General features: G+C 47.7%; 1 protein-coding gene and 1 pseudogene across 1 annotated transcript; both read left to right on the top strand.

The window, feature by feature from the left end:
* The first annotated feature begins 20,008 nt into the window (after window positions 1-20,008).
* Window positions 20,009-31,311, top strand: LOC133381813 (uncharacterized). The gene is made up of 6 exons (XM_061621293.1): window positions 20,009-20,081; window positions 23,968-24,112; window positions 27,262-27,336; window positions 28,168-28,502; window positions 28,611-30,058; window positions 30,781-31,311. Exons 2-6 carry the CDS (start codon window positions 24,079-24,081, stop codon window positions 31,169-31,171), a joined length of 2,283 nt encoding a protein of 760 aa, XP_061477277.1. The 5' UTR covers window positions 20,009-20,081; window positions 23,968-24,078; the 3' UTR covers window positions 31,172-31,311.
* Window positions 31,312-38,275: 6,964 nt separating this feature from the next.
* The window catches only part of LOC133379086 (zinc finger protein 84-like), a 33,716-nt pseudogene continuing 14,162 nt past the window's right edge, over window positions 38,276-57,829 (top strand).

Genomic DNA, 57,829 nt, shown 5'->3' with positions numbered 1-57,829 from the left:
TAGGAAGTTTTTCCTGATGTCCTGTTTAAATCTGGCTTCCTGCAACTTGAGCCCATTATTCCGTGTCCTGCACTCTGGGACGATTGAGAAGAGATCCCGGCCCTCCTCTATGTGACAACCTTTCATGTACTTGAAGAGTGCTTTCATATCTCCCTTTCGTCTTCTCTTCTCCAGGCTAAACATGCCCAGTTCTTTCAGTCTCTCCCCGCCATAAGTCATAATCGACTTGGAGGCACATAACACACACACACCTACACTACCTGAGTTCAGCTTGAATTGATCCAAGAGAGCCCAGTGCCCTGCGAACCTCTGTGGGAGGAAATATCCTTAAAAGGTGGGCTGTGATATGCAGCCTTTGTGCTTCATCCACCATCAGGAAAAAGCCTGCAGTGGACCAGCCAAACAGCTTTACACCTGAGAGGACCAATATCCTGGAGGTAAGTAGTGACTTGGGATCAGGTAGGTACTTGAGCTAAAACGTGGGTTCCCCACTACCAAGCACAAGGATTTTGAGGTGCTAAAGAGAAGCTGACTCTTCAGATTGGTGGCAGCAATAGAGGGGAGTGTTGGTTTTAGGCCTTACAGTAAGTTAAAGAGGGCTCTGGCTGGGAAGCGCCGGGTGTGCTGTCCCTATGATCCCAGAATTATCAGTAATAAATTGGCCCCCCAGAGTCTTCTTCTCTGGGAAAAGGTGGTGTAGGAAATGATGGCAGCTCTACCGGATAATCTGAAATGCATAGCGGGTCAGATCTGTGAAGCAGGGGTGCCAGGAAGGGAGTAAGGCGGCTATCCTTAACCTCTCCTAATTCTAACAGCATAAATCGCCATCTCATGAATCTCCTGCATGATCTCCTTGTACAGAGCTCTCTAGTTTGGATCCAGCTGATCCTGTTCCTCCTGGGAGAAGTGCAAGGACACTTCTTCAAAGGTCACCAGTCCCTGGAAGAAGAAAACCATTGCCTTCCTCATTCATACTCCCAGGCAAGGCGTGGACATCATCTGCCCTCCACTCGCACTCTGAAGAGAGATGGGGCAAGTGGGATCTTTTCCTTTAGAGTTCACAAATCATCTCAGGTCTAGATGGCATCTACCGGAGAGGTCTGAAAACAACCCAAATGTGACATGGCTGATCTAACGCTACCATATGGACTGGCCAATGTATTACAGTTTGAAAGCCAAAATGACACAGAAGGTAACCTGGAAATCAGAGGCCTATTAGCTGTTCCGGGAAAAGTAGTGGAAAATATTATTAACAACAGAATTACCAAACATCAAGTGGAACATAGTAATCTTCTCCTAGGCATTTTAGTATTTTAGTATTTAGTATTTTAATATGTGTTTTTGTCTGTCTTAAAATGTTTACAATTTTGAATTTTGGATGTAGTTTTAAAATTGTTTAAATATGTGTTTTAATTGTAGATGGAAGTTTTAGTTTGTACACCGCCCAGACAGCTTCGGCTATGGGGCGGTATAGAAATTTAATAAAATAAATAAATAAATAAATCGTGGGATAAGAGGAAATATGCTCTCATGCATCAATAAGTGTTTAAAGATCAGGAAGGAGAAAGCAGGAATAAATGAATAGTTCGGAGACCAGGGTTCAAATTCTCACATAGCCATGAAGCTCACTGGGTGACCTTGGGCCAGCCACTGCCTCTCAGCCTCATGAAAACCCTATTCGTAGGGTTGCCATAGGTCGGAATCGACTTGAAGGCAGTAAACACACACACACTACCGGATAATCTGAAATGCATAGTGGGATATTATTATATCTCCCAGTGGAGCGATGTAAGAAGTGCCCCCCACCACCAATCATTAGGATTAGGACCTGTGCTTTTAAAATTGTTTGTAAATGACATGTATTTGGGATGAGAAGTGAGGTAACCAACTTTACTGTTGATATCAAGTTCAGGGTGATTAAAATAAAGAGGGATTGTGAGGAACTCCAAAAGGAACTCTCCAAGCAGGCTTGGGTATTAAAGAGCAAATGCAATTAAATGTAAGCAAGCGTAAAGGGATGCACAGAAGTGAAAATTCCAAACTGAACCAGCAGTGACTGACAGGAGAGAGACACTGAGGTGTTATAGCTATGAAATTGGTGAATTCCATGTGAGGGACCATTAAGACACAGATTGAAAATAAAACTGCCAATATCATAACGCCATTATACACTTCTAAGATGTGATCCTGCTTGTAATGCTGTCTTCAGTTCTGGTTGCCTGACCACAAAAATAACATTCTAGGGGTGGAAGAGGTGGAGAAATGGGAACCAAAATGATCAAGGCTCACAACATTTGGGGATTTTTCTCATAGAAAAAAAGCTTAGAGCAGACATGATAGAAGTGTATGATCACACCAGACTTTTAAAGCACATTCAACACAAATGTAAAGCACATGGCTTCCCCCAATGAATCCTGGATAATAGTCTTTCCAAACTGAGCTACATTCCCAGCACCCTTCATAAACTACAACTCCCAGGACTCTTTGGAGGAAGCCACATGCTTTCAATGTACACTGTGGATGTGCCATAAAGGTGCGTGGTGAGGAGAAACTACTGGATAATACCCTCTGATTCAGTAGGGAACTTACACCTGGTGTAGGAAGAGGGAGTCGAAGTAGCTCCTACTAATTTGCACCCATTTCAGGAAAAACGTCACTTGCTAAACAGTTTGTCTGCCAGGCTACCCGAAAACAAGGAGGGCAGGGCCACGTTTCTGCTTTCTTGAATTAAAAGGTGACTTTAATTCTAACAGAATAGGAAACTGGGAAGGGCTGGCAGAATGGCAGTATTGAAAGAAGAGCCTCACTATTCAACTGTCACAGCTGAACCAAAGGACAAATGAGAACATATGAAGAACCGGTCATTTAGCTCACTGTGGTCTCCTTAGCTCTGTTCCTACCCTGAGGCGCCTCCATCTCCAAGCTGGAGGCCATAAAATTCATCATCAGAACCACAGATGTTCTGAGGGATGCTTTGATCCGGCCCCACCATAGCCAGCCCAGCTCAGCGGAGAGGCAGAGGGTGTAATTTTTGCAAGAGTTGAAATGAACTCCAAACACTGACTAAAAGGAACAAACTTTATTGAACAGTGTGTTGCTCAGAACCAAGAGCTCTACTTTTGTTTTCGTACTGGTCTCACCCCCAGCTGATTCCCCCATACAACTATATCTAATTCACTTGAGTTCCTACTCACATTACATTTCCCTTTTTTTTTAAAAAAAAAGAAAAAGATAGAAACTACTGTCTATATCGAATTGGTTTTCTGATCACTCTGCCTCTTGATGTAACAGGTAACTCAGAGTCCAAAATCTTTTCTGGTATATCACTGGCACTTTGTGCTACAGCTGTCCCACTTTTATTGTCTTCAGACTCTGATAGGTCTACCTCTGATGGAGGTGCAGTTGCAGTCTCAGTAGTCTCATCCATTTTTGGTTCACAACTTGGAGTGCTTTGAAGATCTCTTCTGTTCCTTCTGTAGACAGCTAAATCATCAGTCTGAACCAATTATGATCTTGGAGTCATGTTTTGTCCAGTCACTCTCGCTGGTTTCCACACTCCATCTTGCCGAACATTAACAGAATCACCAACCTGCAAAGGAGGTAAAGGCTTTGAACCTTTGTCAAAGGAAAGCTTCTCTTTTTCTTGTCTTCAGATGTGTCTGTATGTCACCTTTTAACTGCTGAGGTAGTAACAACGGTGCTGAGGTAGGCAACCTGGTTCTTAAACGTCTCCCCATTAAAAGTTGTGCAGGTGAGGCTGTATCTACTGTAGGCGTATTTCTGTAATCCAATAAACTAAGGATCTGTGTTATTCAGACTAGATTTCTTAACAATCCTCTTTACTGTTTGGGTCGCTCTTTCTGCCATTCCATTGGATTGAGGAAATAGTGGACTGGATGTTGTGTGAACAAAGTCCCAATCTTTGGCAAACATTTTAAAGTCTCTAGAGCAAACCTGAGGGCCATTATCACTGACAACCTCTTCAGGTATACCATGTCTTGCAAATATAGATTTGCAGTGTAAAGTTACTGATCTACTTGTAGTGTCTGCAAGCAAACATATTTCCACATATTTTGAATAATAATCAACCAAAAGTAGATAGTCCTTTCTTTGAAATTCAAACAAGTCCATTCCTAGCGTCTGCCAAGGTCTTCTTGGAATTTGATGAGGTAACATTGGTTCTTTTTGGTTTTTATTTCTGAAGGTGTGACATGTGGTACATGACAGTACCAATTCTTCATTTTGAACACACATGCCTGGCCAATATACAGCTTCTCGTGCCCGCTTTTTACATAATTCAACACTCAGATGACTCTCATGTATAATATTCAATATCTCTTTCCTCAAAACTTGTGGTACGACGATTCTGTCACTTTTAAAAATGAGTCCATCATGAACACTTAATTCCTCTCTGTAATTCCAATAAACACGTATACACTCTGGAACTTCTACTCTTCTATCTGGCCACCCCTGCAAAACGGCATTCTTCAGAATTTGCAAAATGCTATCATTTTCAGTAGCCACCTGAAATTCTTTCAGTTTTGATTCGGAGATTGGTAAATAAGATAGCATGAGGTTAACAGCAACCTCAGCTTCTTCAGAACTTATTCCTTCACCCTGTTCAAGATATGCCCTGGACAGGGTATCAGCAATGATTAATTCTTTGCCTGGTCTATAGTGCACTTGTAATTGATATTTCTGCAGTGTTAACTGCCATCTTTGGATTCTTGGAGGTGCATTAAGCAAAGGTTTTCTGAAAATTGCCTCCAATGGTTTGTGGTCTGTTTCCACAGTCACTTTTTTGCCATAGAGAAATTGATGGAATCTTGTGCATCCAAACACTATTGCCAACATTTCCTTTTCTATTTGAGCGTAGTTCTGTTGGGCTGCAGTCATTGCTTTAGAAGCATATGCAACAGGTGCACCTCTTTGCAACAGTACAGCACCTAAGCCTGTAGAACTAGCATCCACTGACAAGAGTTACAGGTTCTTTCACATTATAATATTTCAAAACAGGAGTTTTTGTTAATAGTTCTTTCAACTGTGTGAATGCTGTTTCATGAACTGACATCCAGCAAAATTCAACATCTTGGGCCAACAGCTGTCTTAAAGGGGTTGTTACTGTTGACACATTTGAGATAAAGTTTGCTAGGTAAGTCACCATTCCTAGAAATCTATGAAGATCAGCTTTGTTAATGGGCTGGGCATTTCAGTGATGGCCTCTATTTTAGATGAATCAGGTTTTAGCCCTCCTTTGGTTACGATGTGTCCTAGATATTTTATTTCAGTCATGGCAAATTTGCGTTTGACTTTGTTCAATTTCAGATTCCTCTCTCGGCACCTGTCCAGAACTCTCTTCAGTCTCTCATCATGTTCCTGTTTGGACTTCCCCCACACCAGGATATCATCTATGTAGCATGTGACCCCATCAATACCCTCAAATGTCTGTTGGATCATCCTCTGATAGACCTCAGGAGCTGAAGAGATACCAAATGACATTCTTGTAAATCGGTACCTGCCAAAAGGTGTATTAAATGTACATAGCCTGGAACTGTTGTCATCTAGCTGGATTTGCCAGAATCCACTACTGGCATCAAGAAGAGTAAACAATTCTGCTTCTGCTAGCTTACTGGTAATTTCTTCTACAGTAGGCAATTGAAAATGTTATCTTAAAATTGCTCTGTTCGTATCTCTTGGATCTAAACATATTCTTATCTGGTCCCGGCCAGGCTTGTCTACAACCACAATTGAATTCACCCACTCTGTAGGTTCTTCTACCTTAATGAGTCAGTTCCATTTGGACTTTGTCCCTTAGTGCCATTGGATCCTTCCGAGGTGCATGAATTACAGGTGGAACCTGTGGGTTGTTTTTGATGGTGTATTTCTCTGGTAAGCAACCTAAGCCTCCAAATACATCTTTGTATTCAACTGCAACATCCCATTGATCTACTGGAGCTCTTTTCATTAAATTGACTCTTTGCACCAAATTTAAATTAGTCACAGCCCGGAGACCCAGTACAGCTTGTGCATCAACGTCTACTATGTGAAATTCCAACTCAGCTCTTAGATCTTTATATTTGCAATCCAGGTTACATTTATCAGACGCATGCAGTCTTTCTCCAGAGTAGGTTATTAATCTGGTATTTGAATGCTGAAGTGGTTCAGCTTGCAAGGCTTTGTATGTTTTTAAAGACATTGCATTAGCCTGTGCTCCTGTGTCAATCTTAAAGGTCACATACTTGTGATCATTTATGAGAAGATCCACACACCATTCATCTTCCAGAGCTGTAGAATTCAATGCGCCAATGAAGAAATCATGAGCATTTTTAGTTGTATCTGCTACTGAGAACATTTGTCTGCCTTGAAGTTTTCTATCTCTAGTTTTACACATTTTAGCAAAATGATTAAATTTGCGTCATCTTCTGCATTCCTTCCCATATGCAGGACAAGCATTTATGTCATGATGACTGATACCACACTTGTAGCAGGCCTTTGCTGCTTCTACAGGCCTCTGTGGCATTTCCTTTTCTTGGGGGCTGGTAGTCGTGCCAAAGCTCCATTTGCTCTGAGGCTGGCTTACTTTTGGCTTTTCAAAGGTACTTTTGCCCTGTAAGGCATCCATTTGTTTTTCTGTTGCCCCAAAATGTTTCCTCTGTTTTGCAGTCACTTCTTCTGCCCTGCATATATTCACTGCACACTCAAGGGTTAAATCACTCTCTCTCTCAGTAACTTGGCTCTCAATCTGTCTGTCTGAATGCCACACACTATGCGATCCTTAATGAGAGAATCACACAGCTCCCCAAATTCACAGGTCTGAGCCAAAAGCTTCAACTCAGTCACATATTGGTCTATACTTTCTCTGTATTCTAGTGAAGAACCTGTGCCTTTCATAAGTAACATTTCTTCTGGGCACACAATAAGCTTCAAATTTATTCATCAAAACTTGAATGTTATATTTATCTGCATCATCATTAAACTGGAAAGTATTCAATACCTCTCTTGCTTCTTCACCTGCCACATGCAGAAATAATGCTGACTGGAGTCTCTCATCTTTCTTATCTGCTCCACTTGCAATGCAGTACAATTCAAACCCTTGCTTCCATCTTCTCCAGTTCTCTGCTGCATTTCCTTCAAACACCAACTTTCCTGGAGGCTTCAGCTGGTCCATTTTTCACTGCCTTATGTTTTTAGGTAGTCTTCTGACACCATGTAATATTTGCAAGTGTTGAAATGTACTCCAAACACTGTGTTGAAGGAACAAACTTTATTGAACAGTGTGTTGCTCAAAACCAAGAGCTCTTCTTTCGTTTTCCTACTGGTCTCACCCCCAACTGATTCCCCATACAACTACTTCTAATTCACTTCTACTCACATTACAAAGGGGACAGGGCAGAGCTGCAGCCTCCAATCTGGAGGGTCTGCTGGGATGGGGCGCTTAAGGGGGGTCCTCGCCCTTCCCTACCCTCCCCTCCGCCCCCCATTACATACCTTAGTCTCGAGGCTCCCCCCCCCCACGCAACCCTGCTCACCAAGATCGCTGCGCACAAAGAGGGGCTCCTCCGGTGCTTCCAGCCTGCATTTCTGGCAGAGAGGCGGGGCAGGAAAGGGAAGTCCCTCGTTTGTGCTCTTCCCTTCTGCTCCGTTGTCCTTTGTTAACCCTTTAAGAGCAAAGTGGCTGAAGCTCCTTGGCTGCTTCACATGGAGAGCTAAGGGAGGTGGGAAGCCCCTTTCTGGTCGGTGACCCTTCTCCATAGTAAATATTAAAATGCCATGCGCATTTATGACAATGGAGCCAATGACCTAGAGAGGTAGTGGGCTCTCTGACTCTGCAGGCATTCAAGAGGCAGCTGGACAGCCATCTGTCGGGAATGCTTTGATTTGGATTCCTGCATTGAGCAGGGGGTTGGACTGGATGGCCTTATGGGCCCCTTCTAACTCTACTATTCTATGATTCTAGGTTAGCCTAAACGTGGTTTCCTTTACCTGTTAGATTTCTCTGTGCAAGGACTTTTTGTGTTGACTTGTATGGAGGAACAACCAGAGCTTGGAAAAGTTACTTTTTTGAACTACAACTCCCATCAGCCCAATCCAGTGGCCATGATGGCTGGGGCTGAAGGGAGTTGTAGTTCAAAAAAGTAACTTTTCCAAGCTCTGGCAACCCACTCTGCTACAAACCTCCTGCAATCTGAAGTGACCGAGTCCAGCCAGAGACAGATTTCCTGCCTATTGCCTTCCTTCTGGGACTCTCCTGTTACTGTGGTGAGCACCGACAGTGCACTCCTAAGACCAGCAAACCTCCTGCAAGCAAATCAGGAGGAATGCTCCCTTGTGGTCGCACTACCCGCCCATGAAGAAATCAGAACAAATGCTCAATAAAGATATGAGAGGGTTGAATCCTGCTGCTTCCTAAGTGTGCTTGAAGATGGTAGCCTGAAAGCAGAATTCTCAGGAGTGTTTCTTATCCACACTTCACCAGGAGGTCCCGGGGTTACCGTTTCAAGAGGATAAAACAATCCCCCAGCTAAGATACAAAGCAATACAGAACTCATTTATAGCTCATGAAATTGGAGCTCTTTGCATGGGTTCCGGTTGGCGCTGAAGGGGAGCAGGGCTCTCATGCCTTTAACAGCTGAGTGGCAGGCAGATATTAAACAGAGTAAGTCTTTTCTAGTCTGGATCTAAAATTATGAGGAAAGCTTCACCTGTTTGATATTGTATTTGTCAGGCATCTTGTTACTTGTGTGTGACCCCCGATGCATAAATACTTATTTCAGTCTATTTAAAAAAAGGCATCATCTTTGCATGACATCAGGTTTCCCAGTTGATTTCCTTTTCGCATTTCCAGTTCTGTCTGTTCTCTCTAAAGTCATCCTAGACTTTTGGCAAGTGACTCCTCTTCTGGCAAATAAAAGGGTGCTCTGAAAAAACCATTTGGCTGATAAGTGATTGTCATGTGACCTCTAGGAAATCATACCTGTGAAACATCAGGTTAGTCTTTCCAACTGTGAGAAAGATTTGAATCCTGGGCGATACACGCTTCAGGATCAAGGAGCTGCAGCCATAAAAACAAAATCAATTCCATCAAAATATATTTATTAGTGATGTTCGAATGTGTTGCGTGACAGGCTGACCCATTGTGGGCAGGAGATGAGATGAAATCCCTGGCAACCTTGACACCAGACAGCCCCAAGAAGGGACTCCCCTTTTGTGAGAAGCTCTGGATAGTTGGTTGTTTCACAACTGTCATGTTTTGTGCTCTTGTTTGCCTTCATTAAGGAGAGAGAGCCAAGGAGGTGCCCGAACATGTAAGAAGAAGAATGCAAGATCATGTTGACATCCTGCACAACGGTGGTGATCCAGACTTTCCCCCCAGTTTGCGTCTTTTCAAGTTTGTGTTGTATCAAAGCAATTGCAGCAACTTCATAATGAGAATCCACACAGTAAGCAGACACATTGACTTGTGTCCATGTGGCAAGTGGTTCCCTACCTAACAACAAATACAGAAGTTCTCATAGTACTTTTTCTGAGAAGGCGACAGAGATTCCACTACTGATCATCAGAGGGGTCAAGGTGCTCAGGAACTTTTCTCCATCGTCATTGTCTGGAGCAAAGAGGCCGATCCACGTCCATCCGAAATGCAGGAGCAACTTGACAATCCCCGGGCACTGATGTTCTTCCTTTGGGGCCATCCAGTAGGCAGAAGGGAACTGGGTTTTGTCATGAAGAGCAAAGCCATAACTCAACTGGTGAGGAAAAGAAGAATGACAAGTGCCATTATGATGGGTGTGGTGCATGTGTGTGAGTGTCAAAAGACATCCCTATTAGGGACAGGGAAGCTGTGACCCTCCATGTGTTGTTGGACTCCCGGTAGCCAGCATAGCCAATGGTCAGGGATACTGATGGGAGTTGTAGTCCTGCAAAATCTGGAGGGCCAGTGATTCCCCATCGCTGATGTGGGCCATCCCTTCCAAGGGTCCAAACAACAGCACTTTACCTTCACAACTGAATGGCAATGATTCACTTAATGCACTTCGAGACAGCGCTACGTTGAGTCAGGCGACTGGTCCATCTCCGTCAGTGTTCGCTATAGTGAATGGCATTGGATCTCCAGGATTTTGGAAAAGGGACATTTCTACCTGGAGATACTGAGGACTGAACCTGGGAGCTTCTGCATGGAATGCAAATGCTCTACCACTGAGCCATGGCCCATCTGTTGGTTAGCCCAGCATAGGGGTAGATGTCATCGCTCCCCCAAATTGTGTTCCTTGAGCACCCTTGGTTGTTGTGGAATGTTGGAAACGGTGCAGCTCATTTTCTCTTCCCAATCTCCATCCATACCTGTGGAATTTTGTAGATGCCCAACATGCTTGAAATCTGTCTGGAGATGTCAGAATTGGCCCTTTCGAGAGCAGCCAGCAGATTATTCCCTTTCCCAAAACTGTAGTTTGGGATGTTGCTTTCACCACCAGCCAGCAGATCTATCATGGCATTGGAAGTAATTCTCTCATCAAACATGTCAGGGAATGGGAAGTTGAGACCCTCCAGGTTTTGTCAGACTCCTGCATCCATCAGCCCAAGCCAGAATGGCCAATAGTCAAGGATAAAGATGGCAGCAACATCGATTGGGAATATTGCAGCTGATTTCCCCCCCCCCCTATTCATACCTGTGGGATTTTGTAGATGCCCAACATGGTTGAAATCTGCTTGGAGATGTCAGAATTGGCCCCTTCAAGAACAGCCAGCACATTACTCCATCTCCCACAACTGTAGTTTGGAATGTTGCTTTTGCCACCAGCCAGCAGGTCTATCATGGCATCGGAAGTAATTCTTCCATCAAACATGTAGCCCGAGTGACATTGGGTAAGAGCCTGGAGCTCCGGTTGACCTCATGAATGGCAGTCAGGAAAGACCCAATGTGCCAGTACCTTGTACGTGACACCCCCCTCGCTGGATCGTCACCTTGTAGTGGCAAGTGGGCTTGCGCATTCCAATGAACCCTGTGAGCGGTGCCGTCAGGAGTCATGTACTCCCAGCAGGGTCACCCATGGCGGTAAGGTCAAGGGAGAGGAACCAGACAAAGAACGATCCAACAATGTCCTCAACAGCAGAACAGGCGGAGGATAACAATGTGTATGTTACAACAGCTGTGAAGGAGGATGAAGGCTGCAGCAGATAAGGGACTTCCAGTAGTCGTGGTATCCATGTCATTGGATCAAAGCCTGTTTCTGTAAAGATTGTGTGTTGATCATGGTGCGCCAATCTCCCCACATAAAACAAATTCACACACAGGCATCTTCCATAACAAAAGTCCCATGGAGATTGGCAAATGGCGACGGGGGCAGGACTGTGAAATCCAGAAGCCCCTATTCATGGTCTGGTACATCGGCGGTGGATACAGATTCAGGCGGATCCATTGTCAAAGACTACATTTTGGAAGACAATCTTACTCGGTCACAAGTGATTGCCACAAAGAAGACGTGACACCCTAGGATAAATACATAAGTAATGGTTGAGAGGATCTCTCCAGTAAATGGGGCAGTAACAAATGCAATTCACTGTAAGCAAGTGTAGAGTGAAGCACATTAGGGCAACCCCCCCCTAACTTCACATATACATAATGGGGGTCAGAACTGAGAGTGACTGACCAGGAACGAGAATTGGGAGACATAGCAGATATCTCCATGAAGTTGTTGAACCGGTGTGTGGCAGCCATGAAAAAGGCAACTTTCATCCTTCAAAAACAGATTGAAAAATAAATCTGTGACCATACTTGGAATCCTGTGTACAGTTCTGGTCAACCTCACCTTAAAAAAAAATGTTGTCGAGTCGGAAAAGGTGCATAAAAGGGCAACCAAGATGACCAGTAGGCTGGAGCACCTCCCTTACGGGGAAAGGCTGCAACAATTTAAGCTTTAACATTTTTCTGCTTAGAAAGAGGCAAGCAAAGGTGAAGCATGATAAAGCATGATATTTAATTGTATGCCTAGTAAGCGTCCGAAGACGTCACCCTAAGAGTCGGAAACGACTCGCGCTACAAGTGCGGGGACACCTTTACCTTTTGTGTGTGAAAGTGGGAAATTAGAAGTTTTTCTCCCTCTTGTAAAAGTTAAACTTGTTGGGGCCATGCCGCCCTAGGCTCCTACTGGGAGGAAGGGCAGGATATAAATTAATTAAATAAATAAATAATCCAATGAAGATGAATGTTGAAAGATTCAGGACAGGGGGGGAAATGAAATACATAGCAGAGAATTTAACTGTGGAATTCACAAGAAGCAGTGATGGCCTTCGACAGCTGGTATAGCACAGTGGGGAGGAGAGCCTGGCTGGGAGTCCAGAGTCTGTGAGTTCAAATCCCTACTCGTGGCTCCTGGGTGGCTAAAGATCACCCCACAGGGAGTGGCTCAGGGGTGATGTGCCCTGCCACCTGTGCAGCTGTGGGCAAGCTGCAGAGTCCCAAGGAGCCCAGTTGCCCCCCAGCTGGCAGTTGTGGGCAAGGAAGGGGCTGGCTTGTGCAGCTGTGGCAAGCTGAGCAGGCCCTGGCCAGCTGGGGAGGACTAACCTCAGAGGGAGGCAATGGGAACCCCCCTCTGAATACCACTTACCATGAAAACCCTGTTCATAGGGTCGCCGTAAGTCGGGATCAACTTGAAGGCAGTCCGATAGGCCGATAGTGATGGCCGCCAACACGGATGGAAAAAAAAACCAGGAAAGAACAAGACTGCCAATGGCTACTGGCCAGGATGGTTGTGGACTACCTGCAGTATCTGAGGCAGTGTGCCTCTCAATATAAGCTGCTGAAGGTGTGATTATGTTGCATTCATTTATCAATCACATTTTACATATATGTCTCAAGGCGATTTACAGACATATTATAAAAACAGCTAAAATAGTTTTTAAAACAGTACAAAAAGCAACCTGAAAGTAGGTTTCAAAACAATACAAAATCAATCTTGTCATCCAGCTGGAAAAAGTGTCAAAACAGAAATGTCTTCAATTATTTCTGGGAAGTACAGATAATGGAATCTATGATATTACGATAGGGATGCTGTTCCACTTAACAGAGGCAGCCATCCTGAAAGCTCTGCTCCGAGTTACTCCGGAGTTTTTGTTGTTACATGCTTTCAAGTCGATTACAGCTTACGGCGACCCTATGAATCAGCGACCTCCAAGAGCATCTGTCGTGAACCGCCCTGTTCAGATCTTGTAAGCTCAGGTCTGTGGCTTCCTTTGTGGAGTCAATCCATCTCTTATTTGGCCTTCCTCTTTTTCTACTCCCTTCTGTTTTCCCCAGCATCATTGTCTTTTCTAGTGAATCACTTCTAACATTTGAGGCACTTAAAGGACTGCAACGGAGGTCATGACCTCCTTGTGGGCTTCCCTGAGGCATCTGTTTTATGGACCATCCATGCCTTTGATCTGGTCTAACAGGACTCTTCTTGTGTCCTTACATCAGTGGAATAAACCATCAGAACACCGTAAGGACGCATTCTCCCTGTAGGAACACAGAAAGCTTCTTCACATAGAGTCAGACCATTGGTCCATGTAGTTGGCACTCTGGGGTTTCATGCAGGAATCTTTCCTAGCCTTACCAGGAGATGTTGTTGACTTAACCTGGGGCCTTCTGCATGCAACAGAGGTGCTCTGCCACTGAGGTACACCCCTTTCCCTTTGGCTGTCTTGTGCTAGTGAAATTTGCTGAGGGACACAGGGAGCCATGGGGAGTTGCCTTGTCGTCCATTTCTCCCCCTGATGGAGCCACTCTTTTCCCAGTCTCAAGGCAAAGGTGCTGAATCAGAAGTGGAGCACTGATTCTGAATACTGTTATGGGTTTGGGGGCTGAGAGAGATGATTTCTATGAGTCCCCTTCCAGCCTCTGATTTGGAACCCTGCACCTGGAGGTGGGCTCTGCAGCGGAGAAATCTGCTCCGCTGGTCAGATGAGTCTCCTTTGTTAATCTAATAGAGTGGCCAGGTGGGCTAATGGGTCTATCAAGTGCCCATTAACTGGCAAATGGGCCAGGGAGATCCTATTGTTATAGAAACTCTTCAGGAGAGGTCTGACTCTGCAAGAATTCAGACAGGGGCATTCCCCATCCTGACTGAAGCTGGGACTGGGGCCACCCAGCAAGAACTAACTAAGGCTGCAATTCTAACCTCACTTACCTGGGAGGAAGCCCCATTGAATTCAGTAGGACTTACTTCTGAGCAGCCTCAGGCTGTGGCCGGGCACATGATCTGAAAGCAAAGAGGCACAGTGGGGGGAAGCGATTTAACAGAGAAAATCATCACAGAAATACATGCCGTCCTCAGCCAATAAGGAGGTTTGGACTGTATGAAATTGGAATCAGTTGGCAATGTCAGAAGAGTGACAAGAGCAACTCCCTTGTGGTGCTCTTCGCGTGCGGAGAGAGATAGACAGATAGTCTGCGTCTGTGTTGGAATTGCTTTTTAATATGTTCTTAAACCTTCTTTTTCAAATGTTTTTAATCAGTTCTGCCGGGCTGCCTCATTAGCACATCTATGAACCTGTTGAAGGGTAGATGGGTTGCCCTGGGGACAAGGGTGGCCCTTCCCCCGCCTCACCTGGTTGGGGGCCTTCCCTCTTCTGGAGCCAAGGAGAGGCTTGTCTTTCTCTCCAGTAGAAGCTGGGAACTGGAGACACAGAAAGGTTTTGAGTTCCTCCCTTGGAGCCAGATGGGAAACCAAAATATGACGGACTGAGAATCCCTCCATCGTATGCTCAGGTTGTATTTCACCTGTCTGAAGATCTTTTGTTAATGCCAAATTTGTTTTACAAGTTGAACCAAGTTGAGTTCAATGGTGCTTAGTCCCCAGGTAACTATGCAGAGGATTGCAGTCATGCATGCCCCATAAACTTAATCATGAGATTTTATTAGAAGTTTGTTTGTTTTCAATACCTGTGTTTTTAAGGTGGAGTTTTTAAGCAGTTAGAAACGCAAGAGATGCGAGATCTCGATGGCATGACTGTGGGTTATGCTTGGGAGCATGGCTGTGGGGGCTGTCATGATGCACTTCACAACTGTCAAGGATTGCCGCCAAATGTGCTTCAACTCACTTATAGGATGCCTGATTAAGAGTCTGAAGTGAAAAGAAGATTGCCACTAGTTTGAACTCTGTATATTGCTCAGAACTGAGTTAGTGCTCAGCAACTGTTTTGCACTCTGCACTGGCTCAGAGAGGACAACCATGCCTTTATTTATTATTTGATTTATTATTTGATTTATATCCTGCCCTTCCTCCCAGCAGGAGCCCAGGCTGGCAAACAGAAACAGTAAAAACACTTTAAAACATCATAAAAACAGACATTAAAATACATTAAAACAAAACAACTAAAAAACATTTTTAAAAAGCTTTGAAGACTTTTCTTTTTGAAGGTTAGAAAACATATTGTTTTTAAAAAATGTTTAAAAGCATATTAAGAAGCAATTCCAACACAGAAGCAGACTGGGATAAGGTCTCAACTTCGAAGTTTTGTTTACCAAATAAAGGCACCCCTTGATGCCAAAATTTAGTCAATTTCATTTTGCTAAATCACACTTCTGAATGGAGGAGAAACAAGACTCCTGCATCAAGGGCAAGGAAGATTAAAATATTTCCCTACAGCCTTTTCTGCGTTACTTTTCTCAATGTCAGATTTGTGTCCATTTATACTCTTGCATAGAGACTGCTCATCCTACGTACATATGTACATTTACAGATCTTAAAAGTGACCATTCCACCTCTGGATAGAGCGAACCTGGGTACAGTCATCTATCCTCTGCTAATCTCCAGGCTGGATTATTGCAATGCGCTTCATGTGGGGCTGCCTTTGAAAATGGTTCAGAAGCTTCAATTAGCGCAGAATGCTGCTGCCTGATTGTTGACGGGTTCAAGACGAACAGAACATATAACACCAATTCTGTTCCACTTAGACCAGCTGCCTGTACACTTTCGATCGCAATTCAGAGTGCTGGTTTTGCCCTATAAAGCTGTTGATGGCTCAGGATCCCAAGATCTTCTGGAACACCTTTTACTGATATGAACCTACCCAGACCCTTAGATCCTCTTCTGAGGCCTTTCTCTAGGTCCTAGAATCATTGTTGTTGTTATGTGCCTTCAGGTCGATCAGAATTATGGCAACCCTATGGATCAGTGACCTCCAAGAGCATCTGTCATGAACCACCCTGTTCAGATCTTGTAAATTCAGGTCTGTGCCTTCCTTTATGGAATCAATCCATCTCTTGTTTGGTCTTCCTCTTTTTCTACTCCCTTCTGTTTTTCCCAGCAATATTATCTTTTCTAATGAATCATGTCTTCTCATTATGTGTCCAGTCTGATAACCTCAGTTTCATCATTTTAGCTTCTAGTGATAGTTCTGGTTTAATTATTTGTCTTTTTCGTGGTCCATGGTATGCACAAAGCTCTCCTCCAACACCACATTTCAAATGAGTTAATTTTTCTCTTATCCGCTTTTTTCACTGTCCACCTTTCGCACCCATACATAGAGACCGGAAATACCATGGTCTGAATGATCCTGACTTTAGTGTTCAGTGATACAACTTTGCATTCTAGTTCTCTCATAGTTGCCCTCCCCAGTCCTAGCCTTCTTCTGATTTCTTGACTATTGTCTCCATTTTGATTAATGACTGTGCCAAGGTATTGATAATCCTTGACAAGTTCAATGTCCTCATTGTCATCTGTAAAGTTCCATAGATCTTCTGTCGTCATTACTTTAGTCATTTTGATGTTCAGCTGTAGTCCTGCCTTTGTGCTTTCAGAGTTGGAAGGGGCCTACAAAGCCATCAAGTCCAACCCCCTGCTCAATGCAGGAATCCAAATCAAAGTATTCCCGACAGATGGCTGTCCAGCGGCCTCTGAACGCCTCCAGTGTCGGAGAGCCCACTGCCTGTCTAGGTCATTGGCTCCAACAGTTAGGAAGTTTTTCCTGATGTTCAGACGAAACCCTCCCCAGAGGAGGCTTGGAGGGTAGTGACAAGGCAGAGGGCCTTTTCAGTGGTGGCTCTCCATCTGTGCAGTGCACTCCCCAGTGAGGTCTGCCTAGCGCCTTCAGTGACATCATTGTTGTATCAGTATGCTGCGAATTTTGCAGTGGCCGAACGGGGGTGGTTATTGTTTAATTTCATGTTGGTTATACAGGATATATTATTTTGGCTTTTAATCACGTTGCAAGTTGCTTGGAGACCTTCAGGTAACAAGCAACTAATAACTATAATAAGTACCAGTAGCAGTAATAATAATCAGAGCTTGGAAGTAACTAGTTACAAACAAATTACTTATCATTTATTTTTTCAGGAACAACTGGGTAATTCCTTTACATTTTGATTGTAATAGAACTAGGAGTAGTTTTATTACTTTTGTGGGGTAATTGTAATGTTTCCAGCATTACTTTGGGGCATTACTGGGGGGGGGGAACAGGGGAAGTCTTGTGCTCCTCAGGTTCAGAGGAGGGCAACAAGGATGATCAGGGGACTAGAAACCAAGCCCTATGAGGAGAGACTGAAAGAACTGGGCATGTTTAGCCTAGAGAAGAGAAGACTGAGGGGAGATATGATAGCACTCTTCAAGTACATGAAAGGTTGTCACACAGAGAAGGGCTGGGATCTGTTCTTGATCATCCCAGAGTGCAGAACATGGAATAATGGGCTCAAGTTGCAGGAAGCCCGATTTCGACTGGACATCAGGAAACACTTCCTAACTGTTAGAGCCATACAATAATGGAACCAATGACCTAGAGAGGTAGTGGGCTCTCTGACACTGGAGGCCTTCAAGAGGCAGCTGGACAGCCATCTGTCGGTGATGCTTTGATTTGGATTCCTGCATTGAGCAGGGGGTTGGACTTGATGGCCTTATAGGCCCCTTCCAACTCTACTATTCTATGATTCTATGATTTGTGGATGAAAATCATGTGCCTCAAACTGGGCTTCTGTGCAGCGTCTCTCTTCCCTCGTGCTCTGTGGGTGTTCAGGAGGCAACCAGGGAGGAGGTGCAGAGCGAGACGGGGTGGAGAAAAAATGGTTAAAAAATGGACATTGGTGGAGAAGAATGGAGTGGAGGGAGAAAGGAGCCAGAAGGCATGGATATGGATGAGGGAGGAGAAGGAGGCAGCAGTGGAATGGAGATAAAGAACTGTGGAGCTGAGAGATGAAGATGAGTGAGTGCGTGTGCGAACACTGTGTTTGCACTTAGCCCATGAAGCGGCCTCCGCTGCCCTCTCTGGCTACTTTGCTGCATTTGCAGTGTTTCAACTTGTTTGCGTCTCAGGGGGAAATGTCTGTTTGGATGGGTGTCCTTTAGATGGTGGCAGGGCAGGGTCCGGGAGGTGGTTGAGCGCGAGAGAGATGACGCTTGCTGGCTGAGGGGGGGGCTTGCACTTGGTTTGAGGCGCAGAGAGCTGAGCAGTGGCCTTTGCCTCCCTCCCCACCTCCCTTACCAGCAGAGAGACCACCGTTGCTATCTTATGGGTAAAAAGAATTATCCTACTACCTCTGTGCATGTGTTTATTTTTAATGTTGTTTTCAGCTACTTAGGTGCGCAGCAGCCAAGGCCAGCACCTTAGAGGCACTCTAGTGTTTTTTAAAAGTAATCTAACTGTAATTGTAGTGATTACTTTTGAGTAACAATAAAGTAATCAATTCCTTTCAGAACAACTGTCAATTGTAATGGTAATTTATTCCTTTTTGGGGCCATGTAACAGTAATTGTCTCCCTCTAGGATGCACACCTTAACGCGGCGAGGGGGTTTGAGAGTGTTGAAGAAGCTGAGAGCAATGCTGTCAGGAGTCTAGACCAAGAGGCTACTCTCCTAGCAGGGGCACCCAAGGAGGAGGGAGGAGGGGGCAGCAGCAGAATGAAGGTAAGGACTATGGAGGTGAGAGATGTCGACATGTGTGTTTGCGTGTCTGCCGCTCTCCCTGGCTATTTTGGTGCTTTCGCAAAATTGCAAAGTTTTTGCACCCCAAGGGAGAAAGTTTGCCTGGGTGGGTGTGCTCTAAGTGGTGGTAGGGCAGGGCGTGAGAGGTGGTTGAGTGGCACTTGCTGTGTGAGTTTTTAGCACTTGGTTGGATGTGCAAAGCACTGAGCGGTGGCCTCCGCCTCCCTCACCAGCAAAGACCACCACTGCTATCTTATGGATAAGGAGAATTATTCTGCTACCTCGTGTGTGTGTGTGTTTATTTTCAACCTTTGTTTCAGTCTACTCAGGTGCGCAGCATCCAAGGCCAGCATCCTGTAGGCACTTTAAAGTCCTTTTTTTTTTTTTAAAGTAACTTAACTGTAATTTTAGTGATTACTTTTGAGTAATGGTAATTACTCAATGGTAATGGGAATTTATTCATGGGGGGGGGGGAGGCATGTTTACAGCAATTGTGATTTATTCCTTTTCAAAAGTCATCTTCCAAGCTCTGAAATAGTCGTAAAAGGCTCGGACCCACCATTGCCTACCTTTGGCTCAAACCTAACCCCCTCCCCCCTGGGAAACTGGAACGTCTACACCCCTGCCTGGGGGGTCTGGTTCAATGTCTGCGGAGGGGCGGGGGCGCCTCCCGCGCGGACCTGGCCCTGGAGGGGCGCTCGGGGTTCTGCGACTGCTTTGCGCGGATCAGAGGCGGGAAGCCAAACTGCATTTCTTTGAAACTCATCAGCAGGAGACCAGGGGACGCCTTTCAGTCCCTCGGAGGCGGGAGGCGGGAGAGAGGTGGGGACACCCCCCCCGAGAGCAAAGCCTCTTTCTCTCCCCCCCCCTGCAGCTCTTTGCCCTGTGCAGCCTCCCTTTCTCCAAACTTATTTCTGAAGCCGCCACTACCCCCCCCCCCATTCTGTCTCTCCTCCTTTGCATTACAACTTCCTGCCTGGGGGGGGAGGCTTGCAAAAAGGGGAGGGGGAGGCACCTCAGTCCTCCAAAGAACCAATGATCTGCGCTCTGGTTCCTAGAGAGGCAGGAAGTTTTAATCACGTGGGGAGGGGTGGGGAGATACACTATTGAAGGAGGAGGGAGGCGGCCTCACTCCTTCCCTCCCTCCCTCCCTCCCTCCGGGAAGAGAAAATCAGCCTTGGGGAGAAGGAGGTTAGCGCGTGCAGAGGACAATGAGGTGCAGCATGGGGGGGGAGGGGTTGGGGGAAAGGAAGGGAAGACCCCCCCCCCGGGAATCCCTGATTCATGCAATCCGTGCGGGGGAGGGGGACCTGGTTTTTGTAGTTGCAAAAGCTCACCTGCTTTCTCCCCCCCCCATAGGGGCTCAGAGCATTAGCAAAGGCCGAAGGGGCTGCGCAGGGGGAGAGGGGGGCGGAGAGGGCAGCTGACTCGGGGGACGAGGCAGGGGCCTGGGTGACCTCCGCCAGCCAGCCCTGCTGCTGACCCCCTCCCTTCCCCAGTCCCCCTCATTGCCCTCTAAGGGATGGGGGCGACATCAAACCCCTTTAAAACTGGACTCCTCCTCCCCCCTCCTTCGCCCCTTTCCACGCGGTGGAAGGAGCCGCTGCGGGGCTCCTTGGCGAGGGGCTTTTTTTGGAAGCCCCCCCCCCTGCGGCGCAAGCAGCCTTATTGGGGAGGGGGCGCTTCCAGGGCTGTGTGCGTTTGTGGTGCTGTGTGTCCTTTGTGTCCCAGAGCTGGAGAGTTCCCGAGAGGGGGAGGAGATTTTAAGTTGGGGGGGCAGGCATGGGGCAGGGGAACCCGCCTTGTGGGATGTCTTGGCAAGGGGCAGGTTGCAAAACCAAGATTGTGCTTGGGGGGGAAAAGAAGAGTCCCCCCATCCCATTTCTCCTTTGGAATCCATTGGGGCTGCCTTGGCAGAAAGGGGGGGTGCAGTTTGTGGCCAAAGGGGGGTCGTTGTGGTGCCTTTGGGCCCCAGAGCTGGAGGAAAGAGCATAAATTGGGGGGGAGTTGAAATTGACCAGAATCTTCCTGGCCTTCTAAAAAACCTCAAGGCAGAGGCTGAAAGGAGGAAATAGATAAATAAATGCGCCCCCTCCTCAGCGAGATTGGGGGAGGGGCTCCGCCATTCCTCCTTTCGGGAGTCTGTGGGAGGGGAAGACCATTGGCATCACTGCATGCCTGGGAAGCATGACCGGGATAAGAGGCTGTGCAATACAGTGGTTAGTGGAGGTGGGGGGAAAGCATTTTCCAGCCTGAGGGTCACATTCCTTAACGAGGCCACTTTCCACCACAGTAGGAATTGAGCACTTCTGCCTTTTCTTTGTCATCTGTTATCATTTTGCCATCCTCATTGAGTAAGAACATAAGAAGAGCCTGCTGGATCAGGCCAGTGGCCCATCTAGTCCAGCATCCTGTTCTCACAGTGGCTAACCAGGTGCCTGGGGGAAGCCCGCAAGCAGGACCCGAGTGCAAGAACACTCTCCCCTCCTGAGGCTTCCAGCAACTGGTTTTCAGAAGCATGCTGCCTCTGACTAGGGTGGCAGAGCACAGCCATCATGGCTAGTAGTCATTGATAGCCCTGTCCTCCATGAATTTGTCTAATCTTCTTTTAAAGCCATCCAAGCTGGTGGCCATTACTGCATCTTGTGGGAGCAAATTCCATAGTTTAATTATGCGCTGAGTAAAGAAGTACTTCCTTTTGTCTGTCCTGAATCTTCCAACATTCAGCTTCTTTGAATGTCCACGAGTTCTAGTATTATGAGAGAGGGAGAAGAACTTTGAATGTCCACGAGTTCTAGTATTATGAGAGAGGGAGAAGAACTTTTCTCTATCCACTTTCTCAAGGCCATGTATAATTTTATACACTTCTATCATGTCTCCTCTGACCCGCCTTTTCTCTAAACTAAAAAGCCCCAAATGCTGCAACCTTTCCTCATAACGGAGTCGCTCCATCCCCTTGATCATTCTGGTTGCCCTCTTCTGAACCTTTTCCAACTCTAGAATATCCTTTCTGAGATGAGGCGACCAGAACTGTACACAGTATTCCAAATGCGGCCGCACCATTTCTTTTCTCTGTCTTTTACTATGGATGTACCTGAAGAAAGCTTTTTTGATGCTTTTAGCATCCCTCGCTAGTCTCAGCTTGTTCTCAGCTTTAGCCTTCCTGACACCATCCCTGCAATTCCGTGATGCCTGCCGGTACTCTTCCTTTGTGGCCTGGCCTTCCTTCCACTTCCTGTATGTGTCCTTTTTTGTTTTCAGGTCATCTCTAAGCTTTCTGTGAAGCCACATTGGCTTCTGCTGTCTTTCCCCTTTTTTCTTGATGGAATTGTTTGCCATTATGCCTTCAGAGTTTCCTCTTTTAGAAACTCCCACCCATCTTGGACTCCTTTTCTCATTAGGGTGGCTTGCCATGAGACCTTATTTATCATTGTTATGAGTTTATTAAAATTGACTTTCCTGAAGTCCAGGGTGCGCATATGGCTACTGTCAGCTTTCGCTTCTGTTAAAATCAAGAACTCAAGTATGGTGTGGTCACTTTCCCCCAGAGTTCCCATAACTGCCACTTCATCTACCAAGTCATCTCTGTTGGTTAGAATCAAGTCCAGGATAGCTGATCCCCTAGTCGCTTCTTCCACTTTCTGTAGGAGAAAGTTATCTCCATCACCAGTCAGAAATTTCTTGGAGGGGCCGTGTTTGGCAGAATTTGTCTTCCAACAGATATTGGGGTAACTGAAGTCCTCCATTACTACTACATCATGCCTCCTCGAAACATTGGCAATTTGCTTTTCAAAAGTTACATTCTCATCTTCTCCTTGATTGGGTGGTCAGTAGAAGACTTGGTAGTAGACTCCAACCTAGAGATGTAAAATTTGTGGAAATTTTAAAGCCATGGAAAAAAAACTGGTTTTTTTCTGGGTTTTTTTCAAAAAAAAAAAACGGAGATTTTCAGAAAAATTGAAAAAATGCAATATTAGCACTTTTTACCAATGGAAAGTCACGTTGTTACTTCAGGAACTTAAAATGTAATTATGTACAAGTTGGTTTGGCATATAATCATCACATTTGGTATATTAAAAGTACATTTTATTCAAACAATTATTACAAATTGAATTTACTTTTTTAAATGTTTACTTTTCTTTGTAACAAGTGGATCTACAAGATCCTGAACTGTAAGGAACCTCTTTCGTTTTGCCAGTTTATGAGGAGGAGGCAAAAAACAATTAAAAAAAACACAGAATTTTGTTCTTCCTTTTTTTCAATTTTTGGAAAAAAACCAAACTTTGGAAAAAAACAGAAAAAAATGTCCCCCCCCCGAATTTTCCCAGGCCATCACATCTCTACTCCAACCACCATGTTCCTTTTATTCCTTGCCCCGTTTATTTCAATCCAGATACTCTTGGTGGGGCTACCAAGCTCATCCTCCTGTATTTCTGTGCAGGAAATTCTGTGCAATTCCACAGTGTGTTCTCTGCAGCCTTGAAAGTCCATTGTGGCAGCAGCTGAGAGTTACAGAGGTGGCCTAATTTATGCCTCTTCCTCCTCTGTGCCCCCTGTGAGAACCACAATGGTCTCAGGGGTACCATCAGGATCGTCTCTTTTTTGGAGTGGAGTTGAAAGAGATGTTGGGCAGCCCCTGCAGGTAAATGAATGATAATTGTGGAGAGGCGGAGGGAATAGCCTGGGTGCCTGCATGAGAAATGCCTGCTGGATCAGACCACTGGCCCATCTAAGCCAGCATCCTGTTCTTTCAGTGGCCAACCAGATGCTCCAATAGGAAATCTGAAAATAGGACCTGAACACAACCACATTCTCCCCACTTGTGATGCCCAGGAACTGGTATCCAGAGACCTCTTGACAGTGGAGGCAGAACACAGCCATTGTGGCTAGTAGCCATAGATCCCCTTATGCCCCAAGAATTTGTCTGATCTTAGCAACCATCACTGCAAGGTCTCAGAGCGACGTAGGTGTATAGGGCTGCTAAATCGATGCCCACATGCAACTACTCTTGTTACCCTGTTCCCTTTCAGGCTGGGGAAATGGTGCATGTTCAGTAAATTACATCATCTTCTTCCAGGGTCTGTTAACTTTCCAGGGTCTGTTGACCTTTGAAGAGGTGGCTGTGTATTTCACCGAGGAGGAGTGGGCTCTGCTGGATCGTGGCCAAAGAACTCTGCACAGGGAAGTCATGGAGGAGAATTATGAGATGGTGGCCTCTCTTGGTAAGGAGACACTTTTATTCTTGACTGCTAAAAGTTGAAAGTATGAATTGTTAGTATTTGCACCATTTAACCTGTGCTGCAGGGATGCTGTTATGGGAGTGCACCAATGGGCTCTCGTCATTTGGGGAGGGACCGCAGCTCAGGGGGAGAGGACCTGCTTTGCACACACAGGATCCTTGGCTCAATCCCTGGCATCTCCAGGAGGGGGAAACGATCAGGTGCCAGGAAAGGTCTGTGCCTGAGATCACAGAGATCCACGTCTAGTTGGTTCAGCGCAAACTCCTGCAAAGTGCAAATTCCCAATGTCCCAAGATCAAAAGATTCACATTGCAAGAGGAGAAGGCAGGTGCTCCCAAGCCGCAGCACCAGGGCTGTGGAGTCGGTACGCCAAACCTTCGACTCCGACTCCTCTATTTTTCTACTGTCCGACTCCACCCTAAATTGCTTCCGACTCCACAGCCCTGGAAAGGGCTGTAAATGTCTTTTTAAATTGGAAGCTCTTGTCGGAGCATTTTTATTGCTGCCTGAATATGCGCTGATCACAGCATTTATCTTCATCTGGGTCCTGTGTCATACACTGACACACAAAATGTTTTCCATCTTGAGTTATGGTGAAATGCTCAACTACAGCTGACTTCATAGGAAGCTTCTTTGTCATTTTGAATTTATATTTAAAAAAAATTGTGAATCAAAATTTATTTTGAAGCTGGAGTCGGTACATTTCTACTGACACCGACTCCACCCAAAATTGCTTACAACTCCACTACTCCAACTCCACAGCATCTTTTTCGTAGATTCCCAGCAGATGTCTCCAGTATGCTGATGGCTCTCAACTCTGTCTCTCTGTCCCATCGGTACCAGAGAGGCAGGGAAGTCCTGAAGCAGGGTCTGGAGGTGGCAATGAGCTGGATATGGGCCAAAAAATTAAAGCTGAATCCAGACAAGATGAAAGTACTATATGTAGGCAGTTGACGGAGCTACCTGTTCGTAATGCGGTTGCCCTCCCCCTTAAGGAATAGGTGCATAGTTTGGGGATGCTCTGGTACCATCTGTGTCACTTAAGGCCCATGTGGTACCCAAGCTCAAATTTGTCTAGTGCACCAACCATATGCAGATAGGGATAGCTTGGCCATATTTAGCCACTCTCTGGTAAGTTCCAAGTGCACTTCTATAATGGTCTGCACATGGGGCTGCCCTTTAAGACAGTCTGGGAATTCCAGGTACCACAAAATTATTATTATTATTAAATGTATGTATTGCTTGCATACCAGAACGGCTTCTTCGGTGTTTACAAGCATAAGATCCATTAGAAAATCCATACGTAATTAAAATACACAATAAAACAATTCCATCCAAACATTTTAAGCACACATATATAAAATATACGATAAAACACTCCCATTAAAAAGCATTAAAACTGAAGCAGCTAAAAGAGCAATTAAAGTGGTTGGATCAGGAAGTTCAAGATCAGGGACATGCTTGCCTAAACAGGGGAGTCTTCAGGAACCGGTGGAATGCCAATACAGATGGGGTCTCTTATGTTTTAGCAGGGAGGGCGTTCCACAACGCTGGTGGCACCAGTGAAAAAGCCCACCTCTGTGTTACCAGTGCAGTAGACCCTGAGCACATTACTCCTATCTTAAAACAGCACACCGGTTGCCAGTTGTTTTCTGAGCCCAATTCAAGGTTCGTATTTTGACATTTAAATCCCAAAATGGCTTGAGGCCCAAATAGCTACAGAAAGTGTCTTGATGATGATGATGATGATGATGATGATGATGATGATGATGATCATCTTTATTTATACCCCGCCCTTTTTCCAAAACTGGAACTCAGGGTGGCTTACAACTAAAATTGGGTACATATAATTTGGACATATAAAAATCTACATTTAAAATAGAATTAAAGGTTCATTACAGCATTAAAACAATTAAACACCACCTAAAAATACCTAAAACCAATTTAATAATAATGTGATCAAACTATAAAACAATACCGGATACCTCTAGAAGTCCTGTCCTAAACAACTTCTACTCCAAAAGCCTGCTGGAATAAATAAGTCTTCACCTGTCAACGAAAGGACAGTAAAGAGGGGGCCATTCTTGCCTCCCTCCCTTTCCTCATATTGACCTACCCGCGCTTTAAGATCACCAGATGAGGCCCTCCCAGTGGTCCCTGCGGGGGTTGAGGCTCGTGCAGTTCCATAATTGTCATTCAGTGATTTGTTGGTGTGTATTTGAATGGACGGTGTTATTTTTTATGGATTTTATGTATTCTTATCCGCTTGTCTTCACTGGAAACTGCCCTGTGGCCAGTGCAAAAGGTGGTACATATAAGTCAACTAAATAAAATAAAAATCAGCTAATAGGTAGCGCTGTAAAAACACAGCAAGATCAACAACTAGTGATAGAAGCCAACAATACACAAGTGTTGTACCTTTCTCTCTTACCTTCCCTCCCTCAGTAACGGCAGCAATATATTTATTTATTTATTCGTTTATTAGATTTATATCCCACCTTCCTCCCAGTAGGAGCCTAGGGCGGCAAAGTGTGCTACATATCATATATAAATACTGTATGAGGTGTGTTTATATAATATATGTATAACTCTGTGTGTGCGTGTAAAAAGTGACACGTGCAGTTTAAATGAGCTAAAGTACCACCCTTTACTTATACAGCTGGGGTCTTCCCCACTTCACTCCTCCATCCCGATGTTGGCTCTGTCAGCTGCCACCTGGGAGTCTTCACCATTCCAGTCTCCTACCCTGTGGCACCTTCTTCCCTATCTCCAACTTGGAGAACCCTTCGTCTTCAACCCATTGGCCATTGTCCTTGTTCCTCCTGACGTGGTGCTGCTCCACCTCTCGCTGTTTAGGTTGCTGTGAATTGGCATCCGCTATTATTACTGTTGTTAGTCGAGGGAACAGACGTTGCAAAGATCCCTTCTTTGCTCCTGGCCCCTTGGGTGCTGCTGCTGGGCGCATTCATGTGAAATGTACCATTATTTCTATTTCAGAAAAGGAGCATGTGGGGCAAAGCGTCCCCTCACATCATTTGGTTTACACATCTTCTTAGCCTTAAAAGGCTCCGTTTGGGGTGGCAGGATATTCTGTGGACAAAATTAACTAGTCTCATCTGCTTCCTTGAAAGAATCAGACCTCAGTTCCTGTTGGGAAGAAGAAGATCAGCTGATACAAGACCCCAAAGAAGAGGAGACATCAGAAGGTAGATGCTTATCTGTGTTTTGGGGACCTTTTAGGTCTGGAAAATGAAGAATTTTTCAATTCCTGTCAGAGTTTGGAAGAAATTTGTTAGGAAAAACTAATTGCTTGTAATTTATTACTTTTTGGGGTAATTTCTTTACATTTTGATTGTAATAGGACGAGGAGTAATTTTATTACTTTTGAAGTGTAATTGTAATGTTTCCAGTGTTGCTTTTGGGTGTTACAGGGGTGGGGGGAGCAGGGGAAGTCTTCTGCTCCTCTAATTTGTGGATGAAAATAAAGTGCCTCAAACTGGGTTTCTGCGCAGCGTCGCTCTTCCCTTGTGCTCTGTGGGTGTCTAGGAGCTGATGAGGGAGGAGGTTGAGAGTGAGACGGGGCATAGAGGCTTGTGCACAATTAATCACCATTATTATTATTAATATTTTTGCTACATTGTATTCCTCTTCCTTAGTCTTCCAAGCTTCTGGAATGCTTCTGGTGCAGAATTAATTTGAAAGGCTGCATATTTATTATAATTGTAGTCATCATCTTGAAATCCTGCCTCAATTCACTGTAGATGGCTCTCCTCCCCCCCCCCTTCATTTTATTCTCACAACAACCCTCTGAGCTAGTAGGTTAGACTGGCCCAGGCAGGATTATTCAGTAAGCAAAAATTATGCAGAGAGGATATCTTTTAATTGTGCCATCAGCCTGCTCCCTTGCACTCTTGACTTGGGGGATCTTGCAGGATGGGAAAGAGATTGGGGAGGGGGAACACTCCATATGGCATCACAGTTGAAGTTCATCTATATAGGAGCATCGTCTAAACAAATCTCTCTTATTTATTTTACAGATAAGCCTGTTGCAGTTGTTGTTGGTGCTGAGAGCAACAGCCAGTTGATGCAGTCACTTGTGTCGCAGTTTGTTGTTCCTGAGATGGTGAAACTAGAAAGTGAAGTTTACAAGGGAGGCTTTGTGCATGGGGAGGCGGACAATGAGACGCAGTACCAGTTGCCCACAGCCACATTTGCAGAACAGCAAGTGCCATGGTTTGGCTTTGAGGAAGCTTGTACATTTGTGAGCCAGAGTGGTAGAAACGTTGTTGTACAATGCAATTACTGCCTTCCGCGGATCAAAACTCTAAGATCAGCTATTTCCACCTCATCCAATGTGAAGAAACATTTAGAGGTGAGCCTCTGTCATGCTGGTCCTCGAAGAGTGTCCATTGTCTGTTTATATTTAAATTGTGAAGTGCCTTTCTAGGACTCATGCTTTGTTCATCTTCTTCTTCCTTAGAGAATGCACCCTGAGAAGCTGAGAGCAATTATAAGTGCAATAAAGGCAAGGAAACGTGGCCGTTCCGAACCAGTGCATGACCCCCCTCCTCCCAAAATGCTGAAGCAGCAGCAGACAACCCTTGAGAGGTGGGGATCCAGTAGGGAGACTGTCACCCAGAGCAGTCTCGACAAAAAAATCATTGACTTCATCATAGAGGAGACATTGCCACTTCAGATTGTGGACAAACCATCATTCGTTAGTCTGGTTCGAACTGGACTCCCAAAAGACCTCGCCATCTTATGTTCCAAGACTCTGAGAGACAGAATTGAGAAGAGAGCATGCCACATGAGAGAAACGCTTGCCAACCGCATGGGTGCTGTGGCGTATGTAGCAACCGCTGCAGATTGCTGGACCAATGGCAAGAAGAGTTACTTTGGGGTAACAGCCCACTGGATCAACCCAACTACCCTGAAACGTGAGGTCGGGGCCTTGGCTTGCAAGCGTCTGAAGGGGCGCCGTACGTATGATGTCCTTGCAAATGCACTGCACGAGGTCCATGTGCAATACAGGATTCACAACAAAGTTGTGTGCATTACCACGGATAATGGCACCAACTTTGTGAAAGCGTTCAAAGTTTTCATGGACAAAGAACCGGCAGAAGCTGCAGGCACCAGTGACGATGACGAAGATGGTGATCACGAGGAGGAGGCTGAGACGGAGTTTGTGCCCATCTCTGAGATCCTGGACACAAGGCTTAAGGCAGAGGAAGAAGCTGTAGACTCAGGAGAATATTTTGTTTTACCACCACACCAGAGATGTGCTAGCCACACCCTCAACCTGGTGGCAACACAAGACATAGAGGCCATGCTTTCTGACTCCTCCAAAACTAGTCCACTTGGTTCTTTCAAGAAACACTTTCGTTCCTTGATGGGAAAGTGCAGCAAGTTGTGGTCCAAGCAGAGCCAGTCAGCACAGATTGCTGAGTACATCCATGAGCAGTGTGGCATGTATCTGAAGGTACCAAACAAGACCAGGTGGAATTCCACCTTTGATGCTCTGAAGCAACTACATGAGCTCCTGTCAACTGTGCCACAAAAAATGGACGCCGTAATGGACCAGTGCTACTTGCCCAGGATCACCGCTGCTGAGACTGTAGTGGTGCAGGAGTATACAGAGGTCATGGAGCCACTTGCCCAGTCCCTAGACATCCTGCAACGGGAGAATGGCATGCTCATGGGATATTTGCTACCAACGCTTTACAGTCTGGACCGCAAGTTAGAGTGGCTGGAAAACAAGCCTGTGAGGTACACCTTCTGTTTCCAGCTGCTGAGAGGTGTGCGCGAAGCCCTACGACAGCGGTTTGCAGCTGTCTGGGAGGACAAGAGGCTTCTTCTGGCGGCCTGCCTACACCCTCGCTTCAAACTAGAGTGGCTGGAATCAGGCCAGGCCACCACCCGTACCAACAAGTAAGAACATTTGGGAAGCCCTTTGGGTGGATTACTCCAAGCGGAATGTTGTCTCAAGGGAGGCATCAGAGGGCTTAAGGTGGTAGGCAGGGGCTGGGCCTTTTCTTCCTGGGGCTCCTCATCACAACCTTGGGTTGCTGCAGGTAATCCTTAAGGGTCTGCTGTGCTGCCCCATGAGTGTGGTGACTTGAATCATAGAATAGTAGAGTTGGAAGGGGCCTACAAGGCCATCAAGTCCAACCCCCTGCTCAGTGCAGGAATCCAAATCAAAGCATTCCCGACAGATGGTTGTCCAGCTGCCCCTTGAAGGCCTCCAGTGTCGGAGAGCCCACTACCTCTCTAGGTCACTGATTCCATTGTCGTATGGCTCTAACAGTTAGGAAGTTTTTCCTGATGTCCAGTCGAAATCTGGGCTTCCTGCAACTTGAGCCCATTATTCCGTGTCCTGCACTCTGGGACAATCGAGAAGAGATCCCGTCCCTCCTCTGTGTGACAACCTTTCATGTACTTGAAGAGTGCTATCATATCTCCCCTCAGTTTGCTCTTCTCCAGGCTAAACATGCCCAATTCTTGGTCACCTTCCTACCTTCCATGTCATCACCCACAGGCTCAGTCTGGCAGTTGGAACCTGAACCAGGGGACATTTTGCAAGCATCAGGAAATCAAGAGTATATGATAGTTTCCTAACATCTCTGTGTTCACATATCCTCTCTGTTTCTTAGATGCACGATGGAAGCATTGTTGAAAGCCGAAATAAAGATGGGTGCGCTTCACGAGGACCGCGGTCAGTCTTCAGACAAAGACCAGGAAGGAGACGCTTTGGAAGACGCCTTCTTCAACATTCAGCCCCAGGGCAAGAAGTCAGCGGTGGACACCGCGGAGGAGGAATTTTTGAGGTACCTGAGGTCTCCCAGCAGGGAACTGTCGTCGCTGCATGGCTTTCCACATGTGCTACGCTGTTTTTTGCAGCACAACACGGGCGTGCCTTCAAGCGCCACGGTAGAACGCCTGTTTGGCCCCAGCGTCAAAGTAATGACGGTAAAAAGACGCTCCTTGTCCGACGTGCTCTTTGAGCATCTTGTTCTCTTGAGACTTAACGGAAGTGTATTGTGAAAGCGGCGTTTCAAGCGTAAAATTTGATTTCATAGTGAAAAATTATACGTGTGTTTGGGTATCGTTATTGCTGGGGGGTGGAGGTGAGATTCTGTTACGCAGTTCTGTTGATCTTATGGATAAAATTTTTTATTCTGCTACTCTCTGTGTGTGTGAGTGTGTGTGTGCTTTTAATGTTGTTTTAGGCTGGTGTTAGAACAAATTAAACCAGAACTGTCCCTAGAAGCCAAAATGATGAAAATGAGGTTCTCATACTTTGGACACATCATGAGAAGACATGATTCACTAGAGAAGACACTAATGCTTGGAAAAACAGAAGGGAGTAGAAAAAGAGGAAGGCCAAACGAGATGGATTCATCCCATAAAGGAAGCCACAGACCTGAACTTACAAGATCTGAACAGGGTGGTTCACGACAGATCCTCTTGGAGGTCACTGATTCATAGGGACGCCATTAGTCGTAATCGACTTGAGGAAGGCACATAACAAAAAAGGTGTGCAGCAGCCAAGGCCAGTACCTTGTAGGCACTCCAGTTTCGTGTTGCTCTTTTAAAGTAACTTAACTGTAATCCTAATTATTACTTTTCAGTAATGGCAAAATAATCCGTTCCTTTCAGAACAACTGTAATTATAATGACATTTTTCCTTTTTGGGGCCATGTTAACAGCAGTTGTAATTTATTCCTTTTTAAAAGTAATCTTCCAAGCTGTATGCGGATGTGTCCCAGGCAAGTGGCGAGTCCGGGCAGGAGCGAGAAAAGACCCTCAGCACCCCTCAGCAGAGCCAATCCTACCGGAGAAGCCGAGATCCAGGGGTGGCGGGCTTTAATCTTCCCCTCCCACAAGCTCCCAAGAGGACAACTGGAGGAGCCCCTCCCCCAGTCCAGCTGAGGGGGGGCATTTATTTATTTATCACTTTCCTCCTTCCAGCCTCTGCCTTGAGACCTTTTTGGAGGTCACGAAGAGCCTGTTCAGTTTTTCAATGCCCCCCAATTTACACTCTTTCCACCAGCCAAAGGCATCACCACGACCCTCCCTCCTTCAAAACTGCACCCCCCCAACAAGACTGCTCCCTTTCTGCCAAGGCAGCCTCACCCGGATTCCAACAGAGGAATGGGAAGGGGGGGCTCTTCTCTTCCCCCCCCCAAAAAAGCACATTCTTGGTTTTGCAACCTGCCCCACCTTTGGGTGATTTTCCTTAGCAAGGAATCTCACAAGGCCAAATCCCTCCCCCCATGTCTTGTCTATTCGTCTCTGTCCTGTCCCCCCCCCCTCGCAATTTAAAATCTTCCTCTGTCGGGATCCAAAGGTATCTCTCCTCCTGTTCTGGGGCACAAATGACACACAGAAGCGCCCCCCCCCCCGGAAATGCCCACCCAAGACTGCTTGGTCTGTTGTCTCTGTGGAGGGTGGGTGGGGGCTTCAAAAACACACCTTGCAGTGGAAACCCGGCAGCAGCCATTGGGGGCGCTCTTTGCATCTGGACTGCATGGATCAGGGCCCCTGCCTAGGTGCTCCCAGAGGAAGGGGGGGTCTCTTACCTCTGCCCCCCAATCCTTTTTCTCCCTCTTCCTTTCCAACCCCTGCTGCATTCCCCGCCCCCATAGCACCTCTTCCCCCACCTCAGTATTCTCTCCCCCCTCCTCTAAAGCATCTTACCCCTCTAGGAGCCAGAGCTCTGTTCCTTGACCCATTGGAGGACTGAGTGGCTCCCTCCTGCCTCCCCTCCCCCCTGCACCAGGTTTGGTTGGTGGGGCTGGCTTGCCAGTCCCCCCCTCCTCCTCACCATATGCTGTTGTGTAGGGGCTGCAGCTGCTCCTGGGAATGGGGGGGGCACAATTGGCCAGTCCCCCCCTTCACCATACTGAACACCACCCCAGGCAGTTCCTACTCTTCCCTCCTGGGATCCGCTTTACTTTGTGATGAAAGTAACTTTGTAGTCTTGCAGGTCACTTAGAGGGTAGGCGGATAAATGGGGGGCTGGGTGGAGAGGGTGAGCAGCAGGGCTGGCTGGGGTCCCCCCGGCTCCCTCCTCTGGGGTCAGCTGCAAGGGGAGGGGCCTTTCCCCAACCCCCCTCCCTGGCTCATCAGCGCCATGGGCCTTTCTGCCTCACGCCTTAATGCGCTGAACCCCCATTGGAGTTTGCAGCAGAGGTTTGCGGGGGGAGGGGAGAGGGGAGGGGAGAGGTGAGCTTTGTCAGCAACAACCAACCGGTTCTGCCCCCCCTTTCAGGTCCGCAATCACCCTGGTTTTGGTGTAAATCAGAGCTACGTTCCTGCTCTTGCGGTTTCCGCCTGTGATCCTAACATGTTGGGATCTGTGCGGACAAGGGAACCTTGCAATGGAAACCCTGCAGCACTTTGGCACCCACTTTGCTAATGGATTGCGTGGATCTAGGATTCCTAGAGGGAAGGTGAGAGCGTTGGGGCTCTTCTCTCCTTTTCCCTCACCCCCCCCAGTACCAAATCTTTCTACCCCTCCAAGAGCTCAATTCATTGGCCCATTGGAGGACTGAATGGCAAGAGCCCCCTCCCCTCTCTGCAAAGTTCCCTCTTTCTACCCCCCTAATCGCCCTTGTCCCCCCCCTTCCAATTGCCCTTGTCCCTGTGGTTGTGTTGGGGCTGCAGAAAATCTGGGGGCGGGGGTGGCCCGTCCACACAGGCGAACTAGACGCGACGGAAAACGGCACCTGGGTGCCAAGTTAAAGGTGGGGGATGGTGCCAAATTCAAGGGCAAAAATACAGATTAAGAAACCATACAAATAAAATGTCATTATTTCAGTCCTGTGTAGCACCAGGATGGCTCTGTCGGTGCAAACGTTTCTGATGCCTGATGGAGCAATCTCCCTTCTCTCCCCTTGCGCTGTGGGGCTGGTTTTTTTGGGGGGGGGGTGCAAAGGGAGGAGCGGAAGGGCGGAAGCCATGTTCTGCCAGTGGAAATCCTCACAACAGCTCCTGTTTGTAGGACGGTGAGTTAAAACCTGTCGTCATTTCAATTCCTCTGTGCGTACGGAGCGAATATGAATTCAAATTATAATAAAAGTAACAGTGTTAACCGGGGCCTTTTTAAGGAGGGCAATTGCCCCGGTCTTCACATATGAGGGCAGTCCTCACACACAGAGGCAGCCACATGGGATTGCTGCCAGTTCTTTTCTGTCAGACTCCCACTAACTTGGAGCACCCTAAACCTAGAGAGGTAGTGGGCTCTCTGACACTGGAGGCCTTCAAGAGGCAGCTGGACAGCCATCTGTCAGGGATGTTTTGATTTGGATTCCTGCATGGAGCAGGGGGTTGGACTTGATGGCCTTATAGGCCCCTTCCAATTCTACTATTCTACGATTCTCTGAAACCTCAGGGGGGGGAAAACCACAAAACAAACTCTACTGGTAGCCATGTCCTTTTGTTGTGACCGCATGAGCAAGATAGCAGCAGCCACAGGCACGGCTAACAGCGGCAAACCAGCCTCACCATAGTCAAACTTTTTTAAAAAAATCATTATATTTATGTCTCGCCCATTTTCCCATGAGGCAGCTTACATGATCTTGCTCCTCCTCTCCATTTTATCCTCATAACAGCCCTGTGAGGTAGGTTAGGCTGAGAGTCAGTGACTGGCCCAAAGTCACCCAGTGAGCTTCATGGCCAAGCAGGGACTAGGACCTGGATTTCCTGAGTCTCAGTCCAGCACTCTTAACCACTACACTACACTGGACTCCCCACGTACGCTTTTCCTAACACTGGCACAGTTTTCTTTCTGCCATTATAACTGGCCACAGAATCAGAAACAGACCCTTGCAGCAGAGAGAAGGGAGACCAGTTAAAACTGTTCTCCAGTGAGAACCCTGATTAGACAATAGTTCTAACTGGACATTCTCAGCAGGCGAGCTTGCAGAGACCGAGGAGTGGAGATTAGCAAGGTGATCAGCAGCTGTACCTGTGCCTCCGTGGAAGAAGGAAAGTTAGTTACCGCAGGGAAAGGGGGGGAAAAGGTGGATCTAGGCTAGGGGCTGGGGGAGGAAGGGCCTGTGTGGGAGGGAAAGGGTGTGCATGTGGGTATGGGGTGGTGTGTTTTATTTAGAGGCAATTTGGGGGAATGACCTGCCTTGAAATGGATCTTATGTTGGAGCAGAAGACTCTGGATTCAAAGGAGTGGCTTTATGTTTTGGGACTCATATGCCCCACTCAGCCTTTTGTTAAGATTATTATTATTATTTGATTTATATCCCGCCCTTCCTCCCAGCAGGAGCCCAGGTTCTCGCACGTTACTTGTCTTTAGGCCTTCGGTGAAATGAATGCTTTGTTTGCAGTAGACAATATTGGGATTGTTCACACACACGCCCCCATGGTAGCTATTTTGTGACTGGCCTGGCCTTGCCTATGGCGACCCTTTTGTGAGTTCAGAAATATCCCGCTCCTGAAAGAAGTAATGAAGTTTGTGAAAATAAACTCACAGACAGGATTCCTTTAACCTTGCCAGTTTTCACAGCTGCTGGGGAACGTAACTTCTCAAATTAAAATGGACAAAAACATGCCTGCGTTCAAGAAAGACTTGTTGGACTTGCCACAATGTCAATGGAACATGAAATAGCTGGAAAATTGGATCTGAAAAACAACTAGTGACTGCATTTTCAAAACTTAAAGCAAGAATAATAGGATCACAGAATAGTAGAGTTGGAAGGGGCCTATAAGGCCATCGAGTCCAACCCCCTGCTCAATGCAGGAATCCAAATCAAAGAATTCCCGACAGATGGCTGTCCAGCTGCCTCTTGAATGCCTCCAGTGTTGGAGAGCCCACTACCTCTCTAGGTCATTGGTTCCATTGTCGTATGGCTGTAACAGTTAGGAAGTGTTTCCTGATGTCCAGTCGAAATCTGGCTTCCTGCAACTTGAGCCCATTATTCTGTGTCCTGCACTCTGGGACGAGAAGAGATCCCGGCCCTTCTCTATGTGACAACATTTCATGTACTTGAAGAGTGCTATCGTATCTCCCCTCAGTCTTCTTTTCTCCAGGCTAAACATGCCCAGTTCTTTCAGTCTCTCCTCATAGGGCTTTGTTTTCTGTCCCCATATCATCCTTGTTGCCCTCCTCTGAACCTGTTCCAGTTTGTCTACATCCTTCTGAAAGTATGGTGTCCAAACTCTAGATGACCAGTACTGAACAGAGGGGAACTAATACTTCACGCCATTTGGAAACTATACTTCTGTTAATGCAGCCTAAAATAACATTGGCCTTTTTTGCAGCCACATTGCCCCGTTGGCTCATATTCAGCTTGTGATCAACAACAATCGCAAGATCCTTCTTGCATGTAGTATTTCTGAGCGAAGTATCCCCCATCTTATAACTGTGCATTTGGTTTCTTTTTCCTAGGTGTAGAATTTTGCACTTATCCCCGTTAAATTTCATTCTGTTGTTTTCAGCCCAATGCTGCACCCTATCAAGATCCCTTTGAATTTTGTTTCTGTCTTCCAAGATATTAGCTACCCCTCCCAATTTTGTATCATCAAACAACAAAAGTCATGTGAGTTCTTTCTATGTTGGATGTGGACTGAAATATTCTTTAGCTGTTGTGTAGAAATCTGTTCCAAAAATTTGGCATCTTTATTTTATCTGATCTCAGAAACATTGTTTGGACAGACAAACCAAATTATTATGCCTCTGTTTAAATAAATAACATTTAAAAAAACATTAAAGGGAATATAGGGGCAAAAAGTTTCCCAGTTTACCAAAAACCTCAGCCCAGAACACAACGGGAGGGGTGGGAGGAGGGAAATCCTCAGCTGACCCCCACTGACCCCCACAGAAGAAGAATGGATGTGTGGGCAAGATGTGTGTCTGGGGGGAGCAATTCACGTTCAGTGAGGAAGGGTCTCAAAAGAGGAACCCCAGTGCTGTCCATATGCAAAGGGGGTGGGTGTGAGGAAATCTTAAGGCCTGGGGAGGGGGCAGTTGTTGCCACTTAGTCCTCCTGTGCATGAAGGATTTAGTATGGGGGGGAAGGAGAGAAGAGCCCCACTTGGACCAGGGGTGTAGTCATCTGGGGTCAAGGGAATCCCACTCCCCTTATTTTCTTGGGGGGGAGGAGCCAGGTCCCAGCAGGGTCCATATGTCTCAAGCATCGAGTGAAAGGGAAGTGTGTTAGCCACTGAGAAGAGTCTTCTAACATGCTTCCTTCCAACATGGAGCATATCAGACTGAAAGGAGGTGAGTCAGCCACTGAGAAGACTCTTCTCAGTAGCTAACACTGCCTCCTAGGACATGTGTTGTTGTGGGAGAAGGCATTTGCAAGGATCTCATTCTCAATCCAGCAGCAAAAAAATGGGGGGGGGATGGTTGTGATGTCCTGAAAGGAGTGAGCCTGCCCTTATGAATTTGCCACTGCACTAGTGCCCACTGCCCCACCATCACTCTGGGACCTCTCCCCCATGCAATCTATTTGCAAAGCGGGGTCCAAAGTGCGGTGGGGTTTGATCCTCTTGGAACCCCCCCCCGTCCCGCCCCCCGCAGAGATCACAGGCAGCCGCAGGACTGGGGCTGTGATTTGCAACAAAACCGAAGAGATCAGGGAGCTGAAATGAGGGCGGGGGGCAGGACGGTTTGCAGAACAAGTTGCTTGTAGCTGCAAGAGTTTACGTGCCCCCCTCCAACGGGGTTGAGTCCTTTTGACCCCATAAGCAAAGGCTCCTGAGGTTATGCAGGGGGGAGGGGGCAGGGCGGGGCCTCCTTGCAGCTGACGAGAGGGGGAGGGAGGGGGCTTGGAAGACCCCAGCTGGCCACCCCCTCCCCCTCCAGTGACGAGGTAGATCGCAAAGGTTTTTTAAAAGCTGCCGCAGGTCCCAGGAGGAAATCCTGGGGGGGGCAGTATGGGAGGAGGCTGGCCAACAGTGCCCCCCAGGAGCAATTGGAGCCTCAACAGAACAGTGGAGGGAGGGGGAAAAGGAGAATGCGGGGGGGGCGACGAAAAATGGCAGCAAGCCAGCCCCACCGAGCAAGCCGGGGGGGTTATTAAGGCTTGCAGGGGGAGGGGGAGGGACCTCCTGCCTCTCAGTCCTCCAGTGGGTCAAGGAACAGAGCTCTGGCTCCTAGAGAGGCAGGAAGTTGGGGGTGAAGGGGGTCTCCATTCATAGCCCAGGAAGAGAAACAGACCCGGAGAGGAGAAGGAGGAGGAGGATGCAAAGGTGCAACACTGGGGGGGGGGCGAGAAAAAGGCTTTACTGTATCTGAATCCGCAAAGAATGCGGCCGGGTGGGTGGAGAGGAGGGAGAGGAAGGATTTGGGGGGTGTTGAGGAAGGAGACCCCCACCCTCCTTCCCTCTGTGAGTCTGGGGGGGGTGACCCATTGCCGTCCAGCTGCGAAGCGCGGTCCCCAGCGCGGGGTCTCCTTTGCAAGGCCCTTTTTTGAAGCCCCCCCCCCGCAGAGAACAGCCCAGCCACCCCCCCCATTATGCAGCCCGGGCGGAGGAAGGAGCCACTTCCGGCGGGGGGGGCTGCTGCTTCTGTTTGTCGCTTGTGCCCCAGAGCAGGAGGGAAGACCCCTCTGCATCCGGGGGGGGGAGAGATTTTAAGTGAAGGGGCAGGCAAGAGGCAGGGCAATCCGCCTTGTGGGATGTCTTGGCAAGGGGTAGGTTGCAAAACCAAGATTGTGCATTTGGGGGGAAGAGAAGAGCCCCCCATCCCCCTGTTGGAATCCATAGATGAGGGGCTGGTGGGGTGGGGCTGCCTTGGCAGAAAGGAAGTTTTGGGGGGAAAGGGGGGTCGTTGTGATGCCTTTGAGCCCCAGAGCTGGAAGAAAAAGCATAAATTTGAGGAGGGGGGGTTGAAACTGACCAGGCTCTTCCTTGCCCCCTAAAAAGCCTCGAGGCTGGAAGGAGGAAATAGATAAATAAATGTGGCTCCTCCAGTCATCCTCGTGGGATTGTGCTGGAGGGGATCATCAAAGCCCCCAGAGTAGCTCTCTGCTTTTCTTGCAGGATTGGCCCCACTGGGGGGGGGGGGACAGTTGCTGAGGGTCTTCTGGCAGCGCCAGCCTCGCTGCTGCCTGGCCTCACCGCTTGCCCGGGAAACATACACGTTGGCATGAAGCCCTCACAGAGCTAAATAAACATGAGGAGGGGGATTCGCTATTTGGGGTGAGATTATTATTATTATTTATTACATTTGTATACTGCCCCATAGCCAAAGCTCTCTGGGCAGTTTACAACAATTAAAAACAAATATACAAATTTTAAAAACACTTAAAAAAAAAACAATTTAAAAACACATGTTAAAATGCCTGGGAGAAGAAGAAAGTCTTGAAGATGGAGTAAGGGGTCTGGGAAAAGGAGGGAAGAGCCCCCCTCTCCCTTGGGGATCAACAGAAATGGGGGGGGGCTTATCCATGCAGACCAGCTGCGAAGTGTGGCGCAGGGTGCCACCTGGTTTCCATTCCCCCCCTCCCACTTTTGCAGGTCAGTCCTGCCTCCCCAGGGATGATAATGCAGCTCAGAGGGGAAGGTGGTATGGGGGGGGTCTTGATGCAAAGGAAACAGCCGTGTTAGGGGGCAAATGGGGAAAAGAGCTGTGCTGTGCCCCAAAGCTGGAAGGGAAATGCCTTTGGATTTCATGGGCCGGATTAAACCTAGGCAATCCTCCCCCCCCCCAAAACACACACTATGCTAGTAAGATGTAGGAAATAAGTAAATAAATGCCCCCCCTCAGCTGGACTTACGAGGCCTCCCCTTGATTGTTCGGCGGAGGGGAAAATCAACCCCCCCCCCATGGATCTCACCTTCTCAGGTGGGTTGGCACAGCTGAGGGTGGGGGGCACTGAGGGACTTCCTCCTCTGGTCCTGCCCAGCCTCACCTCTTGCCGGGGGGAGCATCCACGTTGGCGGGAGGGCCTCCTAGCACTTTAAGGGTCAAATACAACAAGCCCGTGGACCAGGATGAGAGGCTGTGCAAAGCAATGGTTAGCACAGGTGGGGGGGGGGAAGCATTTTCCAGCCTGAGGGCCTTATTCCATCATGAGCAGCCTTCCAGGAGCCACTTTCCAGTGATGGGTGGAGCTAGGGGCAAAGTGGGTGGAGCAATGAACGTGACACTAGCCTACATCGTAACCTTGCGAACATCAGAAGGGTCTTCCTCTGCACACGCAGAAAGCACTCAAGGAGTGACCAGGAGACCCAGAATCAGATCCCCTGCTCAGCTCCCTGGTTGAACCAGTGACTGTTTCTCAGCTCAGCCTACCTCACTGGACTGTTGTGAGGATAAAGGGTGGTGAACTTTATGTGCCATTCCAAATTTTGGACTGTTTGTGAACTCGCACATCTATGCCTGTGTGAGTCTTACTGTTAAAAATACCTATTTATTATTATAATTCATTGCATTTATATACCTCCCCATAGCCAAAGGTCTCTGGGCGGTTTACAACAATTAAAAACATTAAAAACAAATATACAAATTTAAAAACACATTTTTAAAAAGCAATTTAAAAACACATGCTAAAATGCCTGGGAGAAGAGGAAAATCTTGACCTGGCGCCGAAAAGATAACAGTGTTGGCGCCAGGCACACCTCGTCAGGAAGATCATTCCATAACTATGCAGAGGGACCCAGGTTCAAATCCCTGCTTAGGAATGACATTTGGTTGGTGACCTTGGTCCACTGACGGTGTTGTCATGAAGACAAAGGGAAGCTGAGTCAAACTATATTTCCCACTGTGGACTCATTAGAGCAGCCTTTCCCAACCAGTGTGCCTCCAGATGTTGTTGGACCACAACTCCCATCTTTCCTGGCCATTGGCAATGCTGGCTGAGGCTGATGGGAGTTGTCCAACAACATCTGGAGGCACACTGGTTGGGAAAGGCTGCATTAGAGGAAGGCCCAGAGTAGAAATATGAAAAATACAATAAATTATATGGATAAATGTAAATGGGCTGCCTTCAAGTTGATCCCGACTTATGGCAACTCTATGAATAGGGTTTTCATGGTAAGTGGTATTCAGAAGTGGTTTCCCATTGCCTTCCTCTGAGGCTGAGAGGCAGTGACTGGCCCAAGGTCACCCGGTGAGCTTCATGGCTGTGTGGGGATTCGAACCCTGGTCTCCCAGGTCGTAGTCCCACACTCTAACCACTATAATAGGGAAATAAAATCTCACTCACCCAAAGTACAACCCTGAAAGGTAAGAAAGGGTTCTGTTGAGCTTCCCAGGCCTAGAGCAGCCGTCCAGGAGTGCCCTCCAGGTGATGTTGGACTGGACCTCTATCAGATGAGTTGCGAGAAGTTCTTCAAACCTTCCTCGTTGTGCCAGTGGACTGAATGGAGCTCAGGATTTCTCTCCTAGAGGCCTTTCCCATCCTGAAGGAGCCCCAAGATGGCGCCATTGGCCTTGTCCACTCCCAACAGCAAAGGAAAGTGCCATTTATTTGTTTATTTAGGGCATTTGCTTCTCCGTAGAAGCTTAAAAAACCCCTCAAACCACAATTTGTACAAAGGATGAAATCCCTCCCATCCTGTCTGTCTCCTGCAGGCACTTGGGACCTGCTCCTTAAGAGGTAAGAGAAAGATCATTGCGGAGAGGCGGACAAGGTAGCTTGGGTGCCTGCAGAAGAAGAGCCTGGTGGATCAGGCCAATGGCCCATCTAGGCTTACTGTTCTCTTAGTGGCCGACCAGATGCCCCAATAGGAAGCCTGAAAGCAGGACCTGAACGCAACAACACTCTCCCCATTTGTGGTTCCCAGCAACTGGTTTTCCAGGGCTACAGGGGTAGATAAATCGATAAATGCCCACATGCAACTACCCTGATACCCTGTCCCCTTTCAGACAGAGAAAATGGTGCATGTCCAAGAAATGATGCCTCCTCCTTCTTCCAGGGTCTGTTGACTTTCCAGGGTCTGTTGACCTTTGAGGAGGTGGCCGTGTACTTCACGGAGGAGGAGTGGGCTCTTCTGGATCGCGGCCAAAGAGCTCTGCACAGGGAAGTCATGGAGGAGAATTTTGAGACGGTGGCCTCTCTAGGTAAGTACACTTACTCTCAACTGCTAAATGTTGAAAGAATGAATCTGCCATTTAACCCTGTAGTGCGTCTGGGCTCTGGGCATTTGGAGAGGGAATGCAGCTCAGGCGGAGAGGACCTGCTTTGCACACAGAAGATCTTGGCTCAATCCCTGGCATCTCCAGCAGGGGGAAATGATCACTGAGCCAGCAGTGTGATGTGGCTGCAAAAAAGGCAAATGCTATATTAGGCTGCATTAACAGAAGTATAGTTTCCAAATCGCGTATTAGTTCCCCTCTATTCAGCACTGGTTAGGCCTCATCTTGAATACTGCGTCCAGTTCTTGTCTCCGCACTTCAAGAAGGATGCAGACAAACTGGAACAGGTTCAGAGGAGGGCAACAAGGATGATCAGGGGACTGGAAACCAAGCCCTATGAGAAGAGACTGAAAGAACTGGGCATGTTTAGCCTAGAGAAGAGAAGGCTGAGGGGAGATATGATAGCACTCTTCAACCACATGAAAGGTTGTCACATAGAGGAGGGCCGGGATCTCTTCTCGATTGTCCCAGAGTGCAGGACACAGATTAATGGGCTCAAGTTGCAGGAAGCCCGATTTCGACTGGACATCAGGAAAAACTTCCTAACTGTTAGAGCCATACGACAATGGAACCAATGACCTAGAGAGGTAGTGGGCTCTCCCACACTGGAGGCCTTCAAGGGGCAGCTGGACAGCCATCTGTCGGGAATGCTTTGATTTGAATTCCTGCATTGAGCAGGGGGTTGGACTCGATGGCCTTATAGACCCCTTCCAACTCTACTATTCTATGATTCTAGGTAGCAGGTGCCAGGAAAGATCTTTCTCTGCCGAGATCCCACAGATCCGCATCTAGTTGCTTCGGTGCACTTGCAAAGTGCTCATTCCTGCCGCTGTCCTTTGCCGCACCATCAAAAGGCTGAGCTTGCAGGAGAAGGCACAGGCTCCCAAGTCCCAGAACAGCACCTTTTTTGTGATTCCCAACAGGTGTCTCCACTATGCTGGTGATGCTCAACCCTGTCTCTAGATTCCATCGGTACCAGGATGGAAGTACTATATGTAGGCAGTTGACGGAGCTACCTGTTCGTAATGCAGTTGACCTCCCCTTTCAGGAGTAGGTGTGTAGTTTGGGGGTGCTCTGGAACCATCTTTGTCCCCTAAGGCCCACATGGCCCCCATGCTCAAATTTGTCTAGTGCATTAACCATATTTAGCCACACTCTGGTAAGCTCCAATTTGCACTGCTATAGTGGTCTGTTCATGGGGCTGCCCTTTAAGACAGTCTGGGAATTCCAGGTATCGCAAAATTATGATTATTGTTAAAGGTGTATCCAGCTTATATACCATAACGGCTTCCAGGCAGTTTACAAGCATAATGAGAAAATCCATTAAATAATTAAAATACACAATAAAACAATTCCATCAAATCTTGAACACCCATATATAAAATATACGATAAAACAATACCATAAAAAAGCATAAAAATTAAAACAGTTAAGAGAGCAATTAAAACCTTTGGATCAGGAAGTTCAAGTTCCAGGAGAGCGGGAGTAATGTCTGCAGCGAGGCTTGACGTTGACTCTAGCAAGGAGTCTCCCTTTCCTTCCAGCCTTTTGTACTCTGCGCGCTGGCCCAGGTGCTTCCAATCAGCCTGTGTTCTTGCGAGCTCTCCTGCTCCTTAATCGTTCCTATTGCCTTCGTTGCTGCTGGGGAAGAGGCAGCCTCCTAGTCACTTCCTGATTCTGACAGGCAGGCTCCCTCAGGGGCTTGTTTCTGGTCTGGTGAAGGGTCCTGGGCTGTCTCCCTGCTTGTCCCCTTTCCTGGGTCTGTGGTCTCTCATTCCTCTTCCTCCTCGGATGAGTCCTCTGAGGGGGGCATGACAAGGACATCTCAGATCCTGCCTTTCTTGGAATTTGGAAGGGGGGGCATAGCAATGGGTGGACATGGAGTGCCTTGATAATTTGGGTTCAGAACTAACCAGCTTGTCTCTTTGTTTGAAAGAAATATCCAAACAGGGCTTCATCTCTTCGCTGGAAGGACAAGCTCCACTTAGATGGAGCGTTGATGAAGGGGAGATATCTGCAGGTATGGATTTGAAAAATATCTGGGGAAAGGTTATAATGGGGACAAATCGTTGATGCAGGACTTGTGGCTAAATTAAAAAGGTTGGCAATGAAATATACACCCCGTGGCATATTCATTGATACAGAATTCAACCTATAATTCAGAGCATCATGGTAAACTCTTGTAATCTTAGTCTTGGGTCATCCCTGTCTTTGCGATACAGCACATTTGGTTCTATGAAGAAATTCCTAGGTTTAATCCTTGGGATCTTCAGTTCCTTGAATGTTTCTTCATCTCACACCCTGCAGAGCGGCTGCCAACCAGTGTAGACAGGACTGAGCTAGAGGGACCAATGGTCTGATTCAGTATAAGGCAACTTCCTGTGTTCCTGTCTGAGCACCTCTTCTGATTCTAGAGGAGACTGGTGGTTGGGAGGGTGTGTGGGACATCTGTAGTTCCTGCACGGGGTGGGAGCCTGTGCAGTGAACTGAATGATAGGAGAAAGTCACCAGATGCCTTCAGAATGAGAGTCTGTAACTGGCACAAGGCTGGCCCTCCCTGGGTGTGAGACAGTAGATGGGCCCTGTGTGAAAAAGTTTGAATGGGTATGACTATTCCCAATTCTCACAGAGGCCTACTGGGATAATTGGCTCCAGCAGGCTTTGTTGGCGGGCTCGTGCTGGGTCCATATCAGGTCTTTAGGAGGAATCTTAGTATGGAGGAACATGGGTGATGCCACCCCAATTTTAGAGGTCACGGGCAGAGGGAAATATAGCCATGGGGATGTGGTGAATTACCGCAAAAGACAAGGGCAAGGCTATCTGCACCTTGTTCCTTGCTGCCACTCCTCTCACGGATGGGCTCCTTGTTGCTATCTGCTGTGCCCACTGGCCTGTGTGCAGGGCCAGTTATAAAGGGCGGCCAGGTGGGGCACTGGCCCGAGGGCCACTGGAGCTACAGGGGGGCCCTCAGCTGCCCCTCCCCTCCCCTCCTGCGATCCACGCACCCCCGCCTACCTGTCTGCTGTCTTTTACCATTGCCCTTAATGAAGATGGCAGCTGCAGTTTCCCTAAGGTACTGAAGCCCCTGCCGCCATCTTAGTTGATGGCAGAGATGCGCGCGCATAGCACGCACACATGCCATCAACAAAGATGGTGGCGGAGGCGTCATCCCCTTAGGGAAACCGCGGCCGCCATCTTCGTTAAGGGCAATGGTAAAAGACAGCAGACAGGCGGGGGTGTGGGGGGGCATGCATGCACGCACACACACACTCACCGGAGGCCCAGGGCAAGCTGATGCCCAAGGGCCCCGGCATTCCTGGAGCCGGCCATGCCTGTGTGTGTTGTTAATGCCAGATCGGTACATAATAAGACCACTCTCACCCATGACTTGATTGTGGATGAAGGTGCTGATTTGGTGTCCATTACTGAGACCTGGGTGGGTGAGCTTGGAGGAGTCGATCTGACCCAACTTTGCCCACCTGGATACCCAGTGCAGCACCAGCACAGGCTGCAGGGACGGGGAGGAGGAGTTGCTGTGGTCTGCAGAACTTCCATCTCTGTCACCAGGAAACCACTCTATCTTGGAGCTGACTGTGAGGGCCTGCGCCTGGTGTCAGACCGAGGAGACAGTAAACTAGGGTTGCTGCTGGTGTACCGTCCACCCTGCTGCCCAGCAGCTTCTCTGACCGAGCTGGTGGAGGTTATCTCAGCTGTGGTGTTGGAGGAGCCCAGAACGATAGTGCTGAGTGACTTCAATGTCCATGCTGAGGCTGCCTCTAGTGTTCCGCTCGGTACTTCATGGCCTCCATGACGACCATGGGGTTGTCTCAAGTTGACACTAGCCCAACGTATAGGGCAGGGCACACCCTTGACTTGGTTTTTGCTCCAGATGGAGGAAGGGGTGGTCTGGAGATAGGGGGGTGGATGTCACCCCATTGTCATGGTCAGATCACTTCCTGCTGAAGTTTAGACTTATGGCTCCGATCCTTCCCTGCAGGGGTGGTGGACAGATTAAAATGGCCCGCCCCCAGAGCCTAATGGAATCCACTGGATTCCTGAATGCCCTGGGGGAGTTCCCAGTAGATAGAGCAGGTGACCCTGTTGAAGCCCTTGCCATGCTCTGGAACAGTGAGGCGCATTGGGCTCTCGACATGGTTGCTCCCGAGCACCCTCTCCGGCACTGTGGAGCCCGGCTTGCACCCTGGTACAACAGTGAGCTAAAGGCAATGAAACAGGCTGGACGACGGCTAGAGCGTAAGACGTGCTGTGAGGCTGATCCAGCATGAGTAAAACATCATAACCGTGCCTACTGTGTGGCGGTGAGGGTGGCGGAGAAGGCCCACTTCTCTGTCTCCATCACATCCTCAAGTAGCCGTCCAGTGGAGCTTTTGCGTATTGTCAGGGGTCTGTTGACATCATCTCCAGGAAATGGAGTCTTAGACCCTTCGGAGGCCCACTGTGAATTGTCTGCAAGGCACTTTGAGGGTAAAGTTGCTCGCCTCCGTAGCAGTCTTGATGCCCCCTCCACATCTACTATAGTCCCCAATGAGGTGTCCAGTGCAACGTCTGCTGCAACTTCTTGGGAACGGTTTCAGTTGGTGCAGCCTGATGACATAGACAATGTGCTTGCAATGATGCAGCCAGCGATGATGATCCTCTCGACCCTTGCCCTTCTTGGCTCATTAAAGCTTGCCAAGGGGGTTTGACAGTGTGGATCCAGGGTGTGGTCAACACATCATTGCAGGAGGGAGTGGTTCCAGCCGCCCTGAAAGAGGCGGTGATCTAACTGCTCCTGAAAAAGCCCACCCTGGACCCATTGGTTTATGACAACTACTGGCCAGTGCAAATACCCCCCTTTTAGGGACGGTGATTGAGAGGGTTGTGGCGCAGCAACTGCAAGTACTCTTGGATGAAACAGATTATCTTGACCCATCCCAGTCTGGGTTCAGGCATGGTTATGGGACTGAATTGGTCGCCCTGATGGATGACCTTTATAGGGAGAAGGACAGGGGGAGTGCGACCCTATCATTCTTACTTGATCTCTCAGCGGCATTTGATACCATTGACCATGGTATCCTTCTGGGCTGACTTGGTGAGATGGGTATTGGAAGCACTGTTTTAAGTGGTTCCGATCCTATCTCCAGGGTCGCTCTCAGAGAATAGCATTGGGTAACTGTCTTTCGGCCCCCTGGCAGTTGTGCTGTGGGGTGCCGCAGGGTATCATCTGGTCCCCCATGCTGTTTAACATCTATATGAAGCCCTTGGGAGCAGTCATGAGGAGCTTTGGGGCGAGGTGTCAGCAGTATGCTGATGATACCCAGCTCTATTTCTCCGTAACATCTGAATCGGGAGAGGCCGTGCAATCCCTGGACCGCTGCCTGGACTCGGTGGTGGGCTGGATGAGGGCCAATAAACTGCCTGAATCACAGCAAGGCGGAAGCGCTGTGGGTTGGTGGTTCCCGAGTTTGGATAATTGGTCAGTTGCCTGCTTTGGATGGGGTTGTACTCCCTCTGAAAGAGCAGGTCCGTAGCCTGGGGGTGCTCCTGGATCCATCTTTGTCACTAGAGGCCCAGGTGACCTCTATGACTAGGAGTGCCTTTTACCAGCTTCGGCTGATAAGACAGCTGCAGCTCTTTCTGGACCAGGATAGCCTGACCACTGTTGTCCATGTGCTGGTAACCTCTAAGCTGGATTACTGTAATGCGCTCTATGTGGGGCTGCCCTTGAGGTTGGTCCTGAAGCTGCAGCTGGTGCAAAATGCAGTGGCGAGACTGCTCACTGGGGCAGGGTATCGCTAACATGTCACCCCACTGCTGAAAGAACTGCACTGGCTGCCCATTTGCTACCGGGCCAAGTTCAAGGTTCTAGTTTTGGTGTACAAAGACCTATACAGCTTGGGACCAGAATACCCGAAAGACTGTCTTATCCCTTATATACCCAGTTGATCACTGCACTCTGCAGATGAGGGGCTCCTGCAGATACCATCTTATCAGGAGGTTCGTTCTGCACAATATAGGAAACGGACCTTTAGTGTGGCGGCACCTACCCTTTGGAATTCCCTCCCTTTGAATAATAGGCAGGCGCCATCTCTGCTATCTTTTTGGTGCCTTTTGAAGACTTTCCTCTTTCAACAAGCCTTCTAGGTTGAGACCTATCCCAGTCTGAGTCTGTGTTAGAATTGCTTTTAATAAGTCTTTTAATATCTTTAACCCTTTTTTAAAAAGATGTTTTTAAAGATTTTTTAAAAAAAATGTTTTTAACGTTTTGTTTTAATGTATTTTAAGAACTTTTTATGATGTTTTAAAGTGTTTTCAGTTTTTCTGTTTGCCGCCCTGGGCTCCTGCTGGAATGAAGGGCGGGGTATAAATAAAATAATAAATAAAATAAAATAAACCTTGGGCATACAAAGAGAAAAGTGGAGAATTGTGGAGATGCAGATATTGAGAAACAGCTAATTGGGCTTGATCTGTGCTGAGATCCTTTGTTTTTGCCTTGAAATTCCAACCTTATTTTTTCTCTCCTCCCCCCCCCCCCAGCAGATGATAGGCAGAAGAATGAGAATTATAGGCAACCACCGATGGTATCATTGGTAATAGCCAGGTGTGAAGCACAAAAAGAGAAGCTTGGAAATCATGGAGGCCCTAAAACATATGAAGAAAACCAGTCAAGGAATGGGAGGAAGAAATTCTCTACTTCTCAGAGTTTGCGTTACAGAACACGCAGGGGGAAGAAGTCACTTAAATGCACTGTGTGTGGAAAGAGCTTCAGCGTAAGGAGTAATCTTACTAAACATCAAAGAATACACTCAGGGGAGAAACCATTTAAATGTAGGGAGTGTGGAAAATGCTTCAGTGAAAGCAGTAGCTTTACTGTACATCAAAGAACCCACACAGGGGAGAAACCATTTCAATGCATGGAGTGTGGAAAGTGCTTCAGTGAGAGCAGTAGCTTTACTGTACATCAAAGAACCCACACAGGGGAAAAACCATTTAAATGCATGGAGTGTGGGAAGTGTTTTAGTCAGAATGGTCACCTTACTTTACATCAAAGAACCCACACAGGGGAGAAGCCATTTCAGTGCATAGAGTGTGGAAAGTGCTTTAGTCAGAATGCTCACCTCATTTTACATCAAAGAACCCACACAGGGGAGAAACCATTTAAATGCAAGGAATGTGGAAAGAGCTTCAGTGACAATGGTAGCCTCACTAAACATCAAAGAACCCACACAGGGGAGAAACCATTTAAATGCATGGACTGTGGAATGAGCTTCAGTGTGAGGGGTAAGCTTACTTTACATCAAAGAATCCACACAGGGGAGAAACCTTTTAAATGCATGGATTGTGGAAAAAGCTTCCGTAATAGCAATCAACTTACTGAACATCAAAGAATCCACACAGGGGAGAAACCATTTAAATGCAGGGAGTGTGGAAAGTGCTTCAGTCAGAACGGTCACCTTACTTTACATCATAGAACCCACACAGTGGAGAAATCATTTCAATGCATGGAGTGTGGAAAGAGCTTCAGTCAGAATAGTTACCTTACTTTACATCAAAGAATCCATACAGGGGAGAAACCATTTAAATGCATAGAATGTGGAAAACGCTTCAGTGATTTTAGTAGCCGTACTTTACATCAAAGAACTCACACTGGGGAGAAACCCTTTAAATGCATCGAATGTGGAAAGAGCTTCTGTCAGAGCAATCAACTTACTGCACATCGCAGAACCCACACAGGGGAGAAACCATTTAAATGCAGGGAGTGTGGAAAGAGCTTCAGTGTAAGCAGTAGCCTTACTTTACATCAAAGAACCCACACAGGATTGAAACCATTTAAATGCATGGAATGTGGAAAGAGCTTCATTGCAGGGAGTAATCTTACACGTCATCAAAGAACGCACACACAGGAGAAACCATTTAAGTGCACAGAATGTGGAAAGAGCTTCCGCCAGAGTAGTCACCTTACTGTACACCGAAGAACACATGCAGGGAAGAAACCATTTTAATGCAGGCAGTGTGGGAAGAGTTTCCGCGTAAGGAGTAACCCTACAAACCTTTTAAGGGGAGATCTTTATCCCAGTCTGTATCTGTATTAGATTGTATCTCTCCCCTTCAATATCAGATAGGTACCATCTCTATTATCTTTTTGGTGCCTACTGAAGATCTTCCTCTTTCAACTAGCCGTACTTATCCCAGTCCGCGTCTCTGTTGGAATTAGTTTTTAAGATGTTTTTAAAGCTTTTCTTTTTTTAAAAGATGTTTTGTATTAATATATTTTAAAGTATGTTTTTAAGATGTTATAGAGTGTTTTTAGTGTTTTTGTTTGCCGCCCTGGGCTCCTACTGGGAGGAAGGGCGGGATATAAATTCAACTAATTAATACTACTTTCAACTGTTGATTTTATTTATTTCCCTTTTTTAAACCTGTTTTTGTCCAGAGAAGCAGAGTCAGGACTCAAAGACTGGGTTTTGCATAAAGGCACAAAACACACGTATCTGTATCAGATTTAAAATTTATTTTAATTGTGTTTATGTGTGAAATGGTTTTTTGTTGGTGGTATTTTGATATATTGTATGTGAGCCCATTAATAAATGTAAATAAATAAATAATGCTAATCCTTGTATGTAATGGCCACTTTACCAGGTGCTTTTATATACTTTAATTTAGCATACTTTGAACTGTTGGTTTTATTTATTTTCCTTTTTTAAACTTGTGTTGATTTTTATTGAGAATTTTAATGTATGTTATTTTGTTTGTAAACATCTTCAGTACTATAAAACTTTTGTTAACTAAATAACTAAAATAATGGTGACCCTATGAATAGGGTTTTCATGGTAAGCAGTATTCAGAGGGGGTTTACTATTGCCTTCCTCTGAGGCTGAGAGGCAGTGACTGGCCTAAGGTCACCCAGTGAGCTTCATGGCTGGGTGGGGATTCGAACCCTGGTCTCCCAGGTCATAGTCCAGCACCTTAACCACTACACCACACTGGCTTCAGTGTATTTCTGAGACGGGCTGGTGAGGGGACCCCAGAAGAGGGAGAGCTGGAAAGGCCAGGCAGTCTGGCCCAGTGGTTTTCCTGGCTGCCGAATGCAGGGGGAAAGGGGCCATTGGTGCAGAGGAAACAGCCCTGTGGAGGGCACTTCCTGGGGGGGGGGCGTGCAGTGCTAAAGAGCTGGAAGAGAGAGACACTTTGACCCCCAGAGGTGCAGGAGATGTTAAATGGGAGGTGTGCATGTAGAGAGGGATAGACAAGCATTGGGGGGGAGGCTGCAGAAAGAAAGTGTGCTTTGGGGGGGCAGGGAGAGAAGGGGGCCCCCATCCGAGTTCCCCTCTTGGAATCCACAGATAAGGGGTTGATCCAGTGGGGTTGCCTTTGCTGAAAGGAGGCAGCATTATGGGGAGTGTAACATTCGGGGGGGGGGGGACTGGGCAAGTTGGTGTGATTCCTTTGTGCCCCACAGCTGGCAGAAACAAATATCCCTCTTGGGATGAAGATGGACAAAAAAAGGTGAAAATGTAAATTGAAGAGGCACAGAACATGACATTGTGCAAAGCAAAGACACAGCCTGGTCAGTTTCCCCTTAAAGCCAAGGCAGAGGCTTCAAAGTTTATCCTTGGCAAGGCAAAGATGGTCAGTTTCACCTTTGAAAAAACCTTCCTTAAAAGGAGCTTGCTTCCTAGAGGATTCCTTAACAGGTATTACTGTAATGGGTGACCTCAGCTTCATTCATTCATTGGCGATCACTACTGGCCAGGTATTTGCTCTTTAACAGTCTGTAAGTGACTCTGGAGGCCAACTCTGGATCCACACAGGCTCCCACAGTGAGGACATCGGTTTCCAGATGGAAGATGGTTGTGAACTGCCCTCACACGGACTGGCTACCTATGTGTTCCAGTCACAACGAGACAAAAGGACTAGAGAAACCAGAAACCATTATGCTCTAGAACGGTTTGTTACGGAGCCAACCAGAGTGGTGCTGACCCTGGACTTCATTTCAAGTGGTGCCCATGACCAGGTGGAAGATGGGAGTGCTGTTGAACCAATTGGGAGCAGCCACGATAATGCTACTGAATTCACTGGGAGTGTATAGGGTGACAAGAGGTGGATTCCTAGGCTTAACAGACAAAATAAAAACAAATCCCCACCCCAGAGTTCTCAGAGAACTCAGATGTGAGATAGGTGATCTTCGAACAAAAATCTGTAACTTGTCCTTAAGGTCCGCTTCCATACCTGAAGTCTGGAAAGTGGCCAACTTAACACCAATTTTTAAAAAAAGGGATCCAGAGGGATCCTGCAAATTACAGGCCAGTCAGTTTAATGTTTGCCTGAAACTTCAGAGAGCCGCTGATAATCCTTGTAGATAAAGACAATCCTGGGCTGGGTGGACCAATGGTCTGACGCAGTATAAGGAACCTCCTCTGTACCCAAAGGGAGCAACCTTCGATGCCTGTGGTGGGGCTTCTGCCCTTAACTGGTCGGGGTTCTCTGTGTTGGAAACCCCTTGCATGTAATATTGCCCCTGGAACATGCCTGGCGCACGTGGCACCCCTGACAGGAAGGGCACACCCATGCCAGGCTGCTCTCAGGAAAGGTTCGCAGGGCCCACATTCTCCTGGCTCTGTCCCCATGTCCAGCTGTGGAGGGGGGGGGCACTTATTTCTTGTTTCCAGCCTCCGCCTTGAGGCTTCTTAAGAGGCTGGACAGGTGGAAGTCAATCCCACACCCAGGAGGGAGACTGAGGAGGGGCTTTTCGGGTCCAGGAAATCTAGAGGCATCTCTCCTGGGAGCCCCCACCCCATGTACACCCCTTCCCAGCAAGGCTCTTCCTGGGCATCGGGATCCCTTCCGCTCTGACGGGGGGGGCGGTCTGGTTCAATGTCTGCGGAGGGGCGGGGGCGCCTCCCGCGCGGACCTGGCCCTGGAGGGGCGCTCGGGGTTCTGCGACTGCTTTGCGCGGATCAGAGGCGGGAAGCCAAACTGCATTTCTTTGAAACTCATCAGCAGGAGACCAGGGGACGCCTTTCAGTCCCTCGGAGGCGGGAGGCGGGAGAGAGGTGGGGACACCCCCCCGAGAGCAAAGCCTCTTTCTCTCCCCCCCCCTGCAGCTCTTTGCCCTGTGCAGCCTCCCTTTCTCCAAACTTATTTCTGAGGGCGCCACTACCCCCCCCCAATTGCCTCTCCTACTCCTTCGCATTGCAACTTCCTGCATATCTCTTGGGGGGGGGAGATTTGCAGAGAGGGGAGGGGAGGCATCTCAGTCCTCCAAAGGACCAATGATCTGCGCTCTGGTTCCTAGAGAGGCAGGAAGGTTTAATCACGGGGGGGGAGAGGGCAAATACACAATTGAATGAGCAGGAGCAGGGGGCGGCTTCAGTCCCTCCCTCCCGCCGGGAAGAGAAAATCAGCCTTGGCGAGCAGGAGGCTGGCGCGTGCAGAGGACAATGAGGTGCAACAGGGGGAGGGGGGGAAAGGAGGGAAGACCCCCTCCCTTTGTGAATCCCTGATTCATGCAATCCATGCTGGAGAGATGTAAAAGCTCCAAGGAGGGGGTTTCAGTGCATTAGCAAAGGGGGGCGGGGAGGGGGTTCCCTTGCGGCTGACTCGGGGGAGGAGGGAGGGGGCCTGGGAGACCTCCGCCAGCCAGCCCTGCTGCTGACCCCCTTCCTCTCCCCAGCCCCCCTATCTGCCCTCTGAGAGATGGGGCGACCCCAAAGCCCTTTAAAACTGGCCGCCCCCCTCCTCCCCCCCTTTCCACGCCGGAGGAGCCACTGCGGGGGCTCCCTGGAGAGGGGCCTTTTTTGAAGCCGCCCCCGCACCCCCCCCGGAGCAGGCAGCCTTATTGTGGGGGGGCTCTCACAGGGCTGTGTGGCATTTGTGCCCCAGAGCTGGAGGGGAGACCCCCTCTGGATCCCCAGGGGGAGATATTTTAAATGGAGGGGCAGGCACTAGGCAGGGCAATGCGCCGAGAGAGATGCCTTGGCGACGGAAAGCACCCAAAGGTGGGGGTTTGGGGGGAGGCTGGTGGAGCAAGAATGTGTTTTTTTTCGGGGGAGGGGGAGAGGGAAGAAGGAAGAATCCCCACCCCCATCCCAGTTCCCCTCTTGGAATCCATAGATAAGGAGCTGATGGGAAAGGTCTTACTGGGGGGGGTGCACCTGGGGGGGTGTTGTTGTGATGCCTTTGTGCCCCAATGACAGCATTGTTATGAAGACAAAGGGGAGGGAGCGTGAACTTTATTTCCCACTGTGGCCTCCTGAAAGGAAGGCCTTGGTAGAAATATAAAAATATAATGAATTGTATGAATATTCTTATCTCATTTGCCCAAAGCACGACCCTGTAAGGTAGGCAAGAATGCTGTTGAGCTTTCCACCTTGTGTGCACCCCCTGCGCCAGCGGCCTCACCCGCTCCCACCCTGTCTGTCTGTCTGTCTGTCTGTCTGTCTATCTATCTATCTATCTATTAATCTAATCTAATCTATCTCAGTTGCCAGGTTCAGGGCCTGAGACTGTTCCTGTATCTTTAGGAGAAGAGAAAGTCGCCCAAGTGCAGGTGTTTTTGCAACACTGTAATGGGAAAAACCACAAGGTGGAATTCTCCCTTCCCCCTGGACAACCTTTAAAGATACACAAGACCTCTTGGAGGCCGGGCGTAGCATTTGTGGTGTCCAAGATGTGTTATCCAACTGTTACAGGCACAGGCTTTTACTTTATGCCCCAGATGTGAGGAAAACGCTCCATAACAGAGCCTGAAATTGTTCACATGTTGGAGGAGCAACTCTGGGTTGGCCAGGAACGAAGCAGGAGGGGAGGGGGAAAGTGGGGGGCGGATTGGAGGGGTGCCAAAGGGGGCAAGAAGGGCCCAGAGAACTGTCTGGGAGAAATGGGGAGGGATCTTACAAAGATTTAGGGCCTAAATATGAAGGCCTATCATAGGCCGAGCATCCCGAGGGAAACTGAGCAGAGAGGAAACAGAGGAAAGTGATGCACCATTTATATATTTATTTATTTAGAGGATTTACTTCTCCGCAGAAGCTTTAAAAGCCCCTCAAACCCCAATCTGCACAAAGGATGAAATCCCTCCCGTCCCCCGTCTGTCCCCTCCAGGCACCTGGGAGCTGCTCCCTTCTGCGAAGTGCATTGTGGCAACAGCTGGGACAGGCCAAGAGGTAGCCGAGTTTGCGCGCCCTCCTCCTCCTCCTGCGTCTCCCCTGCAGGCAGCGCCATGGCCTCAGAGGCACCTCCTGGGCCGCCCCTTGTTTGGGGTGGAGTGGCAGGAGCTGCCGGGCTGCCCCCTCAGGTAAGAGAAAGATCATCGCGGAGAGGCGGAGGGGGTGGGCAGGGTGCCTGCAGGAGAGGAGCCTGGTGGATCAGGCCAATGGCCCATCTAGGCCACCGTCCTGTCCTCTGAGTGGCCGACCAGATGCCCCAATGGAAGGCTTGAGAGCAGGACCTGAAGTGTGGTTCCCAGCAACTGGTATTCAGGGGAAAGGGGGCAGATAAATGCCCACATGCGAGTGCCCTCTTACTCCTTCCCCTTTCAGACGGAGGAAATGGTGCATGTCCAAGAAATGACACCTCCTCCTTCTTCATCTCCCAGATTCTGTTGACCTTTGAGGAGGTGGCCGTGTACTTCACGGAGGAGGAGTGGGCTCTTCTGGATCGCGGCCAAAGAGCTCTGCACAGGGAAGTCATGGAGGAGAATTTTGAGACAGTGGCCTCTCTAGGTAAGTACACTTACTCTCAACTGCTAAATGTTGAAAGAATGAATCTGCCATTTAACCCTGTAGTGCGTCTGGGCTCTGGGCATTTGGAGAGGGAATGCAGCTCAGGGGGAGAGGACCTGCTTTGCACACAGAGGATCCTTGGCTCAGTGCCTGGCATCTCCAGGAGGGGAAAACAAACATTGCCGTGTTCCACACATTGCTTTGCATTTGCCCTGAGGAAGATTCTCTGGTTGTTTCTGATTCCATTTCATTATTTCTGGAGCCAGGGGGAGATTGGGAAGGGGGGCAAACACTCTCCCCAACAAATGTCTACCTCCACCCCCACTGCTGGGCTCCTTTCCATATACAAATCATAACTGAGTCTTAAACTGGAAATTAAACAAGGCTGCAATCCCAGCTGTGCTTACCTGAAAAGGTGGCCTTAGTTTAAAATTATTTATTTTATTTGAAATTCTAATATCCCGCATTTTCTCCAGTTTGCAGCTCAGGGGATTTACAGCAAGGTGTCTTCAGTGTGCCCTCAGCTTTATCTCTCTACTCTGTCAGTACCAGGAGAGGCAGGCAAGTCCTGAACTCGGGTCTGGAGGCGGTCATGGGCTGGACACGGGTCAAAACGTTAAAGCTGAATGGAAACAAATGGGAAGAACTCTGGGTAGGCAGCTCCCTTGCCCAGGAGTTGACAGAATCAGGGTTGCCCCCCCTTAAGGAGCAGGTGCATAGTTTGGGGGTGCTCTGGAACCGTCTTTGCCACTGAAGGCCCAGGTGGCCTCAGTTACTAGGAGCACCTATGCCCGACTTCAGCTAGTGCCCCAACGACAGCCATTTCTGGCTAGGGATAACCTGGCCATGGTTTGTCTTGCTCTGGTAACCTCCAGTTTGGACTGCTGTAATGTGGTGTAGCTGCAGCTGCCTTTGAAGACAGTTGGCAAATTCCAACTAGTGCATACTTATTATTACATGTCTATACCATTCACTAGTAGAAGGCAATGGTAAAACCACCTCTGAATGCCACTTACCATGTAAACCCTATTCGTAGGGTCGCCATAAGTTGGGATCGACTTGAAGGCAGTCCACTTCCACTTATACCACTTACAATGCAGAATAGGTTCCTAGCAGCTTACCAGTGTAAGATTTGTTAATTTTATATCGAGCCCTTCCAGTATGAGTCCTGGACGGCAAAGAAAGAGGAAGGTCTTCAGTAGGCACCGAAAAGCTAACCAAGATGGCACCTGTCTAAGATTTAAGGGGAGGGAATTCCAAAGGGTAGGCGCCACTACACTAAAATGAATACATAACGAAAATACACAATAAAAGAATTCCATTAAAACATTATAAACACCCCTATTTAAAATACAGACTAAAACAGTCCCATTCAAAAGCATAAGAATTAAAACAACTAAAAAAGCAATTAAAACTGTTGGATCAGGAAGTTCGGGTCCAGGGAAATGCTTGCCTAAACAGCGGTGTTGTCAAGAGCGGAGGCCTTTTCAGTGGCGGCTCCTTGCATGAGGAACTCTCTCCTAAGTACTGTGCTTCTCGCCTCTTCACTTATAGAGTTGGATATTATAGAGTTGGAAGAGGTTCAGAAGAGGGCAACCAGAATGATCAAGGGGATGGAGCGACTCCCTTACGATGAAAGGTTGCAGCATTTGGGGCTTTTTAGTTTAGAGAAAAGGCGGGTTAGAGGAGACATGATAGAAGTGTATAAAATTATGCATGGCATGGAGAAAGTGGATAGAGAAAAGTTCTTCTCCCTCTCTCATAATACTAGAACTTGTGGACATTCAAAGAAGCTGAACGTTGGAAGATTCAGGACAGACAAAAGGAAGTACTTCTTTACTCAGCGCATAGTTAAACTATGGAATTTGCTCC

This window comes from Rhineura floridana, chromosome 3 (assembly GCF_030035675.1).
Source record: "Rhineura floridana isolate rRhiFlo1 chromosome 3, rRhiFlo1.hap2, whole genome shotgun sequence".
NCBI lineage: Eukaryota > Metazoa > Chordata > Lepidosauria > Squamata > Rhineuridae > Rhineura > Rhineura floridana.
Note: the sequence above shows the minus strand (reverse complement) of the source record. Positions and strands in the feature narration are given on the sequence as shown.

Excerpts from the sequence above, each read along its gene's own strand:
- LOC133381813 (XM_061621293.1), top strand. The coding sequence starts at position 24,079 with ATGGAGGAGAATTATGAGATGGTGGCCTCTCTTG. Across the intron at positions 28,503-28,610 it reads ATGTGAAGAAACATTTAGAG|AGAATGCACCCTGAGAAGCT; the intron begins GTGAGCCTCTGT and ends CTTCTTCCTTAG. Across the intron at positions 30,059-30,780 it reads GCCACCACCCGTACCAACAA|ATGCACGATGGAAGCATTGT; the intron begins GTAAGAACATTT and ends TCTGTTTCTTAG.